Raw genomic sequence first — 72,089 nt, forward strand, 5'->3', positions numbered from 1 at the left:
ATATATAGTTCATTTTTTAAAACTTTTGGGACTATAGGCTTCATCTTTAACAGGCTATCTATTTATCCAAAAGAGCACATATCTGTCCAAATCTTACCTATCTGCCTATCTATCTAAATGTCATCAATTTATACATATGCTACATACCCATTCACCATTATACTAAAAAAATTATTTCATGTTATATAATTGAAATAATCTTTTATAGGTGTCCTTTTTGTCCTTCGATATCTAAAGGGGCAATTTTTGTATTATGAAAAAATAGTAATTTTGTTGGTTCATTTTCTCTCACAATCTCTTCATTTTGGAGAGACTGAAAATGAGAACTACAATAAAAATATATTTGATCTTTTTCGTCCCATTTCACTACATTTCTCTCCTCCATGGTGATTTAACTGTTTGTGCTTTCTTAGTCTTTATAAAATCTAAATCTCTCACTCCCAAGTAAGATTTTGAAGATTTCAGGCTAAATATCAAAATGGAACGGTAGACTGATCTTTGAGCATTTGGCAACTAATTATTTTATTTTATTTTTGAATTATTTGAAGAGTCCTAGACAAAGTGTCAATTTAATTATATATTAACTCAACTCAGTAGAAGCGGTGCATACATTTCTAATATTGCCTTATTAATTGGTAGAAAAATTTTGTAAAATTTTAAAACATAGAAATAGTTATAATCCGAGACGAAAAGTGAGACCTACATATTGGTCTTACCCTTTATCTTACATTTATATTTATTTCTGTGTTTCAAATCTTGGAAATTGTCACTTAATGTGCAATACAATATTAATTAATAATTGATATCCAACAATTATAGAGTGAAAATAGGTACAACTTATCACAAACATGTGCAGATGTAAGGAGAAAAGGACAGAGAACCAAAACAAGATTCCTTGAAAATTTTCCCCCCCCTAATTTCTATAGTTTGATTAAGACTTGTGGTGACAGATCATAAACGTGCAATATAGAGAAAGAACCATTAGATATTCTAAGAAAAATCAAATGTGAAGACAGGTCATAATGTTTATGTTTCCTTGGACATAGAGTTGTTTATTGTTGAAATTTTAGTACCAAAGGTCCAAAGTCACTCTCACTTGTATCTTTGCCAGCACATGCCAAGGATTTTAACTCAATTTTTTTTTAATCAGAATTTTTAATTTTAAATATTTTCTAGATTAGAATTCTTAAGAGTTTAAAAAAGGGATCAAATTTAAAAAACGAACACCAAGGGTAAAAAAAATTATTTTCTTGACTTTTATAGAAAAAAAATTGACGGGCTAACAAATATTTATATTAGTTAATGAAAGAAGCATTGAAAAAAATTTGCATGATGGGTCATTGAAACAGGTCAAATTATTTAGATAATAATCAATTTGATTTGTTTTACAGAAAAAGTTTATAATTTGAATTCATGTAATCCTAATAAAAAGAATTTAATTTCTAATTATTTTTCTTCTTTCATAACTTGAGCTCTGAGAGGAAAGTAATTAAAGGATAAGTGAAGAATATCGAGAGAAATTCATAACAGAGTCCAACCACAATAGTCAAATTAATTATCTTCGTGCATAAAATTTTAAAAATAACCAAAAAAAAATTAGTATTACACGAATAATTGATACATTGCATCAGAAACCAAGATAGATTCATGAACTTGATCTTTCAAAACTTTGATATGACAACCCACAACACACACCCAACCGCACATATAATTAGAAAGAAAAACAAGCCTACTTTTTTTGACTTATCAAATTAGTCACTGATATGACCTAATTATACTAAATAAAAAATTAAAAAAACAATCTGAAGAGCAAGGCCTGCCCACAAACCAAACCATACCTACCATGCCAATCATGCAATAAATAAATAAATAAATAAATAAAAGAAAAACGATTTATATTATATTTTCTTAATACTAAATGTGGGGATATATTTTCTGAGTACCAACACGTGATCAAAGTGACGCCGACATGTCAACTAAGGTGCCACGTGTCCTGGTCACGACGCTGAGGTGATCTCGACTAGGCCGAGGTTATCTCTGAAAATATCGAAATCTGAGATAAGCGGATAAGGGACAAGAGTCCTAGAATGGGAAAAGACTTCAGTTTAGATAAAGATAAGACTCTTAGAGAGTTTATCACAATCCTACTGAGAGTCCAAGATTTTCAGTAATCCAAAGTCCATTGAAGTAAGGCTTCTATTGGGATTTGGTAAGTGGTGGCTATAAAAGAAAGGCACCCGTATGGGTCTAAGGTACGCAATTTGTATTCCGAATAGTGAGTTAAGCACTTGATTTATCTTTGAGAGATAACTGACTTGATCGTCGGAGTGCCCCCGGGTGGACAAGCTACCGCCGGAATCTCTTCTTTGTGTAACAGGTCGTTCGGGCTTAATCTATTCTGCTAGTGTTCTCCAGCTGAGTGCTTGATTGGCAGTGTGGTCGAAAATTGACACACACAATTTGGCGCCGTCTGTGGGAAAGAAAGGAGAATAGATGGTCAGCGATGGACAGAAGGATAAGGTTGGGAACGAAACCCTTGCTAGGAACGGTAAGCACATTGATCATAATATGGAAGAAGATGGTCGCAATGAGGAAACTCAGAACCAGAATCATGGCAAGAAAGACGTCAGCCAGAATGGCGACGTGCCAAAGAAACCAGATCAAAACGGGTACTACAATGAGAACGACCTCCAGGTATGGAATGATAGATGCCTGCGAAGGGACGAAGAGGTGAAAGAGATGGCAAACAAGTTGGCAGACTTGCAATCGGTCGTCAATTTTATAATGCAAAATAACGTCATGCAGCCACCATTTCCGTTGCAGAACACGCCGATTCCAGCGGCCAATGCCTAGAAGGGAGGGCAGAAACCAATCCCAATAGCCCCTCAGCACACCAGAAGCGAAAAACACTCTCACCGGTCTTCCAAGGAGGTCGGACGAGGAGAGTCGAGGAGAGAAGAGTCACGAAGGACACATCGCACTAAAGAAGCAAATCCCAGAGAACATCGGCATGTTCAAAGGCAGGAGCTGTGCATCGACACAACTCATGGAGAAAGATCGAAAAGGGCCCACAACGAAACTGAGAGTAGTATGTCGAAACGACTAAAGTCGGGAGATAGTCGAGCTCCTTGGCGGAGCAAAGAAAATTTAAGAGATTACCTCAAAAGGAAACAATAGAATGCCGATGTCGAGGTAACTTCTCCTGTTAAGCCGAGAACACCATTCTCGGTGGAATTGGACAAGTTTGAGGCTCCAAAGAGATTCAGTATGCCCAGGTTCCAAATATACGATGGTAAGTCAGACCCCAACTTTCACGTTGGATTATACCTGAACTCAATGGCATTATATAGTGGGAACGAGCCGCTGCTCTGCAAGGTGTTCCCCTTATCCTTCGGGGAGATTGCATCAGATTAGTTTCACAAACTACCAAAGGGAAGCGTAAAGACCTGGGAAGGCCTGGCCGAGATGTTTGTGGCCAGGTTCGTGACAAACAAGTTGCAGCTATTAAGGGTGGACGCATTGATGGCTCTGAGAATCAGCAAGAATGAAGGCCTTAGGGCCTATGCAAAAAGGTACTATGAGGTGTTCAACCGAATACCCGAGTGCAACCAAGAGGTGGCGGTCGTGTCTTTCAAGAACGGCCTAAAAGACGACTGTCCACTACGAAAGTCTTTGGCAAAGACATTGCCAAAAAGTATGGAAGAGCTCATGGCCAGAATCGAGAAGTATGCCAGAGCCGAGAAAGACATGTCAGGAACTAAGGAGACAAAGCAAAAGAAAGGTAACGGCTCGCCGAAATGAAACCGAGATAACAACGGATCCAACAAAGAGATAGGATTGAGGGATACACAGGCAGTCACAACTGTGTTCCGAATCCTAATTCACAAAGTCCTAGACAAAATTCGATCCCAGCCCTATTTTAGAGCACCAACTAGGGTGCTAGGAGAATTTATGGGAAGAGGCCTTGGTAAGCATTGTGCTTACCATAACGAATATGGGCATATGACTCAGGGTTGCAAAGCCCTGAAAGCACACTTGGAAGACCTGGTAATGCAAGGCCATTTAAGGGACCTTGTAAATGAGGCCAGGACAAGAGAAGAACAGGCAAGACTACCTCAGGCACCAGCAGCTCCGCCTCTCCCAGCACAGCAACCACAAGTAGGAGGACCTCGGGTAATTAATGTAATTCACTCAAAGGTCAACGAAAACGAAATAAGGGGGGAGACCCAGAGGGTAAAACACTTGCAGCACGTGTACCAGGTCGGGGAAAAACGACATCGGGCCGAGGTGTACCAAGGACTAGCAGTGTCCTTTACTGAAGCGGACCTTGAGATGGTCCAACATCCTCATAATGTTGCCTTGGTAGTATCCCTCTAGATCGGGGAGTGCCAAATGAAGCGTATCCTAATCGACCAAGGCAGCTCTTGTGACATCATGTACGTCAGGGGTTATAAGGAGCTTGGCCTTCACCCAGATGATATGGAGCAATCCAATGGCCCAATGGTCGAGTTCAATGGAACGCCGACGTGGCCACTGGGAACAACGAGCTTGGAGGTGCAGGCTGGCACCAGGAAGATAAAGACAGAGTTCACCGTAATCGACACATCCTCCCCTTACAATGCTATCCTGGGAAGGCCATAGTTGCATGCAATGAGGGTTGTTCCCTCAACATTGCATCAACTATTGCGGTTCCCGACAAAGCATGGGATAGAAGAAGTTAGAAGAGATCAGCTGCAGGCAAAGAATTGCTCCATGGTAGCAATGAAATCCACCTGCAGCATACGAGAACCAGAGAGGGCAAAAATCGAAGACGAAGATGTGGAAGTCCTAGAGGACGTCGGCAAAGAGCCAGCCGGGAAAAGTGAAGAAGCACTGAAGAAAATTCTCGTCTAGGAGGGGGATGAAGAACGCTTCTTCCTTCTCGGCTCGGGCTTAGCCGAAGAAGAGGAAAAAGAGTTAGAGGCATTCCTGAGAGCAAACATTGAAGTGTTTGCCTGGATGCCTTACGAAATGCTTGGCATTGACCCTGAGGTCACTTACCATAAACTGAACGTTGACAGGTCGGCCAAACCTATAATCCAACTAGCAAGAAGACTGACATTGATGCACGTCGAAGCAGTGGACGAAGAAATAGACAGACTTCTGGAGGCCAGGGCCATTCGAGAAGTAAACTACCCGACATGGCTATCAAACACAACAGTGGTGGAGAAAAAGAATACAAAATAGAGGGTCTGCGTAGACTTCACCAGCATAAGCAAGGTCTGTTCCAAAGACAGTTTTCCTCTACCCAAGATTAATCAGCTGAGTGCTTGATTGACAGTGTGGTCAGAAATTGACACACATGTTAAACATAAAACAATAAGTTTTAGTTGTATTTATTAACATGAATTTTATTACTTTTTATGTCTAGTGATAATAAAATAAATTTATTTATATGCATTACAGCTAAAATTACAAGGAAAAATTTACATATATAAATGGAATGTGAGAGGTGGTTCAGTGAGAATAGAGAGAGAAAAAAAATGATTGAAATTAAAATTGATTTTCATCTTTTTTGTAATTATTGGTCCAAAATGAAATGTAATTTTCTTACACGATATGATCTAAACCTCCTAAATTATTATTTTTACGAAATTAATAGACATTGACAGTCACTACGGCCAAATGATTATCCTTAGCAAGATTCCAAAGAGCGTATTGGACAAAAAGGTCCAATCAGAGAGCACATACACATTGAACGATGATACTGATCTGGTGATGCCACTGCAGAGTAAGGTGATGTATGAGCCGTTGATTATCGTCCGTACGTTTCACATTTGTGACAGATAAGATAAGTAACCAAAAAATGCTTCAAAAAGAGTATGGGTTTCCATTGCAACACCATGCCTTCATTTCAAAAAATGACAAGAGTGGCCACTTTTTTTATACATCTGAAAAGGGCTTTATTTATTTTTGTATTTTTTTTAAGTGATATTTATCAATAAATTCTATTTTATAAATAAATATTTTATTTAGTTTCAAGTTTTTTTTTTATTGATCTGTTAAGTCTTATTAGTGAATAGTTTCTCTTCGTGTGGTCTTATTTTTTTATTTTAATAGTGTTTTGGTAGACAGATATACATTTTTATTAATGTGACATATATGATGTATTACTCTAATGTGACAGGTATTAATCTGACACTTTAACGATTTAATACTTCAAAAAAAATTAAAAACTCTTTAGTGTATTTTTCTTAAATGTGATAACGTAGCGAGTATGATGTGATACTTCAAAAAAAATAAAAACGCTTTAGTGTACTTTTCTCAAACGTTGACAACGCGACAGGTATGATGTGACACTCTAAAAAAATTAAAAATTCCTTAATGTACTTTTCCCAAACATGACATATGACACTCCAACGTGGTAGGTATTATGTAACACTCTAAAAAAATGAAAAATAAAAAATCTGTGTCCTTTTTCCAAACGTGACACTGCAATGTAGCGGATAAATAAGTCATTACACATCCAAAAGGACTAAATGGATCACAAGAAAAAATATGGGACTACATGAATTACAAGTCTAAAATATGAAACTTATTGGTCAATCTCCCTTTTTTAATTTGTATCTAATTTGTTTTTTATTTTTTGTTTTTTTTTTTAACTTTTCCGATTCATCTTATGTAAAAAAAATTTACAAAATATATATTTTTTCTTTTGAAAAAAAGCCAAGTATTGAACTTTTTTCTCCAAATTTTTAAATAATTTTTTTTTTGCTTTTCTTGTCTACTTAGTCTTGTAAGACCTAAAAGTGTAAATTTTTTTATACATCTGAAAAGGGCTTTATTTATTTATTTTAGTATTTTTTTTTCAATTTTTATCTTTCTTTTTTTTTTTTTTTAACTTTTCCGGTTCATCTTGTGTAAAAAAATCTACAAAATATATATTTTTTCTTTTGAAAAAAAGCCACGTAGTATACTTTTTTCTCCAAATTTTTTTATTTTTCTTTATTTTATTTTATTTTTTGGTTGCTTTTCTTGTCTATTTAGTTGTGTAAGACCTAAAAGTGTAAAAAAAAATTATAAAAAATTAACTGAAAAAAAAAAGATTAAAGAAACTAATACCTAGCACACCCATATGTAATTTAAAGAAACTAATACCTACCACACCCATATGTAATGTATCCAAATTTGTTAGCACTTCATTTCAAAATTTTCAAATGTTTTTTCGACAAAATTTAACGAAATAATATGGATTTAAGAAATAACGTGAGTTTGAAAAGTAAATTCAACATTGCTCTAGTTTTTTTTTTTTAATTTTTAACTAACATTGCTATAGTTTGAATAGTAAGTTAAAAAAAAAAAAAAAAAAAAAAAAAAAAAACATGGGTTTGATAAATAACTCACACAATGGTAAAGCTTGGCAAGATATGTAAGAGGGAGAAGAATTCTTGGGAAATTGGATCGATTTTTACAAATAAATAATCATATAAAAAAGACCCAAAAGAGAGTTCACCGTTTGAGAGATGAAGTTTAGCCTCCGGATTGGGTTGAGCCCAACTTAAACAACAATGTCCAACAAAATACATTTCCATGAGGATTGGACTAGGCTAGTCCATTACAGCAGAAAGAAGGCAAAAATGGGCCCCCAATCACTTGATTTTCAAATACAAAAAAAGTTGTTTTTGATGTTAAAAAAGTTGCTAGTAGTACAATGAAAAAAATATCATTCTCTTGAGAATTTTCCAAGCTCATCACTCAGGTTTGAGTGAGAATATAAATAAATAAAAAGAACCTTTACAACAAAGAATATAACGTATCCAGTAAGTAAAATGCTATACATTATTGGATTTTTTACCTATTTTTTTTATCATTAAACACAAAAATAATGAATTTCACAAAAAATTATTAATGTAAACATCAAAATCGTTGCCTAATAGTATTTAGAAGACAGTAATGGAAAGAGAGATTAAAGCTTCTAATTTAGGTTTTGTTTAGCTATCTCAGTTGGGACTAAAAAAACACAAAAGACAAAATAAGTTAAATAAGTCAATACTAAAAATTAGAGCTTTTGTGACGGTCTCAAACGTTGCAAAAGGTGCACATGCCATCACAAAATATTTTTGCGACGGAGTAGCAACAAGAAATGAGGGTAGAAGGAAGGAGGCGTGACAAAAGTATTTGCGACTATTACAAACCGTCGCTTTCTTGTAGCGACAGCAAATCAATGGTTGTTACAAGGGTTTAACCTGACACAAAAAGACACAAAAATATCACTTTTAGTGACAGTTTAAGATGCTATCACCAAAAAAAAATTAGAAACGGTAATTGACGTCGCTATAAATATTATTAGCGACGGTCTAAAACGTCACAAAAAAATAGAATTAAATCAATAATGTATTAGCAACGGTTTATTACTCTGGCAAAAAATTTCATAAAATAAATAAATATTTTATTAATTCATTGTAGTTTTGTGACAGTGTCTAGACATTCCAAAAAATAAAAGCATATCTAATATATTACAATTATTTAACTATACAAATTATTAATATTTTCTGAAATAAAATACATCTACATCCGCATTCGCATTCAAATTCGCATTCACAAAATCATATATATATATATATATATGTGTGTGTGTGTGTGTGTGTGTGTGTGTGTGTGTGTCCTATGACAATACAATTGTAACAACCACCCACTTAATTAGTCATGCTAATTCTCTGATTTACATTGAGTATGTGTTTATGTGTTAATATGTCCTATGTGTGAAATGAAAAGTGTTATTGTGAACAAATATGAGTAGGACATGAACTGAACCTGTCTAAATCGTTAAACCATGAAGTTAAAATTAAATGTTTGGATCAGTAATCGGAGCCTAAGTTTAGCTTTGGATTTGGACTAAGTGTATGTGATATAATTTAATTTAAGCTTCTAATTGATTAATGAAGCTTAGGAAATTGGAGATTGGTTTTTTTTTTTTTTTTCAAACCTACTCAACAAATAAGTAGAAAGGATGAACCAGTGGGTTTGGTAGAGAGAGATATAACTTGAGAGAGAGAGAGAGAGAGAGAGAGAGAGAGAGAGAGAGAACTCAAGAAGGGAAAGAAAAAGACCAAGAAGAACCAAAGCAAAATCTCTACAATTCAACCAAGGTAAGAATTCCTCTCTAATTTCTTGAATTTGAGATATTACACTGATAAATCTATGGAATCTAAGTTTAATTAAGAAGAAATCAAGCTTAATTAGTAGTTTTAGGCCTAAACAAGATAGAGAAGAAATTGTGAGAATGAACTCAAGAACATAGCATGCATGGCATACTTTCATGAGATTCATGTTTTCTTGCATGATTTTTGAGAATTGAGGAGGAAACTCCATGAATTTTGAAGATTAGAGTTCAAATATGCATGATTTATGACTTTACACCTTAACTTCAAGAATTTGATCTTTAAATGGAAGTTTGAGTTTTGTTTTGAAGCTATGGTTTGAGTTTGAAGTTAGAAATGTTCAATTCAAGTTGTTTTTAAGAGTTTGAGGGCATGAAATACATGAAAATGGAGTTGGTTTTTAGAAAGGTTGCATTTCAAGACAAGAACAAATTTTCGAATTTTGGAAAACCCAGGCTGTAAGTGCAGCATGAAGCCCCGCACGTGCAAAATACAGGACAAATCCAGGCTTCAGCACTACTTTGATTGTAAGTGTAAGCACACGTGCGGTGGAGGTTCCGCACGTGCGGTTTTCAGGGCAGGCTCAGTTTTGTTTCTTTTCATTGTTCGGACCCCTGGGCCTCCATTTGCATGGTTTTCGCATGTTTTTCACATTTATATGCATATCATGAGTATGGAATAGATTAGAGAACGAATCGAACTAACTGAATGAACAAGCGGGAAATGAACCGAATAGGTTTAAAAACCGATTGAATGAATCGCATGTGTATTAAGATGTTGTGCTTGATATGTGTTTGTGTAGGTCAGACGCTGTATTCTGGTTGCATGCTTCAGGAAACCAACTGTGAGTAACAACGTTGTAAAGCTATGTTCAAATTATAATTATTTTATGAATGATATTAAGCTCTACTTCTGAAACGGCTCTGTTTACTGAATGAATGATTGTCCTGTTTTATGAACTGTATCCGTGGCATCTATAGCATCTGTTACTACTACTGTTTACTGTTACTATTACAGAGATCTTTTTTAATTCCAATCTTAGGACTACTATTTACTACATTGATGGCCATCAATTCTGACTGTTCAGTCTTTATGATCTACTGTACTATTCCTATTGGATGTGCCACATATGACTGCTACAATTTCAATATGATTTCAATTCGAATGACAAGTTATGAGAAACTGATTGACAAAGTAATCCACTGTTGAATTAACTATTTTAAATACTATAAAGACATCATTCATAACCGTTTTACACTATTATTATTCACTGGACTCTAACTCATTGTTTTATATATGTATGTAGGTGATCAAGCACAGAACCGGGCTTAGCGATGTCGATCCGAACCCTATTTTGTCAAGCCAACTCCTATGCCTCCTTGTAAGGTTCCGAATGGTCAAGCTTCAAGCCTTTTTGGGTGGTTCAGGATTCACCCTTTCATAATTGAGATCAAGTGTTTTGGGTGCTTGTCTTAAGCCTTTTGTTTTGACTGATTATTGTTATTGGGGTTAAATCCCTAAGTTTTGTTATGTTTTGTACTTAAACTTGACATGGACTTAAGTGCATATGTGTATATATATATATATAAAGGTTTATTTTGTTTATTTAAGTCTTCACAGCTCATTGGACATTATATTTTAATATTTATTGGCTTCTACCAGCCCCTATTACCGTATTATTGTTATGCAGACCTTTGGTAATCTCGGATTACTGGCTGGTCGCTTCTCTGATCTCTTGGGGCGTGAGTTGGGTCGTGATAACAGTATTAACCAAACATTTATTACAAATATATATAAAATATACTTCAACAATACTAATACGTTTTGATAATTCAAGAACTTGAACTTGTACTAAAACAAAACGAAAGTATCGATAGTACAAATCAAGAAAACATATATATTATAGCTTGTTTTAGCATCAATAGTACACTTCAATGTTGATATGCAAAGATATCATCATGTACTCGAAAGGGTAGTATCTGCAAAAGAAACAAAGAATAATAATAATTATTTACAATATAATTAACTTTAAGCTTACAAAAAATTATAAAACATTTGATGTTTAAATCAAAAAATAAACAAATAAATAAGATTGTAACATATACATAAATCAAGCACCATACACTGTATCTTCCAACAGCTACTCCAACTGTTCTTAGACCTTGGGATGGTGTTTCCAAATGAGCATTCGGCTTTTACGCTTTTAAGACAAAGACTTCACGATATTCGGGCCCAATTGAAACTTCATCAATTCACACAACGAATTGTCACTGATAAGAAGTCCCTCTGCCAATTGGACTATTAGTATATGTAAACTATCCAAAGAAACTTTAATTACATCCTACAATGATGATAATACTATTAAAATCAGGTATTAATACATTCCCTTATAATCTAACAATAATCGAATAAACGCAAAACAAGAAATCTAGCCAAATAATTGTACTTAAATAGAGACACAACAACCCCTAGTAATTCATGCTAGTAGACATCAAACAAATGTGAGATTAACAATAAAAAGGCAATATAGATGACACAAAACACAGGACAAATACTCAATGTGAAGAGGTAGAATCCCATCTTCTCCTACAAGTCATTTGTGCCTAGTTAGTCATGTGTGTCAAGATTTGTTTACATCCGACATTATTTGCCCATTTTAGTGCATCAACCAGCTTGAAAAAGAATTTTTAAAGGACAAGTTTTCACAAATGGGAATTAGGCTCTTGATTCAAAATCGGGAACCGATTTCGAGTCCCGTCTTTTTCTACAAATCATTTGCATCTAGTTAGTCGTGTGTATTAAGTTTTGTTGACATCTAATGCAATTTGACCATTTTAGTACATAAACAGGCTTGAAATTTTTTTCTTCTGAATGACAAGTTTCCATAAACGGGATTAGGCTTTAAATTCAAAATCTGTAAAAGGTTTTGAGTCCCGTCTTTTCCTACAAGTCATTTGTGCCTAGTTAGTTATGTGCGTCAAGTTTCGATCACATTCTACAACATTTGACTATTTTAAAGGCATGGCGTATTTGCATGTTAATGAGCCTGAGCGAATCAGCAAGAATTGTAATTTCTTATTTTAAATAGAAGTGAAGGAAGAATGGATTTATTTTGTGGCTTTGTCTGGCTCTAAATAAAGGTTTACTTTCATTTAAGAACTACTTGAATGAGTTTGGCTTCTCACTATTTATAATTGATCCTTTTGATACCTTTTTGTTTTTGGTTGGTTGATAGAGAACTACTTAAGTGAGTTTGGCTTCTCACTATCAGGGTTGTTTTTTGTATTATGAACTTGCTAATGAAATATGTGTTTTGTGAGTTGATGCCAGTATGACTGTCCTCAAATAATGCTAATCTTATATGCCAACCAACAACATATTGGCTCAAAACGTTCTTGTTAGTAGGTTAAATGTACACTTCTATCTGAAAAAGTGTTTTCTCTTCTTTGATACCACATTTTATAATGAAATTTTATTATTTATTAAAAAATAATAATTATATTACAACTTCAAAATTGAGGGGCTGTTGCAATTATTGAGTTAAAGAAGTTCAATTAAAAAATTATGAAACAAAAGTAATGGAAGAAACAATATCTTTTACCATATGGGTTGAATGCCAAAGCATTTATTGGTCCAAAGTGACTTTCACTCCTCATATTTCTTCTTGAAGAATCTAATTATAATCAAGGAAGAACACACTTCCTTAGGAGGTTTAGGAGTTGTTTGGGATGATTTAAATAAGTGCACTTTTTGACTTTTTATAAAATATGGGTTGTGTTTGAAGTGATGTGGTAGAGAGGTGATGTAGTTTAAATAAGATGATGTGACTTAAATATGATAGTGACTTTTTGACTTTTTGACTTTTTTGTGTTATGCCAAACTTAGCCTTACTCATTTACCAAGCTTATATGATTTACAAATCACGTTATGAAAACACAATTTTACCTTGTCAAAGAATTTGGCTTCAGACTTCCTAGCACATGATCTGTTGTTGTGATAGCTGAAGCATCCTGACCACCTCTAAGCACCACCTGGAAGCATCAAAGGCATGAATTAGCAATGTATAATGAATATAGAACTTACCCAAATATGCTACATAGAAAAATGAAATCCAATGAGTGACTGAAATTTTATTATGAACTGGAAGCAAATTGCATTTACCTTTTCAAAACCCAAATACTTGAGCAGAAAATGAAAAATAAAGGGTAAACAATCCATTGAGAAAACGCAACAATTTACATACTAAAATTCTAGCATCTATATGATTATAACAATCATCCTTAAAATCCAAAACAAAATGCTAAAGCGGAAAAGGAAAACCAAAGGGTAACAATCCATTGAAAAATATGCATCAATTTATGAACAAACTGAAAATCTAGCACTTATATGATTATAAAAATCACACTTAAAATCAATGTTTCATCAGTATATGATTCAGTGTGCCTAAAATTAGTGCTTCATTGGTATGTACATGATCAAGAAGCAGAGCCATAGTGGTTGTCTAAACTTGTGTAATTAAACAAGATAAATAGATTCATGATTTATTAAATTACATAATAGAACATCAAATAAATCCATTTTTGATAAATTACATTCTAGAGCATGAAACATGAAACATGATTAACATAAATACATATTTAATCAAAATATTGAAAACAATGAATCAAACCGAATTCTGTGTGATACCACAATGTCCTTAAAACAGATTAGCCGCCTCATTGTAGGTGTTGGAGGAACATCAACTTCTATCTCCCAAGATAAGATGGTTTAGACCTGCTAATGCAAAAGCACCTTTTGTTAGCTTTGGCGAACCAACAATGGCAGAACTCTCTCACGCATGAAAAAAATTATAGACACAAGCAGACTGACTGTACAATTGTGGAAAGTAAAAATCTGTGTCAAGATGGGACTCATTTTATACACAATTGAAGAGAGATGAGGAGCCTCCAGCCATGAAGGATAGCAACTAATGGCCATAAAGGCTAGTAACTAATAGCCATTACTCCTGCAAAACTGCTGGAGTAATGGTCCAAAACTAATAGAAAAAAATATCTGCAATATATTTTCTATATGCACAGGTGTGTATATCTACAACAGACTTGGCCCCAAAAAAATTAGGTTGGTGGACCACCAATTCGGCCCAGCCCAAACCTTATCCCATTCCTTTAAGCCCAAGATTCACGATCCACGGATCGGTCTGGGCGGGCAAATGGCGCGCGCGGGTGCGTGTGCGGCAATTTTTCTATAACCAAGTTGAACCATAGTTTTGGCCGAAGCCCATCCTTGAAGCATCCATAACTCATTTCCTTCGAAAAATTTGGATGCCCCATAGGGCTCATGCCCTTCTCATTATCTTGAGATTTAAATACCCATTAAAGTTTTCTTCTACAATCAATGTAGGATTGGTAGCTATGTACAATTCCCAATTGTCACGAACCAAACCTTCCCCTAAAAGTTTAAGTCATGACCGGCCTATACTCAGGACTCAGAGACAAAATTTTAAAATATTAAAATCATATCGGGGCCTAAACTAGAAGAAAAATAAAAATAATAATGTCCATTGAGCTTGCGCATACATGATGACTGAAATAATTAAAACATTTAACTACACTTTCCATATTTTACATATACAATAACAAAGCTTATACAAATCTCACACACTATATGAAAGACTTCAAACAAAACTAGGCTTGGCGAAATAACACTACGCCTCTAATGTTGATCCTTTGATGGCTCATCTACATATATATATAAAGTAAAAGGGTGAGCTAACGCCCAATGAGTGATAAATCATATCAAAATCACAAAACATTTTACTTTATATATAAGAGGTTAATGAATGATGTAAAGAGGTTAATGAATGATGTCATTTTCAAATGGAATACATATCTGAAACCATTACAAAACATTTTACGTGATGCGTGGTACACCCACTTATACAAAAGGTCAAAATCACATTTCAAAATAGGACACCTATTCATTCATATAAAATAACACTTCGTAAACATGAGTCATACAGCGATGGAAAAACATTCGCATTCATATTATATTTTCTGAACAACTTTAGGTCCAAATATATCATGTCATATCACTGTATCTTATCATGGAGTAAATGGAACATCGATATATCTCCACCTCTCATATCGTATCATTGTATCTTATCATGGAGTAAATGGAACATCGACATGTTTCCACCTAATTCATGTATGTATGGACCCAAGAGGTGACTCGTACGGATTCTAGAGGTGACTCCCATTGTAACACTTAGTTCCGCACAACACTTTCTTCCATACCAACAATCAATAGGTCTTAAAGATCGAACAATTCATATCATGTCATAGCATAAATAGAAAAGCCTTGGGCCACCATATCATATTACCAACAATTCACATTTCATATCCATATTCCATATCACAGTTCTTGTAACTCATTCATTCGTATAAAACATAATTCCAGAACATCACAATATTTATGCATCAAAATAAATATAAATGAACATATATATACAATATTATTACTCACATTAATGGGCTTCTGGTAGCAGTTGGGCGATGTCCTTGACTTGACCTACAAACACAATTACATAGCACAACATATCGAACATAGAATTACTCTCTTGATCAGAGTTACTTCTCTTAATCTTTTCTTAATCAAATAAACAGATCCCTTACTTTGCTCTTTAACCAATTAGTTATGTTGGTTCTAAACTCATTAGTCTTCAATGGGTCATATCAAGGAAAATAGGAAGAAACGGAAGGAAATAGGGTTAAGAGAGAAAATGGCATGAAACGATTGGAAAGAAAGTGAACAACCTTCACTAATTTGAGCATATCTAGTTGTGTACTTACAATTTGGATGTGAGACCACCACCATTGGAAACTAGACTTCTGGGGCTTGAATTTAGGCTTAAGAATCACTTAAAACATGATCTAAATGAAGGAGATATGTCTATTTGAAGTTAGGCTGAAACAAGGGGGTTCCGCACGTGCAGGACCAAAACCGCACGTGCGGGAAAATCAGGGCACGTGCGGGGGCAAGTGCTTTTATTTCAGAATCAATTTGGGTGCTGGAAATGGACTGCTACACATGCAGGAAGCCCCGCCGCACGTGCGACGCTAGGTGAGGAAATCTATCCGAGAAAACTTGTTTAGTTTAAGCTGAATTTCTCTATTTTCCACCTAGTGTTCAATCCAAACCACTCCCAAAACATGTCGTATCAATGAAAAACATGAGATTATAATGATTTTCTAAATCAAAACATGAAGGATTTTAAGCTTGAAAGATCAAGGGCTTGTTTGGTTTGATTTTGGGAGATGAGTTTGGGAGATAAAAAGTACGAAAAGTTGTTTGGTTTGGTTTTTTTGGAAAGATGTTTTGGAAAATTATTTTGAGAGAGAGTTTTGGAAAAAGTGATTGATTTGATGTGTATGAGAGAGAGATTTGTTTGGAAAACTTGTTTGGTTTACAAGTTTTGGGAAATTTTTTTGAGAAAATTTGTTTGGTTTGAGTTTTTCTGAAAACTCATTTGTAGAGAAATTTTCCCAAAAAGTTTTGGGAAATTCAAACCAAACGAACCCCAAAACTCTAGTTTCAATTCTTTTCCAAACTTTTTCTTTCAAATTCACATACATCTACATTTCATATATAATTTCATAAGTTCACACCACACAAAACCTCAAGATTATGGCTCAACTTCTCACAATCAACTTCAAGATAAGCAAATATAAGGGAATTAACTCTTAAATCAAGCAAATCTAAAGAATCAAAGTTCAATTTCATGAAGAGAGCCCATTTAAACTTGTATTTCTCACCCCTAACTCAATTAGGTACTTAATCTTCATCTTGAGTCATGAATTCAAACAAATAGTAGGTTGATGTCAATAAGTTGAGTTGATTTCTATATACCTTGAGTCAATCTCTTGAATTCTACTTCAATTCCTTCAAATTCCCATGTTTCTTCTTCAATCTTGAGTTTTTCTTCTTTCCCTCTGGCTTTTCTCTCTCTCTCTCTCTCTGGATTTTTCTTCCCAAGAAATAAGAATGAGCAAACGATGAGCTCAACACACTTATATCTATAACTTGTCTCATAAATATCTAGATACAAAAGCTTACTCCAATAATAAAAGCCAAACATGACTTAATGAATCAGCCGAAATTAAATTTCAATTAAAAATCATGTTGATCATAAATATTTAATCAATTTTGTTTTCTGACATCTCTAAGGTCCTCAATTTTCCTTTTAAAGTTGTAATTCCAATAGATTTTTCTACAATCAACAGATATAACTTTAAATCCTTATAATTTACATACTTAAACATGCAAGTCCACATCAACAACATAACATCATGACTAATCACAAGTCCCACATAATTTAATTAACTTAATTTTATCAGTCTGAATCATATTTTTAATCAAACCCCCAAAAGGCTTCAAATGTCAAATTAAACTTATTTCCATCATCAATTGTGATTTCTCACATTAGTAAGGCCCTTAATTGCAGGTCAAACTCAAGGTCTCCATTAATAAATTACATACTCAACTTAAATACCTCATAAATAAATTTACCCACTCCTTATAACGTAATTACTCCAATTCGGACTCAATTAATGAAATTTTAATTCTACAATTCTGACTCGAATATTTAATTAAACTCCCATAAGGTCTGATACTCGAAATTAAAATAATTCAACTCACTAATTATTCTTTCTTGAGCCAATTAGGCTTTCAATTTCTAATTCCAAGATAAATCTTCAATAGAATTGTATATGAATCAATCTCCATAATTTTCATAATTTCCAAATTAAATCATAATAGTAGGCAATAAAATTCAAATCTCTGTCATTAATTAAATTTAAAGTATTACACGATAGGGTTGTTACACCAATACTCCATTTATGAAGCCAACTTTATGAGACAAATTCTCATTCAATTCTTAATAATTTTTTATCATTCTTCTTGTGGTATAAAGACTTTGTTACAAAAAATCTAAACCCATTTAATCCCACCTCAACCAATGATTGGGACCTACTTTAATTTCATATTGAAGTCACAAAAAAATCTTTTTTTCCAACAATAACAACTACAATGAGTGGTCATTCTATCACATAAGTCTTGATAAGTGTCAATGATCTAGAATCCTAAAGCAACCAAAGTCAACAAAGGGGATATGGTGAATTTTTTTTTTTTTTTTTGGAGGGTGAATTGAAAACAAAAAGTGAATATATGTATATATATATATATATATATCTTGAAACACCATATTCATATACTAATAGGAAGTTTTGAACTTCTAAGTTCCTAAAATTGAAGAGCCTAAGGGAGGCTTTAGTAGGTACAAGCCCATAGTATTTTGATTTTAATCATTGACTCCTTAGTTATTTCCTTCAAACTTGCAATGTGTTTTATATGTCTCTACGTGTAAGAGGTGTGCCCCTCAAGTGTTCTGAGGTAAGTGGTTGCATTTTACACTTTTTCTCTATTTTCCATCGCGGACACTAGTAATGCAAACAAAAAATTTTGAACATTGCAAATTTGTCACTAACTTAAGTAGTTATTTCATAGTTTTTTTCTTTTTAATGTTTTTATTTCCAGTTATTTTGAAGCTATACTTGGATTCTTTTAGGCATTGATTTACAAATTTATTTTTCTCTTTCTCATCTCTATCTCTACTAGCCAAACACAGTCTTATTATTAGACTTGATAACAACAGGGACTCGTCAATTTTCATGTATCACTAACTAATAAAAAATTATAAATAAAATTTGATGGAAATCATAGAATACTTTAATAATTTACTCCACAAATAAACTACTCTCATTCACATGGTAATAGAGTTCACAACATCACAGTATTTATGGAGTAAACTATTACATGTCAATATCTATTTTTATTATGGATATATATATATATATATATATGTATATACTGGGCTTGGGCTTGGGCTTGGGCTTAGGCTTGGGCTTTGATATTTATAATAAATTTTTTTCTATTTTTTTTTATAAATAATTTTGTTTTGGTTAGTTTAAAAGTTGTATTGTGACGCCCCCAAATTTTGATAATATAATACAACAATACACCAGGATTTAACTAGCGAATACGCATCATTTTTAAGCACAAAATACAAATAATTATACTAAAAGAAAATATTAATAATAGTTATAGATAAAATTCTTCAAGTCTTTAAATACAGATCAGGTCCTTGATACAAAAAGATTATCCAAAATACAGGAATTATAAAATCTAATCTCTAAGGCAGACATGGTTCCTCAAAGCTTTTCGGGATTTCGTACTCGGTGTAAAACTCGCATTCACCTAGCATAAAATGCCATGAGCTTAAAATGCCCAATAAACACACACATGCCGACCCCTTTCCCATTCCAAATACACAAGTAACATAAGGGCATGATCATAACATACAACGAAAGCAATAATTAAGCAAAACTTATAATTAAATTTCAGTTCTCATGAATAATAGTCAATTTTAGTTAGTTCTAGGCAACTCCCCGCGAAATGTCGTTCCTACCCAACCACTAACACTGGTCACGGGCAATTCTGACTCCCCCTTGGTTAATACAATACCAATGCGTCACTTACCGCATAACCATCAGTGTGTCGCTTACCGCACAATTACCAATGATGCCCACGTACCTGGGTTACATACCCGAGTGGTGACATCACAGTCTGTCCTAAGGTAACGGGCTTACAGGGATACTCTCCCTATGTGATACCCTCACTGTCACCCTTATGCCTCTCATTTCCGTTAAGCAGCCAGAATACCTCCATTGCCATGTTAGGATTCGAAAACATGCTTGCGCAAGATTTCACCAAAAATGAAACACATTCCACTATATCATACTCTTGAATCCATCATTTTATATCTCATAAAATTTAATACAATGATTGTAACCCATTACCATCCCATCTGATTTCCCCATTATTAAGTGCATTATGTTCTCAATTATAGCAAAGCATGGTCAATATATATTACGAATCCAAACTAAACAAGTAATTTATTCATGGTAAAGCAAATTTACAATTTATCATAGATTACATATCAAGACTAAGACATTCAAGAAACATAGAATATAAGAGTTTCAAACCAAATAAAAGCATATTAACACAGATTTCCAGATTTGAACTAGTTTGAAAATAATTATGAAAAAAATACTTTTATTGGCCCTAAGTACCTGGCCTCATGTGAGTTTGTAGACAAATAGGTCTAGTTTCAAACTCAATTTACGAAAGTAGGATAGGTATTTTATATTTTAAGATAATTCAGAATTACCAAGATCTGTCCAGATTCGTTGACAGTCACACAAATCGGTTTTTCTCTCAAACCATCTACTCCCTTGAGTTCAAACAAATTTTAGTTGAAATATAACACCAAGATTAAGATTTTGACATAAAATTGGACTCAATATTATTTTTCTAGAATTTTATAAAAATAGAGAAAGTTGACTATTTTTCTGGTTCTGTGAGTAGCAAACTTAGAAAAATTGTTTAGGTTATAAAAATACATCCTTAGGTCCTACCAAAATTATCACATACTCTAGGAATACCAAATATTACACCATAAAAACAGATTTATAGTTTATGGAGTTTTGATAGGAAAATAAATTCATGAGAAAGAAAAGATTTGCTGTTGGAAATTTAAGAAAGAAAGAGAAGTATGCCATTTCTTGATTAATATACATTTATACAAGAGTGTAGGCCTAGACTACAACATATATACATAAAGAGCATGTATTAGAAGGGGAAAAACAAGTGGTAAAAGAACTTGAGAGTAGATGTGATGTATGTTTACCTTTGTTGTATAAGACTCAACAATTCTTCTTTTTCTTCTTCTCTTCTCTCTCTCTCTCTCTCTCTCCCTCTCTCTTTTTTTTCCAAAATCACTCTCTCTCACTCTAGTGCATGGATGAAAATGTGTAAAATGAGGAGGAGAAGTGTACATATATATATATATATAGAGAAGGATTGGGAGCTTTCTTAGGGACCAAGTTATATAAGTGTAATTTGTCAAAGTTACCATCAAGGCCATTTCAACCCTCACATGACTAGCTACTTGGGCTCCAAAATATATATATATATATATATATATAAGATATTTGTATTTATAAACATAAAATAATAGGCACAAGTATATTAATTAATAAAATATTACAATTAAGGGTTGGAATGAAATAAAATAGAAGTATATAGGGACCAAGTCTAAATTTATGAAACCTTGATATTTAGTATACAATATACTAACATTAGGAAAATAGTTAGAATAATAATTTGGGTCCCGTTAAATTAAAGCGCAAACAATGGCGAGAAACCGAGCAAAAACGGCATTATTGGGAATTAAGATTTTAAAGTGATTAATCTATAATTATAGGGTCTAATAGTTAATAATAGGGCTTTAAAGGTGATTATTAATCTACGGGATCGATTAGGGTTTACTCGAATTAATCTATGATGCTTTCCGATTAGAGGGTTTAAACGTAATTAAGCAAAATTCAAGGGCTTCATTGAAATAGACTGAAGGTTAGGGATTTAATGGTAATTACAAAATTAGGGTCTCTACATGTATAAAGTTATCCAAAAAATATGAGTCTGTGGGTGTTGATTTCCGACCATACAACCAAACGAGAAACTCAGCTGGAGTGTACCGGTAGAATAGATTAAACCCGAATAAACTGTCATAGAAAGATAAGAATCCGGCAGTGGTTCGTCTACCTGGGGGCACTCTGACGCTCAAGTTAGTAATTAAATATCTCTCAAAGACAGCAAATTGTGCTTAACTTACAAGAAAACACTTACTGCTCACAATATAATCACCCATACCTGAGACTCACGGGGGTGCCCTGCTTTTATAGCCAGCACCGACCTGATCCCTCTAGAAGCCTCACTTCAGTGGACTCAGACTCAATGTTCATCCTCGACTCTCAACTAGATAGGGATAAACTCCCTAAGAGCTTTATCTCTATCCAGACTGAAATCTTTTCCTGTTCTAGGACTCTTGTCCCTTATCTGCTCATCTAAGATTCTGGTATCTTCGCAGATAATCTCGGCCTAGCCTAGATTACCTCGGCGTCATGACCAAGCCATGTGGCACCTCAGCTGACACTTTGGCGTCACCTTTGGCCACATGTTGTCATTCACAAAATATATCCCCACAACTACCCCCTAGGTTCTATTACCTCGACAACCTGAAGTGATGGAACCTACATCGCTTATATATTATGCCGACTAGAATTCGTTCTTTCCTTCGACCGAGATCACGGCTCGTTAGGCTCTTTACTCCAGGACTCAGCCGTTCACTTTTCCTAAGATCAAGAATCAAGAATCAAGTTCTTTTAATTTCCTAACCGAGATCGCACCTATAACCAAGGTTTTTGCTTCATTGATCAAGAACTCCAAGAGTTTTGACTGCACATGAGCTGTTACGCACAGTCCCTTTAACCGTTTCCTCCACGCATCCTTTCCTTATTGGTTCGTACCTGACACGAGCTACCAGGTCGAGTCGCTTCTGCGCACTCTGCTTGACAAGCACGTCATCCAAGGCATTTGATTATGGTTTGCTGCTTTTTTGATTTTTTAACAAAACTCCCTCATTCTCTCTCTTTGTCTCTTCACTTCGTATTCTCTCGTTCTTTTTCCGCACTCAGACTTTTTCTCTCTAAAAAACCTCTATTTTCAAACTTTCAAAGCTCTACAACTGCCTTTTCCGGTGAGTTCTCTGTTACTCTATTTCGATCAAAGGCATTGTCTGACTCCCGCGCACCCTTCTCCGGGGTTATTGTTTTCAGCCCTATTCAATAAGTTCACAACTTCCTTTTCTTTAATTTCAGTCTTTCATTTTTTATTTGTTTCAAATATGCCATATGTGCATATTGTTTGTTGTTGCCTTATATCTAGACTCATTGTTGTATGCCGTTTCCATCTTCATGTTCTGGTCATCATTTTTGTTTCTTGAATCTTGAATCTGTGTACTGTTTTCTGAGAATGCCAATCATGTTTTGTTTGAGATATTTGCACACTATTTTTTACACACTCACTCAGTGATTTAAATTTTTGGGTGTGCTTATCTGTTTTCTGCTTCAATCTTGGTTTTTGAATTATATTTCTTGTCTGGTCTTCTTGCTCTGTTTCTAGATTCTTGCCTTTGATTCCTATTTCTACATAGACTTAGGTTTGGGATTTGATTTAGAACCCTGTTTCTTTAGGAAAACTGAAACAAACTCCTCAAATCTTCATAAATCTTTACCCTAGTGCCTTCTAAGGTTTAGCTGAGGTTCTAAAGCCCCTACCAGTGTTCTTTATAGAGTATTTTTGACAAGCGTTCTCTATCCCAGCCAACGTTCAACTCAGGTTAGCTGGGGAGGAGGACTCTATCATGCCTGATGGAGATTCCATGCCCTTCCTACTAGTTGCCTTCATAGAGTGTGGACATAGGTTCCCCCTAGACACTCATTTTCGAGAAATCCTTCATTATTACAAACTCAACCCCATGCAACTTGCCATAAACTCATATAGGGTTATCAATGGCATAATTGAACTAGCTCACCGAGAAAAGCTAGGATCACATTGGTCGACATCTAATTATGTTACACAATGTGTGGTCTTAAGTCTGAAAAAGACTACATATATTACCTCAAGCCCAGGTCCACCACTTACAAACTAATAGCCGACCTCCCAGACTCCAACAAGGGTGCTGGAGATGATTACTTCATCGTCTCGGGCAACTGGGAATTTGCGTCTGACGATGATCTTCATCTCTATCCTCTGCACCGATCAATTTTTAAAGAGGGTGATGGTAAGAACTAAGTCATCCCATAATTCTATTTTCAATAAGACTTACCAACTCTTTCATCTGTACTAAATGCTTTGTGCTTTTTGCTCTTTGCAGTTCTGCCTTAGCCTGCAAAGGATTTCTGCCAAACCTTCTCCTCCAGTCCCGATCTAAAGAGACTTCTAGGTTTGGAAATCAATAAGCGCAAAGGCCCATTGCTGCTTAATTATATCCCTACCTATAAGTCTACCTTGCCCGACATTCCACATCGGAGCAAAACCCCCCATCTACATCAACTCCACCAGCTGCATCCTCACCAAGGCCAGATTAGGCCTCTTCTCCAAACCCAGTAAAACTGTCATCCACATTTACCCTTCAGCTTATCCCGACATCTCAGCACCAACGTTGACGTCGAGCCCTTCCCAACGTGCCTGCAGGCAGAACCCGTAGTCGTAAGCGCCGAGATTCCGAGCCATCGGCGTACTATCCAGCCAATCCTCCAACTACTTTGCCTGCCATTCACTTCGGTACCCGAGTTACTGTTGCCTCTACTGCCGATGACATGGGCCACAGCAAAGCCATTGTGGAAGACCTTCTAGCTGACTTGCCAAGGGTGGTAACTGTTCAGTCTTCCTGCTCATCTCAAACCCAATCCAAGATTAAACAAAAAAGACTGAAGAGGGCTAAAGTAAAAGCCTCTGTCACCCAAGTTGATACTGATGACACCCTGCGAATCTCAAAATTGGTCAAGGCCGAGAAAAGCGCTAACGTCGCTGAGAAGAGGCTGGCCGAGGTTGAGACATCTAAGAAACCTCAGAAAAGGCCGAGGTCCGAAGGTGTGACTCCTCCTGGTGCTTTCTCTGATGGTAAGCCTTGGGTTCCTCCAATCAGGGTCAAAGAACGTCCTCTACTAGCCGGTGACAGTGCCCTAAACTTTGTGGAAGTTGGTTCCATTATTTCCACCGTCGTCTTGCTTCCAGTCGACCTCAACCGCATGGCCGAGCTGACAGAGTATGAGAACTACGCGCTAATAATGCAGCATTGCGTCCTGGTAAGTCTTTTTATTTTATTTTTTTGTCATTTTCCAATACTTAGTCAAATTTTACTAATCTGTTTCATTTCCTGTGTAGGCCATCCAGCAAGGTCATTCTTTGGCAATCAAGACTGAGGAATTCAAGAAAGATTTAACCAAGAAGACTAAGAAGGTCGCCAAGCTCCTTTCTTCGCTTAACCAGTCCGAGGTTCGTATCTGAGGCCTACTGGACCACGCCAAGGCTGCACAAAACAAGGCCAAAGACCGTACTAAAGCGGTTGAAAATGTTGCTTCTGTAGCTAAGGCTGAATTAAAAGAGGCTAAGAAAAAGATCGCCAAGGCCCAGACCGAACTTCAGCCTGTGCTTGCCACTAAGGAGGCCGAAATAAAGGTGGCCGACAAGAAGGCTTACACTGAGGGTGCAGCTGACATCCGTGATGCCTACAAAAAACAAGTCAACCAGGCATGCAACAAGGGTACACTCTTGGATGGATGGCTGTGTTGAAGGAGTTAGCCGTCCTTGAGGATTTGCCTCTCTATGACGCCAGCCGACTTGTTCTTCCATTCCCCCCAACTCTAAGCCACTCTGAAGACGAGGTCGAGACAAAAAAAGATGTCGAGGCTGACAAGTATAAAGATGCTACTACTGTTGGGGCCAAGTTCCCAACTATGAATGAGTCAGTCCTGGACTTAACTCAACACGACGAGGACGAGGTTCCCAAGAAAACTTTTGAAGCCGAGGTTGAGACTGCCGAGAAAAGCCTTGATAAGACTCTTTTCGAGATCAACGCCGAGATCCAAGCTGAGAAGGTAGCCGAAAAGACTACTGAGCTGTTTGCCGAGGCTGAAACACCTCCAAATACCGAAGCATGATAGTTTTACTTAGGAATTTTTTCTTCTTCTTTGAACTTTTCTCTTTCAATTGTAACTTCTCTTTTGTAACTTGGACAAGTAATCTCTTATGCCAGACCGAAGTGCCTTTTTATATCTGAACAAGTTTCTTCGCTGAATGCATGCTTTCTTTTCTTTTAAGTGTTGAATGTATGCCTTCTTTTCTTCTATGCATGTTTCTATACTTAAAATATTTTTTGCATTTCTTCAAAGTATACCTTAATTGGGTAATCACATCGAGGCAAAGTACCTCGGATATACCTTGACTGTTTGTCTTGGCCAACACTTGGAATATCTGGGTTAACACTTGTAAAATTATTTTGAAATAATTTTACAAGTGCTTGTTTCTTTAAACTTACTCAATCAAGTATTGCTTCTTCACTTCCACTTACTGTCTTTTATCAAGACTTCACACTTCCAACCTTTCCCAGCTTGACAACCTAGTTAGTTATCTCGATTAAGATGTACCTCGGATACATCTTTCATTATTGTCTCGGCTAATTTCAACTTGTAAATTGTTCTGAAATTTCAACAAGTGTCAAGCCCATTCTAACTTGTAGATTTTCTAAAAATTTCAAAAAGTCTCAAGCTCTCAAGTTTACTTATCATTCCTGCTCCCTGTCCCCTAATGTGAACCGAAGTCCATTTAAGTTCACATTATGCATTTATGGTCTTTCGCTGAAGCCAGATTCAAACAAAGATTAGTCGAGGTGTTCAACCTTGGTTTCTCTATTAATCTAACTAAAGTAAATTTAATTCCATTCTAAGTTGAACTCTGCTGACATGGCAAGTCTAGGTTAATTCAACTTAGTTCACCTCTATTATATGCAAGTATAATTCAACACTGCCATATAATAAGTAAATTTATTCATCATGTTTCATTTAGAAACATCGCCAACTTAGTTCAACTCTATTATATGCAAGTATAATTCAACTCTGTCGTATAATAAGTCTAAGTTATTCGTCATGTTTTATTCAGAAACATTGCCAACTTAGTTCAACTCTATTATATGCAAGTATAATTCAACTTTGCCGTATAATAAGTCTAAATTATTTGTCATGTTTCATTTAGAAACATCGTCATAGGACTGGTCAGTCTTATAACACAAATTTCAAATTTAAAAAATCAAACTAACATTTTATTATTACTTCGGCTAATAAAATTATGACATTTAAAACAAAAAACTAATGATAAAAAAAACTTCAAATTGCAAGTGTGCAAGGGTCTTGGCAACTCTTTGCCATCAGTGTCTTCTAGCCAATATGCTCTACTGTCGGCAACAGAGATGATTCTATAAGGCCCTTCCCAGTTTGGGCCAAGCTTGTCCTCCCTATGATCCTTTTTGTTGCCGACAACTTTCCTCAGGACGAGGTCCCCAACTTTGAACTCTCTTGGGTTGACCTTCTTATTGTAAGCCCTAGAAAGCTGCTGCTGGTATGCCCCCAGCTGAATTGCTGCTCTCTCTCTTCTTTCTTCCAATAGATCTAGATCTTGGGTTAAGAATGCTTCATTGGTCCCATCTTCCACTCTCTAGGTTCTGATTCCATGGATGTCGACTTCTAGTGGGATAATTGCTTCAGTGTCGTAAGTCATGGAAAAAGACGACTCTCCAGTTGATCTTCTCGGCATAATCCAATATGCCTAGAGCACATTAGGCAACTCTTCTACCCATTTCCCTTTTACTGCTTCTACCCTCTTCTTGATCCCGTCCAAGATAGTCTTATTGGATGCTTCTACCTAACCATTACTCTGAGGAAAACTTGGAGTGGAGTAGTAGTTCTTGATTTTATACTTTGCACAGCAGCTTTTAATTAGCTTATTGCCAAACTATGTACCATTATCTATTATTATTGCCCTTGGGATCCCAAACTCGGTGATGATGTTCTTCCATATAAAGTTCTTCACAACAATAACTCGAATCTTCGCAAGGGGTTCAACCTCTACCCACTTCGTGAAGTAGTCAGTTGCAACCAGCAAAAACTTCATTTGCCCAGTTGCTTGGGGCAATTGTCTAACAAGATCCATGCCCCACTGGGCAAATGGCCAAAGACTGGATACTGGGTTCAAATCAGCTGCTAGTTGATGTATCAAAGGTGCAAACCTTTGACACTTCTCACACTTTTTGACGTAAGCTTCAGCATCCTTCTGCATGTAGGGCCACCAGTTCCCTTGAGTGATGGCCCTATGAGCAAGTGATCTGCCCCCAGTATGGCTTCCACAGACTCCTTCATAAAGTCTTCAACTTGGAAAGGATGTACACATCTCAAAAGGGATCCAGTGAAGGATCTTCAATAGAAATGGCCATTTGCTGTTAGGCTGAACCTAGCCGACTTCAATCTGTGTGCCTCTTTTTGGTCGTCTAGCGGCTTGTCATCCTCAAGGAACATCCCTATTACATCCATCCAACTTAGACCCATCTCCACACCCATTGCCTCATATTCTGTTATTAGAGGTTACACACTTGGTCTTGTCAAGTAATCAAACATGATTGTCCTCGGCCCCCCGACTTTATTGCACTAGTCAGGTTGGCCAAGGCGTCGGCGTAACTGTTGTCATCTTGGCTAATTTACTGTAGCTTGCAATCTTGCAACAAAGAAAGCAATCTGGCAACCTCTTTAACATAGGCTATCATTCATTCATCTCAGGCTCCATACTCGCCTATTGCTTGATTCACAATAAGTTGGGAGTCGCAGAAGACTACCACCTCATCGGCCTCCATTTGTCACGACCCAAACCCGCCCCTATAGGTTTAGCACCGTAACCGGCCAGTAATCCGAGATTATCGAAGGCCTGCTTAATAGTAATACAGTAAAACAGAGTACAGGGGCCTGGTGGAAGCCAAAATAGCAAATAAACAATGTCCAATGAGCTGTGACAGTCTGTATGCAAAAAAGACTTTTTATACATATATATAATCAACACAGAACAGTATGCACAATATTTACAATCATTCAGAGCAGGGACCTAATCCCTAATAACCAGTACAGTAACAGTCTAAATAGTCTACAAAACAGTTACAGAGACAGACGGGGGAAAATTAAAACACCCCTAAGCCAAAGCTTGACAGGCTCGGAACCTCACAGTGAGGCACAGTGGTTGGCTTAACAAAACTGGAGCTTACCCCGACGCTTCTAGCCACGGTCTGGTGCTTGTACCCTTACATATATATATGAGCAGTGAGCTAAAGCCCAGTGAATAACATAATGCGTAAAGAGGTTTAGAATGAATGTCCTTACAGTAGTGAAAACAGTTCATTAAATCAGTATTTCAGTTGTTCAGTTAGTACAGTCATGTGTGGTACATCCATTAGCATAACAGTACAGTAAATAGTAGGTCTTGAAAGACCGAACAGTCAATGATGGCCATCAATCAGTAAACAGTAGTGGTTCCAACAAGGGAACCGATAGAGATCTCTGTAACAGTAATAGTCAGTAATAGTAGTTGCTAAGGATGCCATAATACAATTCAGAATATAGGATATACATGCATTCTATTAACAGTATCAATTCAGAAACAGTACAGTTCAATTGTTCAGAAGATAATCATTTTTGAACATATCTTTACACAGTTGTTACTCACAGAGTTCTAGGTTACAGTTAGGCTAGAGCGCGTCCCCAGTCGCAAACCCTACACAGTTTACAGATAGAACACACACTAAGCTACACAGTTGGGAAAGATAATAACTTAATCCCTAATTTGCCTCGGCGTGGTTCTACATCTATATCCTCATTAAGATGTCTTAAACTAGGTCTAAGAATGCCTAAGATGGGATGAGGATGCAAAGATGCATTCAAAAAACAGTTTCAGAATTTCAGAAAAACAAAGCCCCGCTCGAGCACAGGTTTCCCCGCTCGAGCAGACATACAACAAAGGTACCTGCTCAAGCGGAAACTACCCCGCTCGAGCGGACTGTAAAAGTACTGGATAGGTGAAATCTCCGCTCGACGCCCGCTCGACGTATGCTCGAGCGTGAGACACAGGCCTCCGCTCGGGCGTGAATTCCTCCGCTCGAGTGGACTGTAAAATAGTGCAAAGTACTGGATGCTCGAATTTCCTGCTCGAGCGCCGCTTTCCCCGCTCGAGCGAGGGTACAAAATCTGAAAAATCCAGATTGCACCTTCAAGCTTAAAACCATGGTTTGATGCAAAAATTTCGATCCTCTTGGGTTCATTTCCTGGAAAACATTTGTAAACTCATAGAATAACATGTTTTAAAGATCAATTTAAGAAATCAAAGCCCAATGGTAGCTTAAACAAGCTCAATTTCAAACCAATTTTTATGAACAATCTTCAAACATGACATGCATGAATTTAGCTAGCTTCCAAGCTTCCAAAACATGCTCCAAGGAGCCAATTCTTTTCAAAACAAGATGAAATCATGAACTTAACATAATTATGAGCATGCATGTAACATTTTGCCATGAAAACAACTTAAAACTCAACAATCCAAACATGCATGCATGAATTAAGCTATAATTCAACATGTTAGAACTAAATTATGACTTAGCTCCTCAATTAGACATGAACCATGCATGAATCAACTTAAAGACACAATCAAGAGGATGAAATTCATACCTAGGTTCCTTAATTACTAGTCTTGAGGTTCAATCTAGCAAGAACTCCTTTCAATTCCTCCAATTTCCAAGCAATTCTAGATGAAATCACCCAATCTCCCTATTCTCACTCTCTAGTCGGCAATAACAATGAATAAGGCTGAGGAAATGGTTTGCTCAATGTATTACAAGTCTCAATATGTGTAAAGTAGTGGGCCACTACTATGGCAATACGGTAAATAATGCAACTCTTGTAATTTAGCACTATTTAATCCAATTTAATCATACCAATTCAGTTTTTAGATAAATACACCATAAAATCACATTAATTCTAAGCATCATAGAACATTAATCAATTTTAGATTCGGCCGCCGATAAGGCCTTCAATTTGCAATTTAACCATAAAAACATGAATAGATAGAAATGCAATATAACAGATATACTTAATCAATTCAGTTTCAGATTCCAGTTAGTCAGTTCAGTAGTTCAATCAGTTCAATTACTAATCATAATCAGTCTCAGTTTAGCAGTAATCAGTAATCGATCAGTGATCAGTGATGAGGGTTGTTACACCATTACTGCCGCGAACTTTAACCCTATGATCAGTGCCTCATACTTTGCTTTATTGTTTGAGGCCTTGAATCCCAAGCGAATAGAATACTCTATTATTCGTCCATCTAGCGATACCAACACTACTCCTGTCCCCGCTCCTTGACGGTTTAAGCTTTCGTCAACAAACAGGCGGAAGGAATAGCCAATGTAAATGTCGCAGTGCTTTGGTTTATCTTCTTTTTTCTGTTTTGCTAGAGTGGGGTTCTTCGGCCCCAGTTCGGTTTCTTCTTACTCCCCTGGGCATCCTAAGCCGCTGCTTACCAGAGTCCAACGCGGGATGGCACTAGAGGTGAACTTGGCCACAAAGTTAGCTAGAACCTGGCCCTTAATTGCTGTTCTATGCCTAAATTGCAAGTCATATTGGCCTAACACTATTGCCCATCTGGCCACTCTGCTTGTCAGATCTCCTTGCTACAACAAGGACTTCAAAGGATGCTTAATCAACACCACAATATTGTGGGCTTCGAAATAATGATTCAACTTTTTGGAAACCATTACTAAGGCTAGTGTCAATTTCTCCAAGGGTAAGTACCTGGTCTCTGCACTTGCTAAGGATTTACTCACGTAGTATACTGCTCTTTGTTTTCCATTCTCTTCTTTGATTATCACTGTACTCACTGTGTGCTTTGAACTGCCAAGTATAAGAACAATTCTTCTCCAAGTATTGGATTTGACAGAACTGGAGCTATCGTCAGGTACTTTTTTAAGTAGGCCAAGAAGACTTCACACTCCCCTGTCCACAAAAAATCTGTGGCCTTCTTTAACAAACTAAAAAATGGTTTACACTTATCAAAATTTCGGCTGATAAACCTATTTAGGGCTGCGGCCCTTCCAGTCAACATCTCCACTTATTTTGCGGATGTTGGGCTTTTCAAGTCAAGGATGGCCTTGATTTGATCTAGGCTTGCTTCAATGCCCCTTCTGGTGACAAACTATTCCAAAAACTTACCAGACCCGACTCCAAATGCGCATTTCAAAGCATTGAGTCAAAGCCGATATATTCTCAGGATATCAAAAACTACCTTCAAATCGGTCAGGTGATTCCCAGGTTCTTTGGTCTTCACGGCCATGTCATCAATGTACACTTCTACTGTTTTGCCAATCAGATGTCTGAACATTTTGGTCACCATCACTCCGTAGCAGTACAGCCCTTTTAAGGTGATAAATATAGTCTTCTCCTCATCAGGGGGATACATTGCTATCTGGTGGTATCCCCGTAAGCATCCAAAAAGCTCATCCTCTCATGCCCTGAAGTGGCATCCACTAGTTGATCAATTTTAGGTAGAGGGAAGCTGTCTTTAAGACAAGCCTTATTCAAGCTGGTGAAGTCCACGCAGACCCTCCACTTGCCGTTCTTCTTTTTCACTACCACGGTGTTTGATAGCCAAGTAGGGCAGTTCACCTCGCGAATGGCTTTGGCTTCTAGCAATATGTCAACTTCCTCCTCGACTGCCTCAACATGCATTAATGTCAGCCTCCTCCCCGGCTGGATGACAGGTTTAGCCGATTTGTCTACATTGAGCATATGGCATGTGACCTCAGGGTCGATGTCTGGCATTTCGTATGGCCTCCAGGCAAAATCTTCTATGTTGGCCCGTAAGAAAGTCTCTAACTCCCTCTCCTTCTCACCGGTCAAGCCTGAGCCGAGAAGGAAGAAGCGCTCTTCATCCCCTTCCTGGACTAAAATTTTCTTCAAGGCTTCCTCGTCCTTCTTGACCGATTCTTTGTCGATGTCATCCAGGACTTCCATGTCTTCGTCTTTAATTTCTGTTGTTTCTGTCTTTCGCATGTTGCAGATGGATTTCATTGTTGCCGTGGAACAATTTTTTGCCTGCACCTAATCCCTTCTAACCTCTTCAATTTCATGCTTCGTTGGGAACCGCAACAACTGGTGCAGTGTTGAGGGAACAGCCCTCATTGCGTGCAACCACGGCCTTCCCAAGATAACATTGTAAAGGGAGGGGATGTCAATTACTGTAAACTCTGTGCTTACTTTCTTAGTGCCTGCCTGCACCTCCAGATTTATTGCTTCCAGAGGCCATGTCGGCATTCCATTGAACCCAACCATTGGGCTATTGGACTGCTCCAAATCATCACGGTGAAGGCCAAGCTCCTTGTAACATCTGACATACATGATGTCATAAGAGATGCCTTGGTCGATCAGAATGTGCCTTACCTGGTATTCTCCTACTTTGAGGGTCACCATTAGAGCATCGTTGTGTAGATGTTGCACCATGTCTAGGTCTGCCTCAGTAAAGGACACCATCGATCGCTGGTACTCGTTTGTCCTAGGTCTCTTTTGCTGGACCTAACTTACATGCTGTAAGTGTTTCACCTTCTAGGTCTCTCCTCGTATATCATTCTCATTAACTTTCGAGTGGATCACATTGATCACCCTAGGTTCTGCTTACTGTAGTTGTAGTAGAGGTGGTGCTCCTAGTGCCTAGGGGCAGTCTCGCTTGCTCTTCCTTCGTTTTGGCCTCATCTAGTAGGTCCCTCAAATGACCCTGTCTAACTAGATCTTCCAAATACGTCTTCAGGGCTCTACACCCCTGAGTCAGGTGCCCATCCTCATTGTGGTAAACACAGTGCTTCCCAAGGCTTCTCCCCATAAACTCGCCAAGAATCTTCTCTAGCGCTCTATAATACGGCTAGTTCCTAATCCGTTCTAGAACTTTATAAACCGGGATCCAGAACACTGTGGTGACTGCCTGTGCAGCCCTCAGCCCTGATTCTTGCTTGTTAAATCTAGTATTACCTCGGCCTCACTTCGGCGAGCTGTTTCTCTTGTCCTGCTTTGGCGTCTTTGTTCCCAGCGTATCCTCTTCTACTCTGGCATATTTCTCGATCCTTGCCATGAACTCCTCCATACTCTTTGGTAAAGTCTTTGTCAGTGACTTTTGAAGTGTGCAATCATCCTCCAGGCCGTTCTTAAAAGACATGACCGTCAACTCTTGGTTGCATTTCGGTATTCGGTTGAACACCTTATAGTACCTTTTGGCATAAGCCCTGAGGCTTTCACCTTCGTTAATTTTCAGAGCCATCAGGGAGTCTACCCTTAGTGGCTACAACTTGTTTGTAACAAACCTAGCCACGAACATCTCAGCCAAGCCTTCCCAATTCTTCACAGTTCCTTTTGACAATTTGTAAAACCAATCCGATGTAATCTCCCCAAAAGATGAGGAGAACACCTTACACAACAACGGTTCGTTCCCGGTATACAAAGCCATCAAATTTAGATATAAGCCGACGTGAAAGTTCAGATCGGACTTACTATCATAAATTTGGAACCTCAGCATATGGAACCTTTTTTGGGCCTCAAACCTATCCAACTCAACTGAGAACGGCATTCTCGGCTTGACGGGGAATGTGACCTCGACATTCTACCGCTTCCTCTGGAGATAGTCCCTCAAATCCTCTTTAGTCTGACCAAGAGCTCGGCTATCAACGAACTTCAGTCTTTTTGGTGTGTTACTCCTAGTATCGTTATGTGTCCTCTTGGACTTTTCTTCATGCACTGTGTCAAAACACACGCCCTTCCCTTGGATATTCCGAGGCTTTTTGACATACGTCCCCCTGGTCCGAGGTGTCCTCTGTGAGTCGCCCTTGATCGACTCTCCTTGCTCGACATCCCGTGAAAGCCGACGTCAGGGCTTCTTTTCCCTGCCATGCTGTGGAACTGCTGGAATTATTTTTTGCCCTCCTTTCTGGGCATCAGTCTTGGCCCATGGCATCGGCGTGTCCTACAACGGAAATGGTGGTTGCATGACGTTGTTCTGCATCATGAAGTTGACAACTGACTGTAGATCTGCCAACTTGTTGGCCATTCCCTTCATCTTGTCGTCCCTCCTTAAGCATCTATCTTTCCATACCTGGAGGTTGCTTTCGTTATAATACTCATCTTGGCCTAATTTCTTCGGGGGATCTGCCTCATTGCCGACATCCTTATCCCTAGGATTCTGATCCCGTGCTCCTTCATTATGGTTTTCTTCCTAGGTGTTAGGATCGGCATGTTTACCACTCCCATACGGGAAGTCATCTCTGATCTTTTCCTTTTTTCCGTTGTTGGCCATCTATTCTCTTTATGTTCCCACAGACAACGCCAGATTGTGGGTATTAATTTCCTACCACACAACCAAACGAGAAACTCAACTGGAGTGCACCGGCAGAATAGATTAAGCCCGAACAACCTTCACAGAAAGATAAGAATTCGGCGGTGGTTCGTTCACCCGGGGGCACTCTGATGCTCAAGTTAGTAATCAAATATCTCTTAAAGACAACAAATTGTGCTTAACTCACACGAAAACACTTATTGCTCACAATATATCACCCATACCTGAGACCCACAAGAGTGCCTTGCTTTTATAGCCAGCACTGACCTGATCCCTCTAGAAGCCTCACTTCAGTGGACTCAGGCTCAATGTTCATCCTGGACTCTTAACTAGATAGGGATAAACTCCCTAAGAGCTTTATCTCTATCCAGACTGAGATCCTTCTCTGTTTTAGGCCTCTTGTCCCTTATCCGCTCATCTCGGATTCTAGTATCTTCGCAGATAACCTCGGCCTAGCCAAGATTACTTCGGCATCATGACTAGGCCACATGGCACCTCGGCTGACACTTCAGCATCACCTTTGGCCACGTGTTGTCATTCACAGAATATATGCCTGCAGAGTCTAATGTCACATAATTTTTTGATTTTATAAAAATCATAAAATAAGTTAATTGGTCACTCCATTCAGAACAAATTTAGTTATTAGATGTTAAAAAAATATGATTTTTTTTTCTCCCACAAGAAACTTTAAAAAAATATATTTAAAAAAATTATGATCACTTTGGATCACTATATTCTCCATTTTGATATAAGTGTATCATTTTTCTATTTATCAATTACAGTAACAAGTAGTTTATTACTAAGATCCTACAAAGTGGAATTCAACAATTAGAATATAAAATTTCTATGAATAATATAAAATTTCTAAATCTTTTGTTTGCAATTTCTTTGATTTTCCCCCAAAATCAAACTAAACTAAACTAATCTAAAAAACCAAAGGCATGCTCATTTTACCTGAACCCATATAATGAAACACTAATACTCAAAATTTCTATAGTTTGATTGATTTTTCTTGTCACCCAAACAAAATTAACTATCAATATAAAATGCAGAAATCTTTTTACCTTCATCTATTGTCAACTTTGACTCGGAAAATCTCAATGACCATAAGCAACTCAGTCCAATAATCAAAAGCACAACAATGTTTCTATGAAGAATAAGAAGAGAAGAATAAAAGAGAAGAGAAAAATATACCTTAGCTGTTGCCGCCATTCGCCGATTGCTGCCACTGCCGCCGCTCATCGCTCTCCGCCAGTCGAAGAATGGAGACAATGCCAACCGATCCAAGAATAAGCAGAAGACTTGGGTTAGGTTTTGGAGAGAGTGAAGGACAAAGGAGTGAGAGATGGGTTTGGTATTCACCCAAAAAGAGATAGGTTATTTGGTTTTGAATCCTAAAAGATAAAAATGATTTGTTTAACCCAAATGATTTCTCTCATAAAATTCAAAAAATTTAATCTAAACAAAAAAAATTTAGTCTCGGGCTAAAATAGTCAAAAAAATTAATCCACATCTCAAACAAAACCTAACAAATTGAGATTAAATGAATAAATTATTATCGATCTTTATAACCGTGATAAATAATATATAACATCTCACTTGATTCGAATAACCGAGATTAAATTCCTTTACATATTTTATCACGCATTTTATAAAAGTGTGATGGTCTTAAATTTGTAGGTGTAATCTTTATGCATTATTGTAGTAGTGAAAGAAGATGAGAGAAGAGTAGGGTTACTTGGACGCTGAAGATCTACCTCGCCGGCGTTGTTACCGCTGCGAGAGAGAGAGAGAGAGAGAGAGAGAGAGAGAGTGTGTGAAGGTTGGGCGTAAGAGAGACAAAGTGAAATTAAAGTGGGCACAAGAGAGAAGATTGAAATATTAGGGATGGGCGCAAGAGAGAGAGAGAGAGAAAAGGGGGCGCAAAAGTGGACAATTAAGGGGATTAAGTTTTTGTGACGGTATGAAAGGCCGTCTCAAATTAACAAAAACACAAAAAAATAAAACCTTTTTCGACGATTTTGGGCTAGGAAAATGTCTCGTAGCTCAAATTTTGTGGCTCAAAAGTGGCTCAAATGGCCAAAATGACGTCGTTTTGGCAATTTTTATGTTGTTCTGTACTCAAAACGACGTCGTTTTGGCCATTTGAGCCACTTTTGAGCCACAAAATTTGAGCTACGTAGCATTGTCGTTTGGGCTATCCGTCTCTAATAATAGTATTTATTTTTGTGCCTTTTTAGCAACAATCATTTGCCGTCCTAAAAAATGATTTTGTGATGGATTTTTTTACTGTCCCAAATGCCTTTTTTTTACAATGATTTTTGAACCGTCGCAAAAAGTTCAGTCTAAAATCTCATTTTCTAATAGTGATAAGACAAAATATCACATCTAAACCATAATCATTTTACTTTTTCTTTCACAAAATTTTTTTAAAAAAAAAAGCTAAAAAAAAAAGAAATTGTCAAATGAATTTTTTAATCCTAAATTTAAAAAAGTCTCAAATTCAAAAAAGCCAATTAATTTTTTTTTTGCCAAAAACTTAGTAGAAGCCCAAAGTTCAGGCCATAGCAAACCCTACCCAGTTTCAGTTTGGGGTCCAGTTGAAAATGGTATAATGATCCAACTAGAGGTGGCATTAGGCCTATTTAATAGTTCAATTCAAACTTATCTATTTAATAATAATAATAGGACTTAGCAGATTGAGTAAAATTGTGTACGGGTCTGATAAATCAAACTACTATCCCAATTGTTTTATTGAATTGCTTTTCTAATAATGGTGGGGGTGTTGAAAGCAATAGTGGTGGCGGTAGAGGCACCCATATTCAATCCATTTAAAAATTTAAATTTAAATGGGTTAGCAGGATGCAATCATTTAAACTCATTGGTTAATTTAAATAAATTTAAACCAGTTTTGAATAGGTGAAATTGGGCAGATTCAAAATTTTGAGTAAAATTTGCCAATTCTAGCTACAACTTATGAAGTATTATTAACTTTCAGACCCAAATGTTGAAGAATAGGTAATCATTCCCTTTTTCTTTTCTTTTTTTCTTTTTCTTTTATGTTTTTATTTTATTTTATTTATTTGCAATCAATTAAAAAAAGAAGAATTTTGGTTCATATTCAGGCCCGGTCCTGAGATTTTCGGGGCCCAAAGCCAATAATCAATTACTAAAATTTTTGGGGCCCTTCACATTTTTTTTTATTGAATGAAAAAAAAATTAAGGTAAAGGACAAAAGATTTGCATTAAAATCACAAAAAATACTTAGCATTACATTGTAACAACTAATATATATCACTTGATCCTCGCTCTTCTTGCATTTTTAAAAGCAAATAAATCAATCATACTTGCATAATATAGTTTTTTTGCAAAATCATTTTCAATGGATAACAATGCTAATCCATTCAATCTTTCTTGTGACATGGTTGATCGAAGGTAATTTTTGATGATTTTTAACTTTGAAAAGCTTCTTTCCCCCGATGCAACTGTAATCGGAATAGTCAAAAGTATCCTGTAAGCAACCCATGAATTTGGAAAACAATGTGCCATCAACTGCAGATGATTGAGCACTTCAATTGGCTTATTGACTTCTTTTGGCAATCTCTCTTTCAAGACTTTTAGCTCCATCAATAAATCTCTTCCATCAATATCGGAAATCTCACCATGTTTTAAAAATTCTTCAAGGTTCACACATCCCGCCTTCAAAGATTCATCGCTGCACTTTTTCAAGTCAAACAAAAAGCCAAAGTTTGCCTCATATACTTTGAATTGTTCGAACTTATTTTTGAGTGAACAAAGGGCTTGATCAACAAAATAAAGGAAGTAACCAACTCTAAATGATTCTTCAGCCGACTGGGTCACCTCTCCGCTAACATTCTCATCAAATTGTTTCTTTCTAGAAATGATGCGCTTTTCAACAAATGTAGGTTCAATTCCCAATTCACTTGCCATTTCTTTAGGTTCAACCATAGCCTCCGTGAAACCAACTTCTCTATACATTGCAACATACTTAACAAGCCCATCTAGCTGCTTTACAACAACTGCTATATCCATATCTTCACTTTGAAGAAGCTTGCTAACAGAGTTCACATGAAACAACAAATTGTACCAAATTATAATACTAAACAAGAACTCAAAAGTCTCAAGTTCATGAGTTACCAGGGATTTAGCTTCACTTTTTGCAATCGAATCTGTGGTAGGATTATTGTACAAGTCAACTAAAGCATCTCTTATTTTTGAAGCATGGTATCTTAGTGGTTTAACACTTTCAATGCGACTTTCCCAACGCGTTTGCGACAATGACTTAACCGTGAGGCCTTCCTTTAGATTATCTTTTAAAATTGCCCAACGTTGAACGGAAGATGAAAACAATACATATATGCGTTGTACCACACCAAAAAAAGTTTTGCGTTAGAGCAAGAGTTGGCCATATCACAAAGCACAAGGTTAAGACTATGACAACCACACGGCGGATAGAATGCTCTAGGATTTACTTGAAGTACTCTTGATTGAACACCTTTGTTTTTGCCTTTCATGTTAGAGCCATTGTCGTATCCTTGCCCTCTTAAGTCACCAATATCAAGTTGAAAGTTAACTAATGCTTCTTGAAGTTTATCAAAAAGTCTCATCCCCGATGTATCATCCACATTCAAGAATTCCAAGAAGAACTCTTTCACTTTAATTGGACTTGTTGAGACATCCACGCATCGTATGACAAGAGACATTTGTTCTTGATGGCTTATATCTGGTGTACAATCAAGTATGACCGAAAAGTATTTTGCTAGTTTGATTATCGACAAAATTGTACTTTTGACTTCCCGGGCCAACATTTGTATCACCTCATTTTGAATTTTATTACTCAGATAATGGTAATGAATCTCACCCTTTTCTATCCGCCGCAAGTGTTGTTCCATCGTTGGATCAAACTTGCCAATCATTTCAATTATGCTTAAAAAAAGTCCATTGCTCTCTTCATAAATCTTCTCATGGCTTCCACGAAAAGGCAAATTATTCTTGGCAAGTGTCTTCACAACTGCAATTATCATCAATAAAACCCGTCTCAAGTCCTCTTTTTCTTTGTTAACTTGTTCTTGCATACTTTTATCTATTGTTTGATGCTTTCCCAATCTTTCCTCCAACTCAATCCATTTGCTCATGCAAGTAATGTGCTCGTTACCACTTTCATGGCCTTTAAGTCTCTCACCAATATTTCTCCAGTCTTTAAATCCTTCAGTAGCCAATTGAGTCTTATTTCCCTCTTGCTTAAACAACTTACAACAAAAGCAAAATACTCTATCCAAAAGTTCTAAGTATATCAGCCATGTCCTATCAAATTTTTCTCCATTTGGTAAATGCCGAATGTAATGAACAGGTGAGAAATGCCTATGCCTAGAAGAATCATTCTTAGGGAAGTTGAACTCACAATTTCTTCTCATGGGACCTCTTTCGACTAAAAGATCTCGTAAATTCTGGTCAATTATTTTCCAAGTCCCTGGATCATCTATATTTGAATGCTCACATTCCGTATTCATCTCATCATCTTGATTGGCTTCGACACTCCCAAATTCCCCATTTCCTTCTTTATCCACCAAATTTTCATTCTCATTATCCACCAAATTTTTATTCTCATTATTCACCAAAGTTTCAAATTCTTCACTATTTAAGTCTTCAACTGATTGTTCTATTTGTTTGTCACTTGTAAAGAATTTATCAATAACTCCTCTTTGACACTCGACTAATTTTTCGACTCTTTGCTTCTTTTTTCTTTTTACGAATCCAGACGGATAATTTCTTTTAAGGGTCATGATGAGCTGAGATCAAAATATTTTTTTTAGATCAAAATTCAAAACAAGAGCACCACCACTTAACAAAATATAAAACTTTTAAATTATGTGATGTGAACTATTAAACTTAAATGAATTCTTCTTGATGATGTAAATACCAATATTATAATAGCAATTAATTGGGCAAAAGACAAGACAAATATTTAATTAATTGAATAAAAAAAAATATTTACCTATGCTTACTGTGTTGAGATCAAAATATTTTTTTAAATCAAAATTCAAAATAAAAGCACCACCACTTAACAAAATACAAAACTTTTAAATTATGTGATGTGAACTATTATACTTAAATAAATTTTTCTTGATGATGTAAACACCAATATTATAATAATAATTAATTGTGCAAAAGATAAGATAAATATTTAATTAATTGAATAGAAAAAATAAAAAATAAAAAAAAATTACCTGTGCTACTGGAGCGCTTCTTCGTCTGGCTGCACAGATTCTTCTCCCTTGTTGGTGTGGTGTGGCTATCAAAGGGAAGGTTGATAGGGTTAGGACTTAGAAAAAAAATGGGCCTTTTAAGTTGGTTTGGGCCTTAAACTTTTGGCTTTTTAATAGGTCAACAAAATTAAGTTGATTTGGGCTTTTTTTTATTTTTTTTTGGACTCAAAACACACCTAACATATTATACTAACTTATAATAGGAGGGGGCCCTCATTTTGGGCCTATTTTGAGGGGTCCTAAGCCATGGCCTTGTGGGCCTATGGCCAGGGCCGGGCTTGTTCATATTGTCAATATGTAATATAAAGATAGATGTCTCGTTCCTCACGTGTGACTAAGATAAGAGGTGTGCTTTGCATCTTTATACCAACCTTTTGTTAGCTCTATCATCCACGTTGCAGTTTTGAGCAATTTGAAAATAAAATTATAAATTGAATGACAGATTAACGGACTTATAGGTCACTAGTTGATTTAAGATTTGCAACAAAAAAGAAATAATAAAATTAAAATTCTTATTAGGTAAAATCCTACAAAAATTCAAATACTGAGTAAAATAATATCTCATTTTGATATTTTATCTAAATTTTTTCAAAAATTTTGAATCTGGTGACATTGTCGACACTTTAAAATTAAATAATGACTTCGTAAAATATGTGATAATTATTTTATTTTTTTCGGGTATCACAAGATGTTCTCTGACTAGTAATTTTTTATTTCATAAATGTCAAATAATTATCGGAGATAAGCCTAAGAGATGACTTTAAAAGGAAGTGAAGATTGAAAAATAAAAACTCTTTTGAGATAAGCCCAATAGAAAAGGTTGTTCAAACGTGACGAGAAACAAACAAAGAAACAACTTATTGTTTATTATGGTGGTTATGAGAATATATCTTTTGAAAAATATTAAAAATAAATAGAAAGAAAATTAATGAAAAATTAAATAATAAAAAACTCATCATCATCATGTTATTTCCTTGTCTTATTTATTTATTTTTTTCAAAAATAATTTTTGAAAATAACTTTTTAGTGTTCATTTTTTCAATAAATAAATTTTGAAAACAAAATCAAACAAGATGAAAATATGTTGTATAGATTTAAAATTAATGTGATACTATATGTTACACACAAAATAAATTTACTTTACATATTTTATTTTCTGATAATTAGATTATTATTTGTTTATTTATTTATTTATTTTGAGTTAAACAATTATTTTGTCATGGCATATGAAATATAATTTGTCTTCTACCAGACCTTTGGAATTTTATCCACACTACCCACAGAATTTTAGTAAATACGGGGGCTGTTATGAGGATATATAAATATATGGTCATATATTACTTGGATCTTTGTCACCCGTCATTTGCTAGTTTTGGATAAGACTGTGTGCCGCACCCTATCTAATCCAGGAAAGTTTCTCAAGCCACTATACAGTGCTAGTGGCACTCCAGCTTTGGAAAAATTATTGAAAGGGTCTGGAGTGTCACGTTATCACAAATTTCACTCATTATAATTTGTCATGTCTCTCATATTCTTTAACTAATTCAATATAAATTTATGAATCTCATCTCTTCTACCAATTATAATATCATTGAGTATTATGTGACGATATTCCAAAATTAATTAATAACTTCTTTTAGTTTTGACTCATTGCACATAAGTGTGGTTTTATTTAAGTGTCATCTCCAATTGAAATAGCTAAATATATGTGTTATACGGCACAAAGTGATAAAGGTAAGATATGTTTTTGTGTGTTGAGTGTTTGTTAATTTAGAGAGTAAATGTGTACTTTAATAGTATATTTAAGTTATGTGTTGAAATGTAGTAGGTAGATGTAGTTAAGACCACCTCCGATGGTTCATCAATTTTGTTATTAAATTTAAATTTGATGAAAAAAATTCATTTTTTCCTGCTTCAATAGTTTCATCAAATAAGTATCAAATTGAGGATAGCAAAAAAAATTCACCAAATTGAGAATGCTGGGAGCTTTCATCAAATTACTGTTCATAGTCATTGAATTTTCACCACCGGATGTCCCTCGAATGACCGCTTCTAGGCAAAAATTTGTGAAAAAAATACATTAGCTGGTCGACCGATTGAATATCTACCTGGTCGACCAGTATTTCGATAAAAGTACGAAATCCTCCGTTAAAACACTTGATATCAAAGTTTTTACTCAAATTTAATATAAAAAAATAAAAATGAACCGTTGAAGATACTCATGTGTTAAAGTGTATTAGGTAGATGTGGGGTTCATTCAAATGTATATAAGTATATTTATATATATAATAAAATTATTATAATTATATTAAAAAAAATAGGTGTCATAGTATGATTTAAAAAAATAAAAAATGGGAATTTACATAAAAATTTTAATTTATGAACTTATAATCTATTAAATTTTAATTACTCCATCCGTCTCAAAATAATAGTCTTTTTTGAGAAATTTAATTTTTTTTTAGTAGTATAATTATTGCACTTAAAAAAAAATTGATTTTTCAAAATTAACCTTTGATAATACATTTTTTGGGGAATATCAATGTCATAATTATACTTTTTATGTTATTAATAAATTTAAAAGAGAACAAAATAAGAAACTTATATTATTTTTGTACTTGATTTTTGAAAATGGACTAATATTTTGGGACAATAAAAAATGGAATAAATCACTAATATTTTGGGACGGAGAGAGTAAGATTTTTTGGACAAGTGCTGCTATTAGTGCCCTATCAATTATTTTAGACCCTCTATTTCTTTGAACCCCCACTTATAAATTCTAAAATCCTTAAAATTTATTTTCTCTCCTCAAATAATACCAAAATTATCTTTGTGAGAACATTTCACCCATTCAATGGAATACACAACTCCACACCCCAAAAAGCATTTGTTCCAAAACTCTAACAAAACCCACAAATTCATCTTCATATACTTGTTCATAACCTGAGAAAATAAATGTTCGGTTACCTATTCTCAAACAAATAAACAATGTCCAAGCTTGTGTTCCCGAATTTCGGTTATATGTAGTCCCAAAAAATAACGAACAGTTTTTATTATTTTGTCATTTTGTCAAGAAACTTACCATTATAAGGAAAATCTCCTTTGAGTTAAGAACGCTATCAAAGTTATAAACCTCCTCTTAACTTTTATTGTTGTACTCCTTTCGTCTCATAGAGTTATGGTTGTTCGAAAAACTTCCACTTATTGTAATTGCTAGATAAGTATAGATAATCAAATGGTTGTCACCGTTACTGCCAGAATATTGCCGCCAAATGATTTTTAAGAGTAAGTAGGTTTTGAAGGTGAGATTTGGAAAAGATAAATGAGTGATGATGGATGCGGGTGCTCTCATAAACACTAACTCATGATATAGTGAGTTTGTGGGCTTAATTGTGAGATGGGGTGTCTCAAAATTATTCACTTTGCTTGGTTTGGGGTTTTGTAAAAACACTTTTCAGAAAATTCTATTTTGTTGTTTTCTGTAATTTTTCTTATTTTTACTGAATTTTTTAAATATTTTAAGCAATTTTTTTAATTTTTAGACACACCTAACATAAATATACTTAAAAAGTATAATTTTTGTGAAAAAACTCTTTAAAAAATTCACTAAATACCAAAAATACAAAAATTCAGCATATTTTTCATATATTTGTGTATTTATTAATTTTTTGAAATATTTTTTCACAAATATTTTACTTTTTATATATATCTAAGTAAGGTGCATCTAAAAAAGTTTAAAAAAATGCTTATAATTTTAAAAATATTCACTAAAAACAAAAACAAAAAATTCAATTTTTAAAAAACTAAATTCAGAAAACTGAAACCAAACACACTGATTGATGTCATTTTTAGTAATTTTATTTGAGATTATTATTGTAATAAAAAAACTAAAAATAGAGGGTTCAAAATAATTGATAAGGTACTAATAGCGAATCAGGATTCTCTCCTTGAGGACCTTAACCCTCTTTTTGGTTCAAATCAGGATTCACTAATAGCAACCCTCTTTTTGGACCTTAAAATCTCATTAAATTTTTCATAATCGAAATTGCTCTTCAAACAATAATTGTTCATCATTTATGATTATCTATAAAAAGAACATTATAATTTGACATTTATTTTGATTTTCAAAATTTCAAAATATCAACTTTCAAATTGAAAAAACTATAAATAAATTAAAAAAAAATTATGTGCAAAAAAAAACTAATATTTTCTTTTTTGAAAAAATTGAATTTTTTGTGCAAAACTGAAAATTTTGTGTCTATAAAAGGGCATGATGATAGAACATTAATGTGCACAAAAAAAAAACTTTAAAAATGAAAAAATTAATAATGTTCTCAGTTTTAAAATTTAAAAAAAAAACTGATAATATTCTCGATTTTATTGAATAGTTGAATCAAACCAATAAGTACAAAATCAAAAACGCTTAATCTCATACTCTATTTTTTTATTAGTTAGCAAAATAATTATCTAAAATATTATTATACAAAATTGATAATGTTTCTACTTTTAAAAATTAAAAAAATAATAATAATATTTTCAATATTACTAAATAAAATTTATTAATTCAAAAATCTTGAATAAAATTTAAGTTAACATAACATTTATAAATAGTATTTTTAAATAATTAACTCAATAAAAATACCTGCCAAGGCCCTCTGTCAAAAAGTGCAACACATGGGCCCCTGTCTCTTTCTCCACTCCCCCGTGGCTGCTAACTAAAAAAATTATTAATTGATCCTGAAATACAGTGGACTATATTTGAGATCAATCATAAATTTCATATCTTTTTATATTTTTTAGTCACTTAACATAAATTTATTACCTCTGCTCATTGGCTCCCCCACAGTTATCACACAGCTAACATTCCAACTTAGAGAGCACCATCGGAGACACTTTAATCTTGGTGTGTTACTTTGCAGCAAAAGAATTGGGGTGGCTGTTGTGCGGGGTGCACAGCAGTCACTGTTGTGCAACCATTTGGGCCATTTTCGGACTTTGATATTACCGATGGTTTTAACAAATCTGTGGGAGATGTTTTTTCATAAATAAAAAGATTTAAATATAATAATATGATTTTTTATGAATTTTTTATTTCAAAACTATTAAAAGTAAATTTATTTATAATAATAACATTATTATATTAATTTTGTGATATTTTTTTTGTATGAATAGAATTTTCCCTTTTATTTTATTTTTTTCTATTTGATGATCAATTTATTTCAAGTACAAGAAAGATATTGACAATATGAACTTCCAAAAAAAAAAAAAAATTAATGTATGAGTTTAGATAGAAATAAAGAAAGAAAAAAAAAATAATTTATATTTATTTTTCTCACCATTTTTTTATTTTTTTTATATAAATTCATAATTCAAACAAAGACTTAATTTATTTTTATTTTAATTAGTTTTAAGCAAGAAATGCACTTAAACAAATTTTCAGAATATAACAAAATCAACTTAAACGTCTCTACAGCAACTTGAGTGCTATGATCAAATTATTTTTCATCCAAAACAGTTTCCGTCAGGTTTAAAAACTAGTATTGTTATTTGTTTTGAAACCTAACATTGCGAAACAATATACACCCAAAAAAATATTATGAAACAAAAACATGACCAGAAATAGAAAATAAATGGAGTTACTAGGGTCCTGTTTGGAAAGTGAGTTTTTGGTTTTTTTTTGGCCTAAAATTTATAAAAGGATAAAATAAGATAAAATAGTCAATAAGATAAAATGACACATCAAACCAAACACATAATCATTTTTCTTTTTCTTTCACAAATATCATATCCAACTATAAAAAAAGAATAAAGCTTTGGACCCCCAATGGGGGTGCTGAGGTCGGCTGTGATTGGGCGAAAAAACTGTTTTTCTTTTTTTTTTCAGCCAATGATAGGCTGACACGTCACTGGGGGTTGTTAATGGGGGTCACCCCATTGGGGGTCGAAAGCATGACTGATAAAAAAAATCTAATTATCTTTTCAAATACAAAAATTTTAACTTACTAAAGTGACCAACTTTCTCAACAAGACTATAATAAATAAAATAATAAAACTCACCCCAAAAGTTAGAAAGTGCAAACAACTCATAATCGGGATAGCAATCACAATTGTGTAGTTGTGTGACTCGAATTTTAATAATTTGAGTCATTTACTTAAAATATATTGAGTGTAATATATTTTTTAAAAATTAAATTAGTTTGACATTAGTAACTCTTTTATCAAATTATATTTAACTTGTTTAGTTTTGGTTTTTAGAAAATACTTTTTAAAAAAATTTAATTTTTTACTTTTCGTATTTTTTTGTTTTTAATAATTTTTTTTTTTATATTTTATGGAATTTTTTTTTATTTTTTGACACATCTAACATAAATACACTTAAAAAGTATAATATTTTTGATTTTTTTTAAAAAGAAATCACTAAATACCAAAAATACAAAAAAAATATATATATATATATATATATGAAAATTCATTATATTTTTTGTATTTTGTGTATTTATTAATTTTTAAAAATATTTTTCACAAATATTATACTATTTAGATGCATCTAAGTAAGATGCATCTAAAAAAGTTTTTAAAAAAATTGCTTAAAATTTTAAAAATATTTACTAAAAACAAAAAAAATCAATTTCTAGAAAACTGAAACCAAACACATTAATTTATATTTAAAAAATAAAAAGTTAATTATCAAAAAATTCTAAAGTTTTACGTGTTTTTCCATTTAAACTCTAGTGTTTCAATTTTGACAAATTAAATCCTAAAATTTTATCCATATTTCAATTTGCCCCCTTTGTCTATCTCTGCCTGTATAGGGTAACAAAGGAGGTTTAAAGTGAAAAATACTAGAGTTTAAAGTGAAAAATGTGTGAAACTTTAGAGTTTTTTTTTTGCATAATTAACCATTTTCTTAAAATTAAAATCACTAAAAATAATAAAGGGTTAATTACAAAAGAAACTCTAATATTTTACATATTTTTCACTTAAAACTCTCTGTTTGTGCAGGTTTAAGGTGAAAAATATTAGGATTTAACGTAAAAAAATGCGTGAAACTTTGAAATTTTGTGTAATTAACCATTTTTTTAAAATTAAAATCACTAAAAACAATAAAAGTTTAATTACAAAATAAATTCCAAGATTCTACGTGTTTTTCACTTTAAAATTAAAATCACTAAAAACAATAAAAGTTTAATTACAAAATAAATTCCAAGATTTTAAGTGTTTTTCACTTTAAATCCTTTCTGTTATCTTAGAGCATCTCCAACGGTGTACCAAATGTTTCACCAAATCTGAGTAAAAAATGGGTCATTTCTTTAATTTGATACTTCGCGCTCCAACGGTTCAACATCAAATCCGTTTCATCAAATTTGTGCTGGGGCGGTTGGTTGACCGGCCGGTCGACCGGCCGGTCAACCGGTAACGGCAAAATTTTTTATTTTTTATTTTTTTTTTTTTACCGGTTTGAACTTTTTTTTTGAACTTTTTGAACTTTTGGTGGTCGACCGGGTGGTCAACCGGCCGGTCGACCGGGTGGTCGACCACCTAGGCAAAAAAATTTTTTTTTTTTTTTTTTTTGACTGGTTTCAACCTTTTTGTGAACTGTCTGAACTTTCTCTGGGGCGACCGGTTGGTTAACCGGTTGGTCAACCGGATGGTCGACCCGTTCGTCTCATCCCAACGGTTAGGAACAGTGTTTTGGTGAAATGCTTCGCCTGCACTCAGTTTGGTACCATTTTTGCTGAATTCTGGATTTGATATCGATTTGGTGAAAACGTTGGAGCTTAAAAAAGTGATTTTTTCACCAAATTTTAAATTTGATGCCAGGTTTGGTTCACCGTTGGAGATGGTCTTATATAGACAGAGATAGATGGAGAGGACAAATTGAAATACAAATGAAATTTCAAAATTTAATTTGTCGAAATTGAAATACTGAGATTTAAAATGAAAATACGTGAAACCTTAGAATTTTATTTTGTGTGTAATTAATCCAAAAAAAAAATACTAAGTATAATTTTATAAATAAAATTAAATACAAATGTAATTTAATAAAGAGAATATCAATATCTAATTAACTTAATTTTTTTTATTATATTACATTTAATATATTTTAAAAATAAATAATTTAAATTATCAAAATAAAAATTCAAAATAATTTCAAATAACCACATAACAGTCATCCCGTTCCATTTTCTGAGTAAGACTCAGCCGTTTGGTGAATGAAGCAACATTTATTGACCCATAAACGTAGGACTGAGGAAGGGACCGTGAAATTCGTAATTCGATTTAATTCAGTTCAATTTAGTAGGTTTGGATTGATTTTTTGAATCCGTGGTTCAGTTCTGGATTGAAAAATTAAAAATCCGTAATTCACGGATTGATTCCGGATTGAATCCCACGGTTCCGGATTGGAACCGATCTGGACCGTATACAAATAGTCTATATTTTTATTATACACCCTCCTGCATAGTATCTTCTCTTATTTCATATAAAATTTAAATCCAAACCTAAACTTGCATAGTATCTTCTTTTATTACTTTTGTTTGCTAGTTTTTAGTGTTAATTTATAATGGTCTAAATACTTATGGTGAAACTAGTTTCTTTATGGTTGTTTAAATTCTAGAACAGTTTGTCGATATTATGAAAAGACATATTGCTATTGTAAAACTAATATGGTACTATATTTATATTTTTATAAAAATTAAGTGTTATATATATATATATTTTTGTTATTTAATTATATAAATCCGTGGTCCTAAACCGATCCAATCCATATTTAAATGGATTGGTTCGGATTGATTCCACGATTTAAACGGATTGGATTGGTTTCAATTTTTCAGAATCCGTAGATAACAGATTAGTTCTGGTTTTACTCCAATCTGGTTCAATCCGGACCATGCTCACCCCTACATAAACGCACCCACATTGATAAATTGTAATAGAATAATGCTATATATATATATATATATATATCAATTAGTATATTAATTAATGTATCAATTGATGATATGATATAATTTAAGAGGTTTTTAGAATTTATAATGTGATTAATGAGTAAGGTCAATAATAATGTCATAAATAATATTGATACACTAGTTAATACATTAATTAGTACATATTGCACCACCAATTGTAATAAGAAAAATTAACTTTCAATTATTAAATATATAAAAAATTAAAATTAAAACCTAAGATAATATATTATTATGAATAAAATTTTAAAACTAATTTTTATAATTTCAAACATTTTTTCCGAAACCAACCCAACCCCACCAACGTGGAGATAGCAATTATGATTATAAAATAAGTAAATAAATAAATAAAAAATAAATAAATTATATATACCTCTCTCGAAATTTAGTTAAATTATAAATATCTTTCTGAGATTTTAAAAATTACAAATACTCTTGAGGTTTAATTTTTATAATAAATTACCCTTGAAATTTATATTTTTATAATAATTTGTCCCCTAATTTATTATATAAATAGTACTTTTAGAGAATATCTGTAATTACTCAAATTTCAAAAAATACTTGTAATTTTGTTAAAGTTGAAGGGTATATGTAATTTACCCTAAAAGAAACGAAGAGGATAAAGACAGGCATAGGAAAACGAGAAACCTTATCCATCGTCAGCATGACTCTTCTTCACCAATTCAAATCAATCCAAACAACGAGAAAATATCCTGTACGTCTCTCAAATATCCTATTTAATAAGTCGGCTGACTTCCCTTCCATCTTAATCGGATTAGAGTATACTGTTGAGTTTATAAAAATTCATCACAGATTCTGTTTTAATAATTTGAATATTTAAATATGTAAAAATTATTGAGTATTATATTCTTGTAAAAAGTTATATTAATCAGATATCGATAATTATGTGATCAAATTAGTTTTGCATAAAAAATGAACGGTAAAAAAATAAAAAAATTACAAAAATCTAATTCGATGAGATAGTTATTAATATTCGATCAACGTGAGTTTTTATAAACATATAGTACTAAACGATTTTTACATATTAAATAATTTAAATTATTAAAATAAGATCTTTGGTAAGTCTATATGGGCATGTTTGATTGGAAGGATTAAAGTATGGGATTAGGATTATTAATCCATGGGCCCAACCATCCTATGTTTGTTTTGACATTTGGTTTAGGACTATTAATCCAATGGATAATTAATCCAACAAATTTGTAGGATAATTAGTAATGGGGTAGGGGTGGGATAATTAATACCACACTAATTTGATAGGATTATTAATACCTCACTATTAGTATTGTGAATCAAACATGACCTATGAGTCTAATAATACTTTACAACCTCATCACGGATTAAAAGGAAGTCCAACCCATCTTATTAGTCATGTAATTATTATTTTTTATTTTTTCTTTCATTATATTTTACATAAAAAAAAAAATAAAAAAAAATCACCTACTCTACTCTGTTACGGGCACAATCACATGGTAGGAGGGAGCTACCAGATAATTTCTCCCAAACAACACCTCTCACCGAAAACGATAACAGCGACCGCGACCGCTCACGCGCCTACCCCTTCCTCTCTCCCTTTCTCTATATAAGGTTACTTCATTCCTTTGTCTACAAACACTATGCAAACAAGCATATTTTGATATATTAATATTAATTTTAATAAGCTGAGTGAGTATTTTGTTTTTTGGATCAAATCTTAGTGAGAATTAGATCGAAAGGTTTTTGAAATTGATTTGTGTTTTGGAATATTGTAGAGAGAGAGAAGAAGAAGAAGGAGGAGGAGGAGGAGGAAAGGATGTTGGCGATATTTCATAAGGCGTTTGCACATCCGCCGGAGGAGCTGAACAGTCCGGCATCGAAGAAACAGAAGCAACCTGTGGAGACTCTGAATGACTTCTTGTCTGCTCATTCTTACCCTAAAAACGCTTTCTCTATGACCTTTGGAGACGCCGCCGTCCTCGCTTATGCCCGACCCGACACCTCCTTTTTGCATCATCAGAGGTACCCCCCTCCCCTCTCTGTCTGTCTCCACCTAATTGTGTTGGTTTTTTTAGGGGAAAAACAGTGGGGTAATAAAAAAAATTACAAAATTATGAAAAAAATATAATATTTTAAATTAAAATGTATAAAATTTATCACTGATTTATAAATTTTTTTTGTCTTGTTTTTTAACGCCTTAACTAATCTTGGATAACCACCGGGGTGGTGGCCTAATAGAGAAAGCAGTTCTCTCCACAGGGTAATCCAGGTTCGGTTCGATTTTTCTGAGAATGCGAAATGGATGGATTTTTCCGTTGAGTCTCTTGAGACGTAATCCAGGTTCGGTTCGAATTCTGAGAATGTGAAATGGATGGATTTTTCCGTTGAATCTCTTGGAGACCTTGCAAGTGTGACTGAGTTCCATTGGGGCCTTGAATCTCTTCCTATAAGTTGATTCCTATAAGTGATTAAATTTGACTCACAATCGATTATTTCGAGGTCACGATCTACAGATGCGTTGACGAGCAGATAACATCCGTTTTTCCATGTTAAGAGAAAAAAAAAAACAAACTAATCTTTGATACTAAGGCCTTGGGAAGAGTAAATAAAGGTTTGTTTGCCGTGTCCTAAATAAGTGTATTTTTTGTCTTTTTGAATTAAAAAATGGAGGGAGAAAAAATAGATATTTGGGTTAATTTTTTGACTTTTTATGAAAAAATGTGTAGTAAAAAATTATAAAAATTAGTTTGTAAGAGATAATTAAAATTGGAAGTTGTGCAGCCGTAATTGTTAATTTTTGGTGAATAGTGTTAACTTTTTAACTTTTTGAGTAATTTTTTGACTTTTTAGCTTATTCTGGACTTGCTAAACTTGGCCTAAGTCTACATTTTTTATCTTTTTATCTTTTTTAGGTCACATTAATTAATATCTCCTCTTTATTTTTCTGCACATCTTTTTATAAAAAGTCAAAAAATTCACTTATTTGGAACATCTCGAACAACCCCTAATTTCACCGCCTACTTGAGACCCATTTAAAGCCACACCTGATACTTGTACCGTTTGAGAGGAAGGTTTTCAGGCTTTGGGCTATTTTGAGAAGATGGTAGGTTTTTAGGCTTTGGGCTATTTTGAAAAGATGGTTATAATCCGTTTATTGGTAAAAAATTACTTATAAGCAGTTTTTTTTGTAAGAGAGGAAGTGAGTTATAATCTGAGAAGTGGATTATAACCCACCTCCCAAAATAGGCTTAGTCACAAAAAATAAAATAGATTATTTTAGTTATAACAAACAAAACATTACATTCAATCCATAATCATTACACTATTCTCTCACAAAAAAAGTCAAAAAGTCTTTTTCAAATCAAGTTTTTAACTCAGGTTAAAATAGTCAAAAAAAAATTAAAAAGTCAATTCACTTCCCAAACGGTGGCTGATATTGTTTGTTACAGCCTATTATAAGTTAAAAATTAAGAATTAAAAAGTAGTAATTAAAAATATTTCTTCTTTAGTTTTAAATAAGTAATATTTTTTTAAATTTATTTAAGTTATTTTTAGTTAAAAAAATTATAAGTAGAAATTATACTAAGCCTGTGTTTGGCAAGTGGGTTTGTAGGCTTTTTTGGCTATTTTAGCCACAAAAAATAAAATATGCTATTTTAGCCATAACAAACAAAACATCACATCCAACCCATAATCATTACATTCTTCTCTCACAAAAAAACTCAAAAAAGCCAAAAAGTTAAAAAGTCCTTCCCAAACCAAGCTTTTAATCCTAGACTAAAATAGCCAAAAAAGTTAAAAAGCCAAAAAATTAAAAAGCCAATCCACTTTCCAAACGGAGGCTAAAAAGCTGATTGGGGGCTATGAGACCTGGAGAAGCACACACAGGCTTCCAGTTGTAACCACTAAGGTGCCACCTAATTTGCATCGGTGCCGACATTAGATATAGGAGCATTAATTTCTCAATACGGGGTGTTTTAATAAGTTGTAAAAAGTTAATTTTGAATATTTTTTAAAATTTTTTAACTTTTTGAGGAGTGATTTAAGAAGTTGGTAAAAAATTAATTTTTTATTTTTTAGTTTAATATTTATTTATAGTGTCAAATCAAATTAAAATGACTAAAATATCTTTATTCAACATAAGAAATTTTTTTTTATAGGTCTTAATTTGTAATTTTACACCTGCGTTTTTAGCACTTGTTAAGCCAATTTTTTGGCCTTTTTGACACTTGCGTTTTTGGACCTTTTAGCCAAAAACGTGGCTTTTTGCTATGTTCCTAAAATGGCATTACGTATCGGGACGTTTGGAGAGTTGTTATTTTAATAAGTTATTTTAATTTTTGATTATTTTAGTAAGTTAAAATTTTTGAGTATATTTGGTTTGGTCTTGGGAGAGTAATTTTTAAAAATTATTTTGGAAAAAGAGTTTAGAAATTTTTTTGGTTTGTTTTGTTGTATATTTTGAAAGTAATTTTGGAGTTTTGAAGTTTGGAATGATTTGATATTTTGTTATAAATATGTAGATGTGTGTGAGAGAAAAATTGATTGAGAATGAGAGATGAAAGAGAGAAAAAGTGATTGACTGATAGGTAAGAGAGAGAATGATTTTGGAAATTGTTTTGAAAAATTTACAAACCAAACAAATTTTTTAGAATTTTTTTTCCAAAATCACTCTACAAATTCAAATCAAACATACCATTTATGTTTAAAATGATAGTTGGATTTTTTTTAATTGGATGTGAAGTTTATAAGAGAAAAAGTAAAATGATTATGGTTTTGATGTGACATTTGTCTTATTGATTATTTTAACTTATTTTGTTATTTTGTAAATGTTAGTCCAAAAAATTAAAAACAGCTTTTGCCAATCACCCCCATCATTTCTTATAATATTGGTTTTTAAGGTTAATTACACTTTTTTTTTAAATAGTAAATTAGAGAAAATATGATATAATGATTGAAATTAATATCAATACTGAAATAAATAAAGAGAAATTTCTATTTTAATTGAAAATACATAATATATATATATATATATATATTTAATTTTACCATTATTGCATTCCAAATGTTATGTATTCCATTTTAAGTTGAGAGATGTCATATGAGTTATTATAATATTTTATTGACATAGATAACAGATTCTTAACAAAAGATTGACTAATACAAATTGAACGTTCAATGTGATAAATTATTTTTTTAATTGAAATATAAAAAATAAAATTGAGTAATAATTTTTCTTATTTATTATCAAAATATATATAACATTTCTATATAAAAGATTTGGCTCCAAATATAATTCAATTAGGCATTGAGCCCACTCTAATGGTTGGAGCTATGTATTTTAGCCGCTCTTGTATGTAGATGTATATATAATAAAAATAAATCAGATTCATTCGATAATTTTAGTAACAAAACAATATAATTATAATTAGGGCAAATTACACTTACATTCCCTGAGGTTTGGGTTTAATACATATCACTCCTGGCGTTTGGGAAATTACACTATCCCCCGTCATTGTAATTATTTAGACGGAATAAAGACATTGAACTCATGCATTTTTTCTATTTTTGCTTTGCTTTGCTTTACTTTCTCTTTTTTCCTCATTTCTTTTATTTTTTTTTAATGTAATTTTTTCTGTTTTTTACTAAGAGTTGTTACTTTTTATATAAGAATGGGGGTTTGTAAAATGAGACTATTAATCACAGGGATAGAAATGTAATTTCTAAAATGTCAGGGGTGGGTATTAATTAGACCAAACCTCAAGGGGTGTCAATGTAATTTACCCTTATAATTATGTCAATATAATTTATTCAAGTATAATTTAGGACTTGTAAAATGAATAATTCAATGGGATTAGTGATACATCCTTCAAATTCAACTAGACTTGTGTACACTTGTATTTTCAAATAATTGAAATGAGAAAAGCTTTATAATCTTATTATTAATGTGGATAAGTGATTAAGTGCAGGTTGTTTTGTGGGTTTGATGATATATATTGCATCTTCTTGGGGAGCTTGAACAACCTCTGCTCACTAATCAGACAATATGGGCTATCAAAGGGCACCGATGAGGCCTTGTTTGTCATTGAAGCTTACCGGACCCTCCGTGACCGCGGCCCATACCCACCCGACCAGGTTGTGAAGGATCTGGAAGGAAGCTTTGCCTTTGTTGTCTATGATAGCAAAACTGGAACTGTTTTTACTGCTCTGGTATCTTCACTCGTGACTCCAAATTATTAGAACACTTATTTCAAGAGTTTTTAAAATTTTACATTTTTTTTTTCAGGGTTCTGATGGTGGAGTTAAGCTGTACTGGGGTATTGCTGCTGATGGCTCTGTGGTTATTTCTGATGATTTGGAGGTCATCAAAGCTGGCTGTGCCAAATCATTTGCTCCCTTCCCAACAGGTAATTGCAATGGCTATTTTGGTCGAGCAATGATATATAAATACTATATATATACAAAATGACTTGTCTATAGTGGAATTTATATTACTTTGAATTATAGTATTCACCAAAATATAAAAATTTCACACTCATCTTAGTTTGATGATGAATTGTATTTGAAATTTTTATTATGAAGAGTATTTTTCAATTTGGTCAATTACACTAGAATTTAACCGAGGTGGTTAAATGTACTGAAAACAATAAAAACACATCAATTTTTCAAGGAGAGTTCACAAAGCACTCTATTTATCTTACACACTACCAACACAAATACATGTGTATTTATTAAACAATAATTACAGCTCAGAAAAGAGAGGAAAAAAAAATCGCTGCTTAATTGACACAATTGAAGTGTTTGGAACTGTGCTCTTGCAATAGCGAGTGTAGAAATAATTTCTTTGGAGTGCCCTACAGAATCATCAAATGGACATACCATGTATTGCAAAATCACGGAAAATCCAAACAATTGAAACTCAATTGCATTATTATTAGAAGATAAAAAGTATGGGTTGTGTGCAGGATGCATGTTCCACAGTGGAGGAGGATTGATGAGTTTTGAGCATCCAATGAACAAGATGAAAGCAATGAAGAGGATTGATAGTGAAGGGGTTGTGTGTGGTGCCAGCTTCAAGGTGGATGTCTTCACTAGGGTTAACAGCATCCCTCGTACTGGAAGTGAGGCCAATTGGTCTGAATGGGACGCTCATTAATCTTTTCTAACTATTTGCTAAGCCATTAACTGTTGTTGTTGTTGTTGTTGTTGTTTTGGTTGTTGCTGTTGTTGTAGACTGGTAGTAGTTTGTGTTAAGCTTGGCAATGGGTGTCTCTGATGTTGTTTAATTCCAAAATAATTTATACATAAATAAAGAGTTTTTTATGTTTCGAATGAGGATGTCAAATGGATCTAGTTGGAATGGCTAAGAATCTTTTGTTATCAAATATCTCTTTGCAAGTGTTTTTGACTTGGACAAATTAAGATATTGATTGAGGACATGAGATTTCAAATGTAATAGGCATGCGATCTTTTTATGTCAAGTGGTTGACCACTATTTTGTCTAAAAGCAATAGTTCTATGAATCCAGACAAAAACAACTAGAACAGGTCCAGAATTTGAAATTAAAGGTTGTGGATGTGGTTCCACAACTACGACTTTAATTTTACACTATAAATTTAACATTCTAGGATATATATATATATATATATATTTTTTTTTTTTTACACCCCCCGTAATAGACTTTTCCTATCTAAGATGTATATGTTGCTGTTTTGGATAAGAATAGAAATGCATGTTCTATTGCTTACAATCTTAAATTATTGATCACTGTCATAGTTAAGCAATTATAAATGAATTAAATTTATTATGAGTAAATTACACAAACCTCATTATTATGAGTGAGATAATTATATCAACTTCCCCTCTAAAAGGACAAACATTATGAACTTGAGGGAAGGGGTAAATGGCCGGCTGAAAAATGTTTGGGACCCAATGAATGAGGATTTTCATGACCCTCACTAATATATTAATCATTGATGTGTTTGAATTTTTTTTAAGGGTTGTGTCTGACAGTAATATGATTGATTCAGATCATTTTAGGAGCTGTGGAGATTGTGTTTTGTGGGAGTCTATCATTACTAATGGCCAGCTACCACCATTTCCACTCTTTAGTCCCTTCCCCCACCCAACCGACAACTGCATCTACCTAATCCCTAGTACGGCAACCATCTAAACACCAGCTCCTTCCCACTGCGACTCTGATTCCCTACCTTTGTTGTTGGGAAATGACTGATAAAAGTTACTTGTACTTGGTGCAAGTGTAACATGTGCACGTGTACAAGTGTAATACATGCACAATACAAATGACTAGTGTGATGACTCACAAAATTTGTACTTGCAACGGATACAATTAGCACTTGTGCTTGTACACATTTTGTAACAACAAAAGGTAGAGAGCTAGAACTCGGGGAAAGCAAATGAGGGTATGATAGTGTAACAACCCTCATCACTGTTTACCGATTAACCACTGATTACTGCTAAACTAAGACTGATTATGACTGATAATTGAATTGATCGAAATACTGAACTGACTGATTGAAATCCGAAACTGATTGACTGACTGTATCTGTTTAAAGGCATTTTCTATCTGTTGATTATTAATTGATCTGTTCATGTTTTTGTGTTTAAACTGCAAATTGAAGGCCTTATCGGCGGCCAAACCAAAAATTGATTGATGTTTTGAGATCATTGGAATTTATATGATTTTATGGTATATTTAATTGAAAATTGATTTGGTATGATTAAACTAGACTAAATATTGATAATTGCCTAGTTTGACTTAATCACCATAATGCCATTGTTAGTGGGTCATGTAGGCTAAACATATTAGAGCCTTTGTACACTTGATCAAAACACTCCCATCAGCTTTTTTTTTGTTGCCTACAACCGACCGAGATAGAGAGTGAGAGAGAGTTGAGTTGTTCTTGAAAGTTTGGCTAGAGAACTTGAAGAATTGAAGAGTAAATTGGCAAATTGAACCTCTAGACTTGTCATTGAGGAACCTAGGTATGAATTTCATCCTCTAAATTGTATATTTAAGCTCTATTTAGCATGGATCATGATAGTTTAATGAGCTAAGTCAAGAATTGGTCTTGTAGTGTTGGATTAAGGCTTGTATCATGCATGCATGTGTTTATCCTTGCATTTTGATGTTGATTTCATGGCAATTGGTGCATGCATATTCATAATATTGTGATAGTCCATGGTTTCATCATGTTTTTGTAAGAGTTAGCTCATTTGAGCTTGTATTTAAAGCTTTGAAATGATTTAAGTTCATGCATGTTTGCATGTTTTTCATATTCTTGAAAATTGGTTTGAAATTGAGTTGTTTGAAACACCCTTGGGCTTTGATTTTACAATTGAGCTTTGGAATCATGTTAAACTATGAGTTTTGAGAAGTTTTCTGGAAAATTAGCCCAAGAGGATTGGTTTTGATGTTTTAAAACTTGGTTTTGAGCTTGAGGTTCAAATCTAGAATTTCCAGAATTGGACTCACGCTCGAGCGGGGTGACTGGCGCTCAAGAGTGTAATTCGTGCTCCCAGTACTTTGCACTGTTTTGAAGTCCGCTCGAGCGGAATAATTGATGCTCGAGCGGGACATTGTGTCTCATGCTCGAGCGGGTGTCGAGCGCCCAATCGAGCGTGATTTTCACCTATCCAGCACTTTTGACTGTTTTGCAGAACGCTCGAGCGGAAACCTTTGTCTGCATGTCCGCTCGAGCGGAGTAACATACGCTCGAGCGTGGCCCCTGTTTTTTGAAAATTCTGAAAATGCTTTTAAAGTGCATCTTTGTATCCTCATCCCATCCTAGGCATTCTTAGGCCTAGTTTAAGACATCTTAATGAGGATATAGATGTAGAACACACTGAGGCAAATTAGGGATTAAGTTATTATCTTTCCCGACTGTGTGGCTTAATGTGTGTTCAATCTGTAAACTGTGTAGGGTTGGCGACTAGGGACGCGCTCTAGCTGCTTATAGCCCAGAACTCTGTGAGTAACAACTGTGTAAAGATACGTTCAAAATGATTATCTTCTGAACAATTGAACTGTACTGCTTTCTGAACTGTTACTGTTAATTGAATGAATATATGTCCTATATTCTGAACTGTATTGTGGCATCCATAGCAACTACTGTTTACTGTTACTGTTACAGAGACCTCTGTCGGTTCCCTTGTTGGAACCACTACTGTTTACTGATTGATGGCCATCATTTACTGTTCGGTCTTTTAAGACCTACTGTTTACTGTACTGTTATGCTAATGGATGTACCACATATGACTGTTATGACTGAATGACTGATATACTGAATCAACTGACTGTTTTCAATACTGAAAGGACATTCATTCTTAACCTCTTTACGCATTACGTTATTCACTGGGCTTTAGCTCTGTCACGACCCAAACCCGGCCCTATGGGTTTAGCACCGTAACCAGCCAGTAATCCGAGATTACCGAAGGCCTGCTTAACAGTAGTACAGTAAAACAGAGTACAGGGCCTGGCGGAAGCCAAAACAGTAAGGAAACAATACCCAATGAGCTGTGACAGTCTGCATGCAAAAAAGACTCCAAACATATTTACATTCAGTGGAAAGATACACACAATATAAACAATCATTCAAAATAGGGACCCAATCCCTATGTAACAGTACAGTAAACATTCAGTCTATACAATCCATTTGGTTATTACAAAACAGCAAGACAGTACAGAAGGGGGAGTCCTAAAACACCCCTAAGCCTTAGCATGATAGGCTTGGAACCTCGCAGTGAGGCACGGTAGTTGGCTTGACAAAACTGGAGTAACCCTGACGCTCCTAGCCGCGGTCTGGTGCCTGTACACCTACATATATATATGAGCAGTGAGCTAAAGCCCAGTGAATAACATAATGCGTAAAGAGGTTAAGAATGAATGTCCTTACAGTATGAAAACAGTTCATTAAATTAGTATTTCAGTCGTTCAGTCAGTACAGTCATATGTGGTACATCCATTAGCATAACAGTACAGTAAACAGTAGGTCTTAAAAGACCGAGCAGTAAATGATGGCCATCAGTCAGTAACAGTAGTGGTTCCAACAAGGGAACCGACAGAGATCTCTGTAACAGTAACAGTAAACAGTAGGTGCTAAGGATGCCACAATACAGTTCAGAATATAGGACATACATTCATTCAGTTAACAGTAATCAGTTCAGAAAACAGTACAGTTCAGTCGTTCAGAAGATAATCATTTGTGAACATATCTTTACACAATCGTTACTCACAGAGTTTGGGCTACAGTATGCTAGAGCGTGTCTCCCCAGTCGCCAACCCTACACAGTTAACAGATTGAACCCACTAAGCTACACAGCTGGGAAAGATAATAACTTAACCCCTATGTAGACACCCCATTTTTGACCGCCCTTAAGACTTGGGCGTTACTGATGGTTTACTTGGTGGAGACAGGTGTGCAGGGGAAAGGTTCAGTTTCTTCGACAAGGAGAGAGGCAAATCCTTCAAAACACTTTGTTTAGGGGTTTGGAGTTGAAGAAGAGAGGAAAGGAGAGGAGAAAACTAGTCTGGGAGAAGTTCGGCATGAATCAGGGTAGAAGCGAGTCGAGCAGCCCTCGCTGAATCGGGCTTATCTGTCTGTGCACTTGGAGTTTAGCTATGAGGTCACCACCGTTGGAAAGCTTACTTTTGGGGCTTCATTTTGCACTCAAGAATCTCCTAGAGCCAAGTCCGGGTGGGGGAGATATGATCAGTTGAAGTTGGGCATCATCCCGGTTGGATCGAATCTGCGCGGCTTCACCAAAAAGGGCATAACTTTTTGCACAGGACGAATTTTAATGCAAGGTTTGCGCCATTGGAAAGCTAACTTCCGGGGCTTCAATCTAGACACCCACCGGCCATTTTTGACCTTGGCAACACCTATCGGCAATCCATTTATCCGACCGGCAATTTATTGTGCCGGCCGGCACTTTATTGTGCTGACCGGCCATTTTTGCTGGCCGACGACCTTCCGGAGTATTCTACAGATTGAATGGATGCCAGCTGTGCCAGCTGGAATGCACAGACTCTGCTCCCCATGCACGTGTGTGACTGTTTTGCACCCTTTGCTCAAGGCTTCTTGAGGAAGCCTTGACCCCTTGTCTTGGCTTCCCCAAGAAGCTTACCAGCTGTCCTACCTTCTCCAATAAGCCTTGACCTCCCCTTAGCCCCCTTTGACCCTTTGTAGCTTGTCTTAGAAGCTTAGTCTTGCCTATATAAGGGGCCTCCCCTCCTCCATTAGGTTGATTGGATGTTTTGAACAAAAAACCAGAGATATATAGATATATCTGATATATACATACATATATCCCTTCATCTCTCACTATATCTCTCCCATTCAACCATCAAACACCCTTGTTCTTGGGCCATTTCTTCATCAACTCATAGCACAAGGCATCCTTACTCCATTGCAGCAACTTGAGGCTGTTCTTCAGAGCTTAGGAGCACCTAAACTTGGTCCAAGAGGTGCTGGTTTGCTGGTCTTCAAGGGTGAGTCCTCCTCTTCCCTTTTTTAGTCTTTTCTTGCTTCATATCTAAGCCATAGTTGCTTGCATTTTTGGGCTCCGACCCAAATTGTAAATCATCATATTTTGAGGTCCTCTTCATGTTTGATTGAGGACCTCTTGCTGTTTGAGGACAGTAGCTAGCACTTCCTTCACTAGCCCTCTTTATGCCATAATTTTGCATAATATTTTTGGCTTGCGTGTGATCTGTTTTGAGACATGTTATAAACTGTGAAGTTGCTTCTTTTGAGCCCTTCTTCAACATTGAAGAAGGGCTCAACACTGTTGGGATACTCCATGTGCTACTTGCTTTCAAATCCATGTGTTAGCCCCATTTTTGCATGCTTATTTAGCCCTATGTTTACCTACTGTTTGGCCATGCTTTGAACTATAAAAATGCTTGTTTTAGGGGCTGCCTTGCTTCTGTCTTTTCATCTCATGTTCAAATTATGCATGCATTGCATAGCTATAGGCCATTTCATGCGCCAAAATTCATGTTTCGAGACTCGTTCCACGCATCGGGTATCATTTCGCCTTATTTCGGGGCTGTTTTGCCCTCGTTTTGCTACTGATTTTTTTCATGTTTGCATATCATATTCCGTGTCTTTGCCATGTCTCATTAGAGTGGCATTTCGGTGCCTTAGGGTCGGTCCTCGGTTTACGTGCACGTGTGCACGCATTTCGAGGCGTCTCATTTTCATCTTATGGCCTCCTATGTGAGTGTGGCTGAGGTCCACTTGTATTGGTGTAAGCCCATCTTGCATTGTGTATGCCATGTTTCAAAGCGTTGCGCATGTTATGTTGTTAGCATTGTGTATGCCATGTAGTTGCATAGCATGCTTGTATTCTTGTTTGCATACCTAGGTTGCATTGCATTGGCATGCATGCCTTGCCTCTTGATCATGTAATAGAGGTTGGGCTTTATATGTTTGTTTGGTTTGCATGGCATTTGAAATCAAAGCGCATACTTGGTTTCTTGGACCATCACGCATCGAAATGCGCAATTGGTGGTCCGGGAATCAAGGAACATCCCCCTTTGAGTCAAAGCATGATAAGGGATGTGTTGATGCACACATTTGCTTGGAATTTCATGCCATACACTGTCTGTCCTTTGTTGCTGTCAAAACTGTCTTCTGCAGGAAGTTTCTGCCGACCGGCAACATTCAGTGCCGACCGGCCATTTATTCAGTGCCGATAGCTTTATCTCCAGCCGATGGATATTGTACACGGCCGGTGGCCATCCCTCCCAGCCGATGATGTTCTGCAATGCTCATAGAAGGTTCTCTGGGACTTTGACAAGTTTTCAGAGAAGAAAAGGCAGTGAAAACAGAGGCAGTAGTGCTATGGCAGCGAGTTTCCGGGCGATATGGGTCAAGCATGCATCATTCGCGCATCCCGAGGCGGGGGCCGTGGCCACCTTCCCTTTGCATTTAATTTATTAATTAAATAGGAATTCTGTAATAATTAATTAAGTAGTTAGTTATTTATTCGGACTGTAATATTTATTCGGTCCCTCCGAGTGAGGGCGTACTTGTAATAAGTGTGGGTGCGTGTGTGTATGTCTTCCAACCCTCACTTCTTTCTCCCTTTTATTTATCTGCCTATGATGGTAGACTAGGGCATATTTAAATTAGCATAACAGTATGATAGCATGCGTGCATCCATACATTTGTCTTACATGCACCAGGCTCGGCGCATCATGCTAACAGCATTAGCATTTCAAATCTAACTTGAATACATGCTACCTGTGCATTTTCACATGTCATTCATAGACTAGCCGAGCCTACTCTAGTGACATTCCGTGTGCGTTGTATTAGGCATTTAAACATGGACTTGGATCATGCATTGATTGCTAACGAGTTTTTTGTTTTGGCACGGAATACGATGTAAGTATTTATGCTTTAGCATCCTTGCATGCGTGTGAGTGTTGCCATGATAGCATGATTACCATGAGGCTAGTTGCTTACGTGATATTACTGCTTGAATGCCTGTGGATGGAGGTCGAATTGCTTAAATTGGGATAACACATTAAAACTATAAATTTTAAAGCCCACTAGATAGTGGCAAAACCATCTTTTCTAAAAGCCCACTTGAGGGTGGCAAAACCTGCATTTTAGCCTACTTGCGAGTAGCAAACCATTTTCAAAACAAACATGAAATGTTTTGTTCCAATTTAGGCGATTTGGTCAATACTTGTTTACTGTGCGCATGACATAGTAATTCTAGGCTAACAATTGAAATAAGAGCACATAACGTTTTCAAAATTGGATATCATGGTTAGTAGAGGCCGGCCTTCGGACCGGGCGAAAGGGGGTGCTCATAGCTGACCTTCCCCGATCGTACCCAATCTCCCGAGCCGAGACAACTCCGGTGATGACGGACATGTGACCTTCGGCACCGAGTCAGGGTTTCCTAAATTTCCCCATTTAAAAAATATTTAGGTGGCGACTCTGTATCTGGCAAAGCAGGCCATGTTTGGCACTTTTTTTCAAAAAATCTGTTTCTCAAAACGATTTGCCAGATTTGGACTCTTTGGTTCAAGATTAAGAACCGTGACACAAAATCGCGAGTCCGAACTGTAGAGCGAGGTCCCCACGCGGGCGCGTCTACAGTTTCTGGCGACTCTGCTGGGGATTTTAGAGAGCTTGACTCGAACTCGTGATATCCTGTTTTGATTTCACTTATGTGTTTCTTTGCATTGCATGTGCATTGGTGCGCCTAGGACACCGTGTTTGCCATCTGCCATTCCTGAACGGTTTGCCGGAGGCTTGTCTTGTCAAGGCATGACCATAAGGCTGACCGATTATGGGCTCTGACAGTATGGGAACACAAACCCCGGTTTTACCGGGGCACCCTTTTTGACCATTCAACCTAGTGCATATTCGGAATCCATAGTGACCATCCCAAACTAGGACAGGTTGTTTACCCGATGCTAAGTTTTTTGAAACCGCTGCATGCGTAGTGAAACCATAGCTCCTGACAAAATAGGACAGGGAAACCCTACCCCAACATAGGGGTGTTTTGGCTCTCTCTTACTTGCTATGTGCTTTTAGAGTGTATCTCTACAGAAACGCATATACCAGTTTGCAAGTCTGGGTATCAGGCCTGTGGGCATCAGCATCAGTTTTTGGGGAATCAGTTTTACCTAAGGGTATCGGTTTACAGGCAGAATTTGGGGCATAATTCAGTAAAGAGTGCAGTCATTCAGCTATGCTCATATCTGTTTTGGTGAAATCAGACTGAGGTGCTGTCTGTTTTCTCTCTTGCTAGGGTAGTCTTGGAACCATAGCTTCAGAAGGCTTCACTATCCCCCGGGTACATTGAATTTGTGTTGATAGACTTTGTCAGGTCAGAGACTCAATTCAAGGGTAATCAGGGCCAGAGCAGGCTAGTCAGGCACAGATCATCAGTTCAACAGTCTTCAGATCAGCAGTCATTATCCAGCCCGCCTGTGTGCAGTTGGGTTGAGATATCTGCTTTTGCCACAGAGACAGATATACCGGTTTCTCAGTTAGATCAGGACAATATGTCAAGTCTGGAAGAGATGGTGCGCCAACTCCAGGATAGTATGAAAGCCATGCAGCAAGATGCTGTCCGTCAAGCAGAATTCGCCAAGCAACAGGCCGTGGTCATAGCCCAACAAGCAGAGACAATTGCCAGGCTAGAGCAGCAAACTGGAGTATCTACTTCACACCAAGCTCCTCCCCCACCAAGGGTTCCGATACCCGAGGAGACACCAAATGTCCAGGCAGATACGAACATTCCAACAGAACCGGCTCCGCCCCAATTTTACCCCAACTGTCCAAAACACCTACCAATCTACCGAACTCTCCCTTCGAGTTCGAGGTCGACCCCACAGCGTTGAAGTTGAGCAAGCTTGAAAAATTGTTCAAGAAATCCCAGGGGGTAAAGTCCATCCCGGGCATTGAGGACGGGTACACCGACGCAGCTGTAACTCTGCCGGATAGGTTCAAGATGCCTCACATCGACCGTTTTGATGGGTCAGGAGATCCCATGGTCCACCTGAGCTTGTTTTCAGATGTTTTGCGCCCGATGGGCTTGACAAGATTACAGAAGCTCTCCATTTTCGGCAGGACCCTGTCGGGTATTGCGGTCACCTGGTATGCCAAATTGGAGGATTCAGTGAAACGAAGCTGGGAGGAGATGGCCGAGGCCTTCGTCGCACAATATTCATACAATACCCAAATCGAGATTACGACCCGTGATCTTGAGACGATAAGGCAGGAGCCGAAGGAGAGCTTCTCAGAATTCGTAGCCCGCTGGAGGGCCAAGGCTTCAATGATGACCCTTAGGCCCACTGACAAAGATCAAATTCGGATGATTGTGCGCAATCTCCAGCCCAAGCTAATGCAGAAAATGATCGTGATCCCCTTCCCTACCTTTCCAGACTTGCATGAGATGGGAGTACAGATCGAGGATGCTATGAAGCAGGGCCTCTTTGACCAGGAGAAGGAACAGCCTAGGAGGGCGTTTACCCGCAGTTCGAATGCGACCACCAACGGTGATGCAGCTGCAAGATCTTCCGAAGTGGGCATGGTCGCCACCACCGCACCAAGAGCAGCCACCCCTTTTGGTGGTGCATCCACTTCAAACCCCCGAACTTCAGACTATCTGCCCCGAGGCAAGAGGGTTTTCACCCCATTCTTTATGTCTTTGTCTAAAGCCCTGGGGGTCCTACTCAGGAAAGGACATCTGAAACCGTTGGAACAGCGACCTCTACCTGATCCTCTCCCTCCAAAGCATGACCTGACTAAGTACTGTGCTTTTTATCAACAAACCGGTCATGACACCGACAGTTGCGTCCGTCTCCGCCACGAGATACAAAATTTAATTGACAACAGGGTCATCCCCGCACCAGGTCCTGCAAAGTCTATCGACACTTGACCAGTGAACTTGTGGGAGATAATGTGATGTGATCGAGGGATGAACCACCTGCGGGCGGCACTCAGTTTACTCCGGATGTGGCGTATGGCACGCACTGTTTTGAGCATTTGTGAATGCTGGGTTTTGTACGTTCTGGCTTGGGTACTGAGTCAGTTCTGTTGTTTTGAGTCTGTCTCTTTGTTTTGAGTCAGTCTTTTCATACTGAGTCAGTCGGGTCTGTCTTGTTGTATCGAGTCAGTCCTGTTTTGTTAGAGTCAGGTGATTCCGGGGGTGTTACCTCGGACATCACTATCTTGTTTTGTGTTTGTCTTTTTGCTTTCTTTTGAGTCTGTTTCTGCCTTGGAGCCAGTTATGCCAACAGATTTGAATGGAACAGCAGTGATTTTCACACTCTTGTGTTTGCTTCTGCCGTGTCCCAGTTGTGCCAAAAGTTTGAATGAAGTGACAGTACTCTTCGCCTGCCTTTTTCTGTGCCTTTGAAGTCATTGTAATGACCTAAGTTTTTCAAAACATTGTGATAAAAACGAAGAGGAAGGAATTCCTTGGGTTTTACAAAACTTGATCAATTGAGAGAAAGAGAGGCATGTTAAGCCCTTAATGATCGAGATCATGCTTGTCAGTATGAGTACTGAGAAGGATCCTGGCTTGATCCAGATTGGTCCTACACTGTCTTCAGCGCGAGCGATTTGTCGTTTTCTTAAAAGATTTCAAAAAATTGTTTTGCGCGGTCCTGTGAAGACTTGTGTGGAATCGCTCTTGAGATTGTGCAGCTTAGGATCGCTCTCAGCCTCGAGATTCGACCCCTCACTTTCAAACCTTGAACCTGAGTTCAGAACGTTCAACGGTCAACCACAACGTGAGGCCTGTGTGGCCATTTTAGAGCAACCCTCGAACAAGAGGCACCAAAGTCAGATCAAGAAGATCAGATCAAAGGAAGCTTGTAAAGTTAGATCAGAAGCCCCCCCTCAAACTAGGGGCAAAAATGTCAGATATGCTCGAAGAGCCGAAGATGGATCCTTCAGTAAATCAACACAACAGCCACTCTCCTGGATACGGATGGCTTCAAAACCCTAAAACCATTTGGCATGGACTTGTTACACTTTTACCCTTTGAGAGGCTTGCTGGGCCGAAAACCCGGAAGGGCGAGCCAGGCAAAAGTTAGAGCAAAAAAAAAAAAAAAAAAAAAAAAAAAAGAAAAAAAATGCAAAAAAAAAAGAAGAGAAAAAGAAATAAAAAAAAAAATGAAAAGAAAAGAAGAACAAAGCTCGCAAGGTCGAAAACCCGCAACGGGCGCCTTGGCAAAAGTTAGAGCCTAAAAATGAGAGGTTAATACCCGAGTGTACCTTAACCCCGGAACTACGTAAGGCTTGATTCCCATCCTTGGGATACGTAGGCAACTTCATTCTGAAGTCCAGCCCTAAAACACTTCAAATTCGATCATGTCCATGTAATGGTTCTGATAATCTTTGCATTCTCTGTATCTGGGAGTTCGGTTGCAATCATCGCTCTGAGGACTGATTACAATGCACTACGGTGCTATTCAGACAAGGGGCAACTTTCCGTTGCCATTCAATGCACCGTGGTGTCATTCAAACAAGGGGCAACTTTCCTTTGCCATTCAATGCGCTGTGGTGCCGTTCAAACAAGGAGCAACTTTCCGTTGCCATGCAGCTCTCTTCGAGCAAGGGGGCAATTTTCCTCCAAATCCGAGATTGTGCGTCTCAAGAGTAGGTACCGTGCTTGTTAAGCATTGGCCGTTTGCAAAAATAGTTTTTGAGAATTTTTACTGAAGTTGACTAATTTTCTCGAAAATTGTTCCATCTTTTTCAAAAACTGGACCATTCTTGGACCCAAAATAGGAAAATTTTCTGTGCTCATAGCCTGACTTACATGATTTCAAATCAAAAATCGAACAAGTGTGTTGATCTAACTCTCATATTGGTCAAAACTATTTTCGTAGAAAACCAAAAAAAAAATGATCAAAATGATGAACTAGGAGCACAGTTGAGTCAGGTGTTCTGTCTATCCCCCGTCATCAACTACTCGCTAAGAAGGGCACCCTACTTGCCAAGAAGGGCACAACTGAAGTCAACAGCAAAAGGGCCGAAAAGCTCTCTTATCCTCCAAGCAACGAGGTATCGAGCCAAGTGCGAAGCACGAGTTGGAATGGATCATGATATTCCACATCCTCATCTGGACAAATCTGATCACGTCCAAACTCCCCAACAGAGCATCGTCAACCGATGTCAGCTGCAAATTTGCTACACGCCCAGTTGTAGCGCAGCCCCTCTATGGGAGAAGCTCACTGTTGTGAACAAGATTGAGAATCTGGTAGAATACCAGCGGCAAGAGTCCACAATTTCTAGTTTATCCATCAACCACCCAGGGGAGGGATTGAAAAATGAGAGATTGAAGAATAGACAGATGTGCGATGAGAGAAAAAGTGAGAAAAGGGCTTTTTCAGAAAAATAGAGCTTGAGGGCCGAGCGATGTGAAGATCACAAATGAGAGAGGGTGGGAAACAATACCCGGTGAAACAGGCTCCCTGTGCACGTCTGTGTGTCGTGTCTTTTGTTTTGTCTCGATTCTTGTCTTGAGTCGTTCCGAGCATGTCTCGATGTATTTAGGTTGTTTACCTTTTGTTTTTCGTTGTTGAGTCTTTTTCACTGTGTTCAGTCGTAGGCTCAATACCCGGTTAAGAACTCTTTTCTTAATTTCACAAATGATTTGTTGAGCGCTCAGAGTGCTGTGCCATTCTACACATTTGTGCAAAAGAAGGAATTTGTTCTTTCGAAAATCGCAGGGTTCAACCCAGGTCATGTGAGAACAGTAAAACTAGGACCTATCTGAAGCTACATGGGTTCCGGACTGTAAAGCAAAAGAAAAGAGGGAAAATCGAAGCATCTGAGTGTGTTTCACCTTCAGCAAATCCTGTGATTATACTCCGGATGTACCTCTTCAGGCCTTGTCATTACTCCGAAGTATGGGTGTGCCCCTACCTCAAGCTCAAGATCAGGTCTGCTTCAAGCCAGAATGGCAATCAAAGTGCTCCCTCAGAAAACCAATCCTTGTCAGGAAAGAAAGGTAGTAACTGCGTTTTGGAAGTATAAGCAAGAGTAACCCACTTTCAGCCCAAATTGTTTCTGCGGAATTTTCAATTCATGTCTTCGATGCGTAGCTCATCGTCAGTCGACATGCACGAGGTGTATCCTTTTGAAATATATATTGTGACCCTTCTGAGAGGTAAATCGGAGGTTGTGTTTGAATTGGTCTTGTTAAGGCTTTTATTCCTTTATTCGGCATTTTGTTCCAAATATGCGTTGTCACGCCCGTTCCACTTGCATTATGATGCACGTTCCAATTGCATTGTTATACACCCACTTCACTAGCATTGTTATGCTCATTCATTGCATTGATTTTGCACATCTATCTAGCATTGTCATGCTCATTACTTGCATTGTTATGCACCTTTTCACTTGCAATTATCATTCTTTCTCCTCGCGCGTACGACAGGTTAGACCTTCTCTGGTTACGAGCATTTGGAATACGTTTCAATGCTCACACCATTCCGAAACACCGGGATACGTCCCTATGTTTCTCTCTCTTTTCGAAACACCGGGATACGTCCCTATGTTTCTCTCTCATTCTGAAACATCGGGATACGTCCCTATGTTTCTCTCTCTTTTCGAAACACCGGGATACGTCCCTATGTTTCTCTCTCATTCTGAAACACCGGGATACGTCCCTATGTTTCTCTCTCTTTTCGAAACACCGGGATACGTCCCTATGTTTCTCTCTCATTCTGAAGCGCCGGGATACGTCCCTATGTTTCTCTCTCTTTCCGAAACACCGGGATACGTCCCTACGTTTCTCTCTCTTTCCGAAACACTGGGATACGTCCCTACGTTTCTCTCATTCCGAAACACCGGGATACGTCCCTACGTTTCTCTCTTTCCGAAACACCGGGATACGTCCCTACGTTTCTCTCTCTTTCCGAAACACCGGGATACGTCCCTATGTTTCTCCTCTCTTTTCGAAATACCGGGATACGTCCCTATGTTTCTTTCTCTTTTTCCGAAACTCCGGGATACGTCCTTATGTTTCTTCTCCTTCCGAAACACTAGGATACGTCCTTATGTTTCTCTCCCTTTTCCGAAACACCGGGATACGTCCCTACGTTTCTTTCTCCTTTTCTGAAACACCGGGATACGTCTCTATGTTTCTTCTCCTTGGTCGAAACCTTTGGGATACGTCCCTAACCTTTGGGATACGTCCCTAATCGTTGGGATACGTCCCTA

General features: G+C 36.0%; 2 protein-coding genes and 1 long non-coding RNA gene across 4 annotated transcripts; 1 reads left to right on the forward strand and 2 right to left on the reverse strand.

Annotated features, from left to right (window-relative positions):
* Nucleotides 1–11,017: 11,017 nt before the first annotated feature.
* LOC145795469 (uncharacterized) lies at nucleotides 11,018–36,503 on the reverse strand. 2 transcript variants are annotated; one of them, XR_014336461.1, is made up of 5 exons: nucleotides 36,312–36,503; nucleotides 13,827–13,913; nucleotides 13,086–13,171; nucleotides 11,264–11,426; nucleotides 11,018–11,119 (listed from the first exon to the last, which is right to left on the reverse strand). It is a non-coding gene; the product is annotated as an uncharacterized LOC145795469 (long non-coding RNA). The 2 variants fall into 2 exon arrangements; XR_014336460.1 differs by lacking the exon at nucleotides 36,312–36,503 and adding an exon at nucleotides 15,663–15,766.
* Nucleotides 36,504–38,496: 1,993 nt separating this feature from the next.
* On the reverse strand, nucleotides 38,497–40,921 carry LOC114275213 (uncharacterized). Its single transcript, XM_082881393.1, has 3 exons — nucleotides 39,580–40,921; nucleotides 38,688–39,448; nucleotides 38,497–38,628 (listed from the first exon to the last, which is right to left on the reverse strand). The coding sequence occupies exons 1-3, from the start codon at nucleotides 40,919–40,921 to the stop codon at nucleotides 38,497–38,499; spliced, it is 2,235 nt and encodes a 744-aa protein (XP_082737519.1).
* A 10,816-nt stretch (nucleotides 40,922–51,737) lies between these two features.
* On the forward strand, nucleotides 51,738–57,693 carry LOC114321965 (aluminum induced protein with YGL and LRDR motifs). Its single transcript, XM_082879929.1, has 4 exons — nucleotides 51,738–52,383; nucleotides 56,331–56,571; nucleotides 56,648–56,768; nucleotides 57,327–57,693. The coding sequence occupies exons 1-4, from the start codon at nucleotides 52,178–52,180 to the stop codon at nucleotides 57,515–57,517; spliced, it is 759 nt and encodes a 252-aa protein (XP_082736055.1). The 5' UTR covers nucleotides 51,738–52,177; the 3' UTR covers nucleotides 57,518–57,693.
* The last annotated feature ends 14,396 nt before the right edge of the window (nucleotides 57,694–72,089 follow it).

Source organism: Camellia sinensis, chromosome 7 (assembly GCF_055761805.1).
Source record: "Camellia sinensis isolate YWXY chromosome 7, ASM5576180v1, whole genome shotgun sequence".
NCBI lineage: Eukaryota > Viridiplantae > Streptophyta > Magnoliopsida > Ericales > Theaceae > Camellia > Camellia sinensis.

Coding starts and splice junctions, on each gene's coding strand:
- LOC114275213 (XM_082881393.1), bottom strand. CDS start 40,921: ATGACCCTTAAAAGAAATTATCCGTCTGGATTCGTAAAAAGAAAAAAG. Junction 39,449..39,579: donor AGCATTCTATCCGCCGTGTG/GTTGTCATAGTC, acceptor CAATTTTAAAAG/ATAATCTAAAGGAAGGCCTC. Junction 38,629..38,687: donor AAGTCAATAAGCCAATTGAA/GTGCTCAATCAT, acceptor GGTTGCTTACAG/GATACTTTTGACTATTCCGA.
- LOC114321965 (XM_082879929.1), top strand. CDS start 52,178: ATGTTGGCGATATTTCATAAGGCGTTTGCACATCCGCCGGAGGAGCTG. Junction 52,384..56,330: donor TCCTTTTTGCATCATCAGAG/GTACCCCCCTCC, acceptor GATTAAGTGCAG/GTTGTTTTGTGGGTTTGATG. Junction 56,769..57,326: donor ATTTGCTCCCTTCCCAACAG/GTAATTGCAATG, acceptor GGTTGTGTGCAG/GATGCATGTTCCACAGTGGA.